Here is a 72,089-nt window from a genome sequence, read left to right on the forward strand (position 1 = left end):
TTCTGCAGCTTGGGCAGCCCCTCCAGCACCCGGGCATCCAGGCGGCGCAGCGCATTGGAGTGCAGCGACAGCTCCAGCAGCTCCCCCAAGCCCTGGAAAGCCCCCGGTGCCACCGAACGCAGCCGGTTCTTGCTGAGAACCAGGAGCTGCAGCTGGGTGAGATTGCTGAAGACGCCAGTGGGGAGGCTGGAAAGCTCATTCTCGTAGAGCCACAGCTCCCGCAGGTTGGGCATGGGCCCAAAGGCACTGGGGGAGATGTCCCGCAGGCGGTTGACATGCAGGGTGATCTTGGCAAGGGAGTGCAGGGGCAAGAAGATGCCACTTGGCAGAGTGGTGAGAAGGTTATTGGACAGGTAGAGCTTCTGCAGATTGGTGTTGTGCACGAAGAGCTCCGGGGACAGTGTCTCCAGCTGGTTCTGGTGCAGCCCCAGCTCCTGCAGCTCTGGCAGCCCATCAAAGGTGCCCGCTGGGATCTGCCGGAGCCGGTTCTCGTAGAGCCGCAGCACCTGCAGCCGTGCCAGCCGCTCGAAGGCCCGGGGCGGCAGGCGGTCGATGTTGTTCCTGGCCAGGTTGAGCTTGGTGAGGCTGGTGAGCTGGTCGAACACCCCCTCCTGCAGCTCCTGCAGGTTGTTCCCATGCAGCTGCAGCTCCTTGAGGTTGCTTAGGTGGGTGAAGTGGGAAGGCTCAACCTGGAGGATCTGGTTACTGGAGAGAAGTAGAGACTCCAGCTTGTCCAGAGGCTCGAAGACCTGCACAGGGAGCTCCTGCAGCTTGTTGCTGGCCAGGCTGAGGTAGCGCAGGTCTGGCAGGTGCTGGAAGGCCCCAGGGCTTATGTGGGACAGGTTGTTCTTCTCGATGCGCAGCCCGATGAGCAGGGAGGCGTTGCCGAAGGATGCCTCACCCAGCTCCGTGATGCGCGTGTTGATGATCTGAAGGGTCATGGCATTCGCAGGGATGGGGCTGGGGACCATGGTGATGCCGGCACCAGAGCATTCCACCTGGGCGCTGCGGACGCACTGGCACTGCTCTGGGCACTGGCCACTGGCCAGCTGGATGCCCACCAGCAGCAGCAGCCACCGCTGCCAGTCTCCCTGCTCCATTGGGCCTGCAAAAACAAAGGTGGGGGGTTCAGCCCCTGCAATTTCCCAGCTCCCAGGGCCACTGCCAGGGGTGGGTGCTGCTTTCTCCCTGCAAAAGGCCACCAAGTCTGTGGCCATTCTGTCCCCAGCATGGCAATGAGGCAGAGGAGGGCAGGCAAGGAAGGTTGGGGGCAGGCAGGGCTTGGCACAGCCCAGGCAGGAGCACAAAGTGAGACAGAGCTGGGGGCCACAGTGCCTGGCTGCCATACCACAGCTATTAGCGGCATCCCTGGCATCCCACCTCTCTTGGCTCCTCTGGCAGCCGGGAGCATGGTTTCCTGTTTTACAGAGTGTGATGAGCTGCTGCCAGCAGCACTGCCTCCTGGCATGGCCAAACAGCCCAGACCTTGACCAGAGCCAGCCTGGGGCACCCACAGCCACACAGGACCCAGGGTGCTGGGTGCTCCCCCCGGCATCCACGAGCGCCCTTCCAGCTCTGCCTTGGCAGCGAGCAGCCCTGAGCGTCTTTTGCAGAGCCAAGAGCAGTGCCAGCCCCCACTGCCCAGGCACGCTTTAGCTCCAGTCCTGCAGGAGCTTGGGTCAACAGGACTCTTGCCAGCTCCCCAGCACAGGCTGGGTACAGAGGTGGCCCTCTCTTCACCCCATTCCCAGCAGAAGGTCTGAGCCCTGGCTGATTTTTGCCATGAGAGCAGGGTGTCTGTTGTGGGCACCTTTTGCAGGCTGGTCCCAGGGGTGGTGCCCAGAGAAGCAAGAGCTTTACAGTGAAGTTATCCATTCCCCCATAAGCACAGACACCATGGACACCCTCTCCTCCCTCCCTAGATTAAAGCAGCAGCCTTGTGCCAGGCTAGCATGGAGCAGCCCCCCTCTAACAGCTTTGAGGGCACAAGGGAGGGGGAAAACCTGAGCACAGCTCAGCCAAACAGGCGAGTCCAGCAGCACAGGGGTGTGGCCACAGTGCCCCAGCTGGCACAGCACCCTGGGGTGCTGGAGCACAGCCCCTGCCCCCCTCCCTGCACTCCCTCCAAGGAACATGCTTGCTCTCAGGCAGGGAGGAACCCTCCATAAGCCAGCAGTTTATGTTTCCCATATGGAAACAATCTGCATCCAAGAACAGCTTTGTTTATAGTGAGCCATTTATAAACTTCCCCAAAGGCTCAGCACATCAAAAGCCCAGCTCATGTCACTCCCTGGTAATGCAGCGCAGAGAGCATCCATACTGGAGAGACCTTCAGGAAAGGCAGCTGGAAACAATTGATCTCCCTTTTTCTTCTAGGGACAAAAAAATTACAGACCAAGAGGCCAAATATTCCCTACTGCTCAGCCCCTCAGCATCACACTGCTCCTAACATTAGCCCCCCAAAATGTTACTTTGCCTCCCTTAATTTTCTCTATTGATAATTATTTGGGATACATTGCCCATGTAACTCTCTCAGCTCCCACAGTGTGTAAGTGGTCTCACTTTTTTTGGAGAAGCCTTGCAAGATAAACATCTCCATCAAAACAAAAGGTGCTGAACATGCAGATCCCACCAATCCACCACCAACCCTTGGAGCTGCCCTGGGAGTCCCCCAGACCCAGGGCTGCTCACAGGGGCAATAGCAGAGAGGAGACTTACCCGAGTGTCCTGCAGCCACGAACGCCGAGTGAGCACAGCCCCGTGCTGGCAAGAGAGCTGAGTGTGGTTCACGCTTCCCCTCCCAGTATATAACCCGTCCAAATCAATGAATCAGCACAGGGGCAGTGTCGAGGTTAGGGAAAGCGCTGGAGCAGAGCTGCTTCCAACTCCTATTTCCTCGGCAGAGTAAGCATCTCAAGGATGGAGTTTCCCTCTCCTGAACCCCCGTGCTCTTGTTTGAAGACAGGAAGATGGCCCCATGAACATGCTGCTCATGTCAGCCAGTGTAGCAGCTTGGCCCCAGGAACCCCCCTAGTCCCCAGTGGGACAGCTGTGTGCCTTCACTGGCACACTTCACACCAAGGCTGCTCCATGGCATCACCTCAGCACAAACACAGAATTTGTCTCCCCATCTATGGCTCCTGCAAGTGTCAGGACCTCCTGCCCAGGGCTGCTGGCGCAGGCAGACCCCCAGTACACCGACTCTGCCCATGTCACAGCTCTCATTTCCCCTACAGCCACAGATGCAAACAGGCCAGGCACCCACGAGCACACACTCTAGGCTCTGTCCTGTGAGCACCTCAACCAGCCTTGCCAGGAAACAGGCACCACGCCAGGGCCAGTGGCTATGCAGGTGCCAACCAGCGGTCAGGCTGCTTCAGAGAGCCCTCAGGCTAAGCCAGAGCACTTCTCAGTAGCCATGAGGAACACCTGGGCACTGAGGAACACCCATTGCAGGCATCCCTGCAACTCCAGAGCAGCACACACTGCCATCTCCCAGGCGCTGCCGCTGCTCTGGACCCTCAGCAGTCCTGACACAGAGGTGATGGAGCCTGGCACACAGGGGTGTTTGGGAAGCATCCAAGCCATCCCATCCACTTCTTCAGGGGCACCTGATGCCACCCCTACCCTGCCGCCTCCAGCCCACATGGGTACACCAGGGTGCCCTTGGTCCCCACCACCTAGCCCAGGTCTCCCCACCCTGCCCACCTCTCCAGGGCTGTCCCAGTCCAGCAGCTAATGGGAACGGATATCCTGCAGGAAGCAGCTGAGAGTCACCATACGTGGCCCCTTTGGGCTTCCTGGAGCCAGAGCAGTCCCATGCTAACCACGGGGCAGCTGGAACTTGCCTGACCACATCTAATCCCGTCTGAGCCCACCCATGTTTCCGCCAGTTGCAGCAGCCCCTGCTCAGGTCCCAGCTGGCGCTGACAAGCTGCTCAAGATGGGAACAGCATGGGGCTGCTGCCAGAGAAGGGGGAGGAAGGCGGCCCCCATCCCCACACTGCAGTGTGTCGTGCTGTGAGGGGTGGGAGGGTGCAGGGCAGTGGAAGGGACAGCAATCCTGTTCAGAGAGGGGACCAGACCAGGATAAACAGCAAACTGCAGGGATGGAGAGCAGAGTTCCCAGACAGTCTTGGAGGGAGGAGACAGGGATCGTGGGAAGATGGTAGGGAGTGGGACCTCAGCTAGAGGCAACTGCCACCACTCCCATAGCCCCAGCTGCCATAGGACATGCTGGATAGCCATGGACACCTTTCTGGCTGGGGAGTGAGCATGGAGGTTGAAACAACTCCCTGGCCACGCTCTCTGCCTGCTCCAGGGCAAAACCCAGACATTTGGGCACAGAGGAAGGGCACTTTGAAAGCACCACCCCCCAAGTGCTCTAGCTCACACTCTATTGATACAGCAGATTTTCCCAGAACCATGGTTCCCAAAATAATCTCCCTGCTTTCTTGACAGCAGTGCAGCCGGAGGTCAAGGCTTGGGAGCTGCCCACTCCCTGCAGCCCTGGCATGAGAGCAGGGCTCTGGCAGCCTTATCACAGCCTTATCGGGCTCTGTCTGCCCGCTGCCAGCGCTGCTGGGCTCCTGCCCGCTCTGACTCACCCAGAAGCACACAGCTTTTCAGCAAGGCAACAGAGAAACTAAATCCCAGCACTTCCGATGCCCAAGCCCAATTTAAGAGAGGAACGTTGGGTTCACCTCCTTCCAAGCAGTGCTGCCCCAGGGATTTAGTGGTGGGTACCCTCAAACACCCCGCCCCAAGAGGGGGGTGATCAGGTTATGATCCCTACTGCCACGCAGAGTGCCCAGAGTTTCAGAGAAGTCCAGTTAACAGCCCTGACAAAAATCCATCGGCCTCTACCTGGGCCTTGGGAACCTGGCTCTGGCTGGGAAGGATGACTTATTTTCAAGACATTCCTAAAAATAAAGGCACAAGCCCGTGCACCACTCCCACAGCTGGAGGTGAGCACATGGGAGCTTGCCCCAGGCTACTCACAAGGCAGAGAAGCAGAGGGTGTGAGAGCTTGGGACAGCAGCACAGACACACCCCACACATCTGGAGGGGAGAGGCAGCTCCCAAGACAGCATAAGGATATGACGGAGGGTGAAATTAGCATTTTGCAGGGAGAGGCTACTCCGTATAGCCAGGAGCTCACACAGCACTGGATGGAGTGGAGCAAGTCTCCCAATGCTGGGGGAAAGCCCCACGTCCAGCATTGCTCTCTGGACCTTTCTCACCTCCAGACACACCAGCCAGAGGCTGAACTCCCCTGACCAAGCTTGGGATACTGTGGAGCCACTGCCAAATCCCTGCACCTCCAAGGAGGCTATGGAGCCCCAGAAAAGCAGTGTCACTTATTACTAGGGAGGTCTGCCTTGCTACAGGACAGAGTACCAGCCCCGTGTCTGTCTGTCCGTGCTGGCATTGCTCCAGCACATCTCCACGGCGAGGGTGGCGGATGCAGCAAAGCTGAGAGGCTCTGAATCACCAAGGGACTCGAGACTGCTTGGAAAAATTCATGTAATCGCTAAAATTAGTAGCTTGTGGGCTTGGCTGGGAGAGTGCATTGTTCATCTGCCAAGCAGCTGAGCACACTCATCCGCTCCCCGCAGCCCCTGCTCCCCCCTCAGCCCCTGCTCCCTGTACACCTCCAGCTCCTGGCTAAACTGGCACCCTTGGTGGGATGGAACGTCCCCAGGCCCCACCACTCCCCACAGTGCAGTGCTGGGACCTCCCCAAATTACTTTCCACTGCTGTAAAGTGCCAGCCCCATTACAAGAAACCCCCATGTTGGCCCCTGGTGCTCACAGAGACCGGCTCACCCCGGGCAACAGGCCAAACACTGCTGAGGTGGAGGAGGAGGGTGGAGGGCCGGGCTAAGGGCCATGGAGGGGATCCTCCCTATGTTCCAGTGTAGTGGAACACCTCTGAGTCTGAGCCCTGCAGCAGGACCCACAGGCTCAAGCCAGAGCTGAGGGGTGAGGAAAGGGGCATTAGTTCCTCAGGGACTGGTGCTGGGGCCCCCCTACCCCTTAGAGAAGCACCAGTAGCCCCTACCTCACCCCATGCCCACCCTAATCCCCTGAGGAACCCAAACCAGAGAGCTCCTCTATAGAGGAAATGATCCAGCCCCAGTGGCATGTTCAGCTCCCTGCTCAAGGAATGCAGGGCCAGATGATGCCCTCTCTGCATCTGACCCAAGGGATGGGGTCATCCTGCTTTCCCTGGGAAAGTGCTTATGCAAAGTGGGAGCTTTGGGAGGGAGCAGTAGCCCTGGTCCCTCCAAGATGGTTGCAGGGATGGCCATCAGGCTAACCTCCACCACCACCACCCTCCTGGAGCTCAAGGGAAATGGCATGTAGGATCTCAAGCACCAGTGGGGCTCACCCCACCAGCAGAACCGTCTCCTCCAGACTCGGCCCTGGCCCGAGCGATAGCAGAAGCACGCAGGGCTTGGCGCAGGCTCAGGGCAGCACTAGGCTGGAAGGAATGTGGGGCTCGCAGCCAAGTCCGCCTGGAGAGATAATCCGAAGCGGAAAGAGCTTGTCCGATGGGCTCTGAGAGGGGGGAAGGACCGGCTGGAGCAGGAGGCAATGGCGTGGGGCTTGTGCACTATGAGGTGTTTGCTGGACCAGCTTCACCCTGTTCTCCATCTCTGTAAAGCCCCCCCAGGCACCAGGAAGGGCCCCAGTGACCTCTTCCCAACATCCGAAGGGGGAAGGGACCCCATCTCTCCCCAGGGGAAGGCAGCAGAGAAGTGTTCAGCAGGCTGCAGAACTGCTGCCAGCCATCACTGGCTCCCTGCCCCAAGCTTTTCCCATCCAGAGAGACACAAAGGCACAGCTGGAAGCCTGGCACGTCAGTCCTACAGCAGAGATTGCACAAGAGGGGCTGAGCCCGGTGGGGGAGTGGTGGGGGATGGCTCTGGGTGCTGCTGGAATAGCAGCCCCCCACCCTGAAGTGAAGTGGGACTTGCCCCGTATAGCCCAAGCAAGAGGCTGTGCCAGGGTTTATCCATTCATAAACACCCAGAAGAGAAGAGAATGTGAACCCAGACTTTGGCAATGAAAACGGAGGCATGACACCTCCTTAGCTTGTCCTCTCCTAGAAGGGACAAAGCAGGAGCTTCTGGGCCCCTGACCACTGTGAGAGTCTGTAAACACTCACAGCCCCAGCCTTGTCCAGGGGGTACGTGCCTTTGGCTGCGTCTCCTCCCAGCTCCTCTGTCATCCATAGGAAATGCTCTGATATCAGGGCTGCCGAGTCAGCAGCCCCAGGCAAGACCTGCTGGTCCAGGCCTGGCAGAGACACAGTCAATGCTCCATAATGTCAGGACCCACTTGACCAGGGATTAGGTACCTCCAGCTCTTCCAGCCCAGTGTCTCCCCAGCCCAGCCTGGTGGCAAAGGCTGGGCAGTAGATTATGGAGGCCTGGGCTGCAGGGAGGGAGAAAAACCTTTCCTATTCAGTGGCAAGGGATCGGTGCCTTGAGGCAGCAGCCAGGCAAGGCTACCCAGAGGGTGTCTGAGATGCATCTGCAGTTTTCCCAAGAACCCTCTGCTGCCTTCCTGCCTGCCTCAGCTGCATCATGCTGACCTTTTTCCCTCTTTGGGAAAAACAGAGATGGAGTATAAATAAGGATATCCTTGGATTTTTCAGACCAGGGAATTTTGCAGGAAGGGCTGAGCTCTGTTGGGCAAGAGACAATGAATCACAGGCACTCAAAACAGGACACCTCAGAGGAAGAGTTAGTAAAACACCCCAGGCTCTCATTGCTCCAGCCTTTTGTTGCCTGATGACTTCACTTCCCCGTCTGGCTCAAGCATGGGGAAAGCCCGATGACAGCATGTGAAGAGGAATCATCCTCCTCTTAGCACTTGCCTGTGTGCAGCCGCCTGCCAGAGCCCCCACGTGCCAGAGCTGGAGATCAGTGACTTCATGTGGGAGCCAAGGAGCAGCATGGGGGTCCAGCTGGCCCCTCTGCAGGGCTGAGGTGGCCAGAGGAGGGTTCAGAAAAACAGCAGCTGGTGCTGCCCCACTGCCCTCCCCGAGGCCAGACATCAGGGTGTCGTACACCCACATGGCGAGTAAAGGGGTGCTTTTCCTTAGAAATCAGATACTGTGCATGCCTGGAGCCAGGAGAACATTTCCTCCTCCAAGGAGAATGATCACCAGCATGGCTTGTAGAACCATTTTCTTGCTAGTCCTGATTATACTGATCTCCTGCTGCTGGAAGCAGATGCCTGCGTGGCACCATATGACAGCGCTGGAGCTGGCACAACACTAAGTGGTCATTACAGCTGTCCAACAAGAACCTAAATTTGTAACAACTGTCTCCTTTTAAACACCAGCATGCAACCACCCAGAGCCACCACCAAGAGAGCTTCCTCTTAGTTTTGTGCTTCTCTCAAATGTATTGCAATAAAAATTCTGGAGCATCTGTTTTCTGAATCCAGTCACAGTTTGCTTTGCACCAGTTGTAGTGACTGGCATTTCTGCTTCTTTAGAGATAGCTCTAACTCCCATTTAGCCAGGCTTACTAAATTTTGTTAAACCTCACAGCAAGACAATGGTCATTTCACACCACAGAGTCACATTGTCTCCTTTCACAGCCTGGAAGAGGAATTCAAGCCCAGCAGCAGAATGCCCTGAAACAAAGCAGTAATACTTTATTCTCACTGCCTAGAGTAACACACAGAAGGGAACCGGCCACAAATCTGCAGCAAATGCAAGCTTTCTTCACCTCAGGTCTGTATTGTGCCATTTTAAGGCCATCCAGAAACGCCCTCAATAGTTAGAAAGTCAGTACAACTAAAAAAGGACTCCTGGAGTACAGGCTCTCTGGCCCAAGGAGCCGGGGAACCACATCCAAAGGTTTTCAAGCACAACATCAGAGCTTTTAAGAACAAGCTAAGTCACATAATTAAAAGGTAATAGTTAAATCCAAGAGCTACCAAAGCACAGGCAGTCTGACAGCTACCAGTCTACTTACAAACTAAAATATTTATATAATTCAAATAATAATAAGCATTTTGGTATGAAGACCAAAACCCACATTATTGCCTTGTAGTTGTCTTTGCATATCAACACTTGAAAGGCCTGGAAGTCAGGGAGTAGCACTATGTAATAAGGTAAAAAATAGCCAGACTGAAAATGCTACTGCACACTCCAAGCTGATGGAGTTGTGTACGTTCCCCAGTCAGCTTCAAAACAGTGGTGACACTTCAGGGCCCTCAGTTCAGGCAGGCTCCCAGCTGCTTGGCTGCATGCCTGTTTTGCTAGCCAACCCAGGAGAGACCATGCCTTTCTCTCCCACCTCAGTCAAGACCAGCTCCAATCTAATACATTCCTGTGAAGCCCAGCCTCAGTTCTGGGCATCTGCCTGTTATTCTGGTTTCAAGATTCCCTGCATCACACAGCCAGTAACACCTTGCTTTTTCAGACCACTGGCCAAAGTTTAAGGATGAAAGTGTTTACTTCAAATTCAGAGCTGTTGTAACTTTACAAAGTTTCCAACTCTCCCCCTCACCAGACAAACAATAAAGTACATCAAGATTATACCTCCTATCTCACCATCTTCCTCTGCTGTTAGCTTTAAATGGTACCCCTTCCTCATGCCACATCCTGGAAAGGGGCTGAGGACAGAGAACAAAAGCTAAGACACTTGCATCGTACCATTCCACCCACACTCCCATTGTTAAAAGGTCCTTCCCAGCATCTCCTCCCAAAAATACCATTTGTTTTCTCAGTAAGGAGACAAAACAGGCAGTATAAGGCATAATAGCATTTGGAGTACTTTGGGCACTCTCTAAAGCACAGTTAAAGCCATGTTCCTGTGTAGAGCTCCCTATGTTAATGCCACCCCACTGGAGCAGTGTGAGCAGGCACAGGGCTGAGGGCCAAAGCAGGAAACCCACAGAGGACATGTTGCAGTGACCACAGGCACTTTCAGCTCTCCCTCTCAGTTCCTGCACCAGATGCTGTAGCAATGTACAGTGATTACAGCCACTTCTGGCAAAAACTGTGATGTACATAAAAGCATATTTTCATTATGCTGTAAAGCCAAGGTCTTTATGATTCTTGCTATGAAGATTTGTAATCCAGATCTGAATTGAGTATCAATTGCTTAAACCGCATCCAAGGCAACGCTTCTAATCCTCTCTTGGGCTAGTATGCTCTATCTTCTTAACAATCTTATCAGAACTACAGGCTGAGCAGGAGTATTTTTGGAGTGCAAGAGTTGCCTGGTTTTACCCATCACATACAGACTGAGCACAATGGTTACAGTCTGGAGTGCTAAAATCAAACTGTGAAGGCACAAGAATAGCTGGCAATAAGCAATTCTGGTATTAAAATAGGGTTTAGCACTCCTGTGGGCTGGCAACTCATCCCACCAGACAAGAGTAGTTAAATCTGTTCCTCTGACACTGTCAGTTCGTGCTATGACGCTGGGAGAAGTTTGTATTGGAACATCTGAGAAATGAAACCCAGGTTGTCCAACATCTTCAACATGGGAGTAGGTAAAACCTGGAGTCTCAGGAGGAATTGATGTGGGTGTGCTGCTTTCCATGTCAAACACTGCTGTTACAGAAATCTCCCAAGATGATCTTAAGTGCTCCGTCACAGGAGACGTCAAGGTCTGGGAATAAGTTGAGCTGAACGTCTGATACGTAATGGCTGTGGTTGGCAGGCACTTCGGGCCATCAATGGTTAGAGCCACAAGAGAAATATTCTGCAGTGCCAGTGGGCTGTGGCACATTAGAGATGGCACATCTTTAACTATCTCCGTGTTCTTTTGGAGCCATTCTCGGAAGCCAAGAATTTGGCAATCACATTTCCAAGGGTTGTCGTCAAGAACAACTTCTTGCAGCTCAGGTAAAGCGGCAAAGAAGTCTGCAGGAAGAGACTGCAGCTTAGTACTATTCAGGTAAACCTTCTGGAGGTGCTTGAGATTATGAAAGAGGTCTCTAGGAAGAACCTCAAGCCTTGTATCAAAGAGGGAAACGTTCTGCAGTTTCTGAAGGCTCAGAAATATGCCCTCTGGCAAACTGGAAATATTGTTTGTATGCAGAGAAAGGCCTCGTAGTTCATTCAGGCCACTGAACACGTTCTTAGGAAGAACCGTAAGCTCTGGATTAAAACTCAGCACAAGAAGCTCTAAATTTGTCAAGTTACTGAACACAAAATCTGGTATCGTTGGGAGCTTTGTGTGATACAGCCACAGGCTACCAAGATGCCTCATTTCTCCAAACAGTATTTCTGGAAGAGACTTCAGTGGGTTCCTGTATAAGGTCAGTTTACACAGGTCATGCAAGTGCAAAAAAAGCCCAGAAGGCAAAACCTCAAGCTTGTTTCTGGAGAGCGTCAGGCGCCTCAGTTTGTGAAGACAATGAAATGCATCAGGGGCGATGGACTGGATGTTATTGCAATGCAGGAAGAGTTCCTGCAGCTCCGTCAGGTTATCAAACATACCAGACTCTACTGAAGACAGCCTGTTAAAATATAGCATCAGCTTCTCAAGTCTGGCTAATGCACTGAATATATTTCTAGGCAGTGCTGCTAAGTAATTTCTTGACAAGTTCAGTACTTTGAGTTTGGTAAGATTCTTCAGCACGTCACTAGGAAGTGCTGTTAGTTGGTTTTTGTTCAAGTAAAGTTCCTCCAAACTAGCTAGTTTGTCAAACAGATTTTCCTCGATGGATTTCAACCTGTTACTTTCGATGATCAATTGCTGAAGCTGCACCATGTCATCAAACACTTCTGGAGGAAGTTCAACAAGCTTATTATCTAGCAGTTTGAGGATTTTTAGATTTCTCAACCCTTTAAAAGCCATTGGTGAAACCAGAGAGATGTTGTTTGAAGACAAGATGAGATGCTGCAGTTCCACCATCCTAGAAAAAACATCCTGCAAGTACGGCACATTAGTGTTCGTTATGTGGATTTGTGTCATGTTGCAAGGCAGATTTAAAGATGCCAGGTCTTTTATGTGGGGACCCGAGCAATGAATTGCATTTTTTGAAGAGCAGTCACACTTCTCAGGACAAAATGATGCATCCAACTGGAAGAAAAGCTTGATCATCAGTGACAAACGGAACACCAACATCCTTGTTGAAGTGCCAGAAACATTAGCTGTTACAAGAGATAAGAGAGAGTCAGGATTTGATCACAAGTAGTTAATAACTTAGCAGCTCACAAAGACGTGTGATTATATCATAAAACCTGCAAATGTGTGCAAAATTTCTCTTGGCTTGAAAGCAAACTTCAAAATCTCTGTTACTGCAAATATTTATAAGCTGCTCAGCTTACACTGAGAGGTACAGATAAAGGTCTTTTGTAAATCAAGTATTCCTTGTTTATGTTTGTACTAGTCAAGTATAAAGAAAGCATATAAAAACCATGATGAAACTCTAAGTAGTCATAAGATATGTATTTATTTGAACAGAAAAGCATTACAAAATCACAGAATGGTTTGGGTTGGAAGGGACCTTAAGGATCATCTAGTTCCAACCATGGAGTGGGAGGGACACCTTCCACTAGACAAGGTTTAGTACATTACACTAAATTACATGCAGAAAATATTTTTTAAAAATTATCAAAAGGTCCTGCACCCACAGTATTTTTCTATTGTGGGTTATCTGAGGTTTAAAAATAAAGTTTAGCCTGCAAAAACAGATAATGGAGGTAAAAAGGGCATCTTATATTTTAAGTGGCAAAAAGCAAAACAGCACAGTTCAGTTAAATCATGTCTCAGCATTTTCAAGTGATCTCTTCTTGGAACAGCCCAAGAACACACAAGAAGCAACAGGCTATTTTTGACATAGCCTTAAGTAACACACAAGAGCCCACGTGGCACAGGACAGTAGTGAGCCTCTGATAACCAACAAGTCTCATTTCAACAGCTTAATGCAACACCAAGTTATCCCTGGTATTAAAAATACAGTGAAATGAGAGGAAAAAAGTGCCACGAAGTTAGATAGAAAGTTGTAGCAATACAGGTAGATCTGCCTGAAACATACCACAAAGTTGGAAAGTTGTATAGATTTCCAAACAAAAAAAGGAACAGGAAAGCAATCATTGTAGCTATAAACGGTAATATTTAAAAGAGCAAGTTAAACAGAAATCCAGTCTAGAAATACTTCCTTAGTGAAATCAAGAAGTCCAAGTGCATCATAAACCTGGATGTCAAACACCTGGTTGAGCAGCAGGATAAGCAGCAGCTGGGACAGCTGGAATAGCTAGACAACTTCCACAGACATAACTGGAATAGCTGTCTTCTGCATCAGGAACACTGTGTGAGAGGAGGACTTCATCCCAACATACCCTTTTCCAGGGGCAAGGACGAAGGTCTCTCATACCAACCCCACAGACAGACATGGGTACAACTCCCATCATTTAAGTCAAGGGGAACAGCAGAGCTTCTCATGCACCTGAACTGCTGACAAGAACATACCATACCATACAGACCCGAAATAGCTGCAGATCCAAACCAGCTGCTGCATTAAAAAAAAAAAAAAATCAAAAGGGAGTGCTTAAAAAGAAAAAAACAAACTTAAAAAAATTTTGTTTAGGTTCAGAGTACTGAGGTCTGGTAAAATCTGCATCCCTTCCTCGGGAAGGGAGGGACAGGGCATCCACTGGTATCAACTACCAGCAACACAGTGCCACAAAACAAGATCTTACTGGGCCTTCCACAGCTCACTGAATGAGACGTGCATCACAAAAAGAGCACAAGATGTCACTCTTCCAAAGGTCTTTTTCCATGTCAAACAAGAATCTTTCAGAGAATCTCACCCTCCTAGTAATCTGCACCCTCCAAACTGACTCTCTCTCAGAGACTAGTGATGCTTCTACCTCAGTAAACTTGTAATCCAGCCAATCCGCCACGAGTGGCATCCTCCATGCAGAAACAGACTAAGAAATTTCTGTTTCAAGCTCTGACTGGCATCTCAACCTGCACCAACTCAATGCAAGACCACAGCAGAACTACAAAATTCAGTGAGACAAGAGAAGTAAGGACATAGAGAACCAAACAGGGGAAAAAAACCCCCTGAAACTGTTATGCTATAGACTGCAAATGCAGGTCCCTCAGAGGGCATGACTGCAGGCCAGAGTCTGTAAAATAAGAAACAGGATAACACTTGATGTCTGTTTTCCTGGTCTCATAACGAAAGGTAGGAGTATACAACAAGACAAGGTTAGAGCTCAGAAGTGCAGAAAGTGCTTGTTTTTACAAGTAAACAATGAAATGGTTGAAATTCTTTGCAAGAGATGAAGGCCACACACGTGTGTGACTGGCACAACAACTGGATAATCCTAGGGGTCTCAAACATCGAGAGCTGCTGACGGTGTTTTTGAAGAAATATTTAGATTTCCATAACTGAAGATTTTAACAGTACAGAATACAGTAACATCCACAATAAAGGTCATAACTATACATTCCCGTGTATGAGAATTTTCTCAAACCCTCACGTGAGACACCTGGCATTCCAGAAAGGGCACCAGCCTGGCTGGTCATTTACCACCTTCTGATCTACAGCCTTTCCCTTTCTGCCACGCCCTTAATGTTTCTCAAGACTACAAAAGGATGCCAGAAGCAACACATGAATACTGTTACTATATTAAAAGTCTCAAATCAGTTTTGAACTTAGTTTCACAGAACACTGAGCACACGTATCACTTACAGTGGGTGCTTACCTTTTTCACTTTCTTCCAAGTTCCTAAACTCACAGAAGCATGAGAAAGGAATTTTGAGCTGTATCTTAGAAACTTAACTGCTTTTTAGAGGAACTTACTGGGAGCATAGCAGGCAATCAGGCTTCACTATGACTCTGCACTTTAAATGGGAAGCAAACCAGCAAAACGCATCCTCTAGATAACACTTTTACCCATATTTGCCCAACTACTGGGAAAGGCCAAAGAATATTTTAAGCTTCAGAGCAGATTTTTGCCTACAATTACTTCTGCAAGCAACCAACTTCCATAGGTTGTATGAAACTCCAAAAGTACAATTTGAGGCCACTCACAGAACAGGAGAAAGTTTTAAGTCACATGCACAACGGCACAAAAACCACTTGTAGCTTCTTTTGACAGTGATATTGGAGTATGGGCTTCAGTCAACCCAATGCAAATCTGGTGAAGTCAGAAATCTACATTTCCATGCAAACTGTGATCAGAAATTTCAAATTTGTTAGACAGGTTCACCACAGTCTGCTACACAGGTGCATTAGGTTTTAAAGGAGTGGACACACCCACTTTAAACAACCAAGCGATTGTACCTTCACAAAGCTGCTCTGACTTACTTTCTTGCAGGATTGGAGTCAAAGAAATTTCAGTAAGGAACTAATTTTTTTTTTACTTAATGCTTTGGCTAAGCATTCCAAGGTCGACACATTTGGTTTCTGGTTTTAACTCAAAGTCTTCTGGAGTGACAGGACAACAAAACCTAGAACCTGAAAGATTCTGAAAGAGAAAAGTGAAGTTTCAAAAAGCTAAGTTTCAAAAATAGTAGCTTGAAATTGAAAGATTAAGTTTCTGTTATTAAGTGACCAGCTATTTCAAGTATTTTGTCTTCAAATTTAAAATAATGTGCTCTGCCAATGAATGTTTTAATGGAAGGTGAGCCCAAAAATGGAAAAGATTTCTTCATTTCCATGTGATTTTTCTGAAGATGACCATGACAACAGTAACAGCTCACAACCAGGAGCATTTGCCCAAGAGTCTTTTCAAGATCACCTCCCACGTGTCAAAGAACAGAAGGAACATCTGAACAACAGAAGGTGGAAACAAGTTGCTATCACATGGACAAGGTCTGGCTTTAAAACAGCTCTTATAAACCACCAGGTAAAACTATGGTCAGTATGATCCCACTGCAGAGCAGAACACTGACACACAGCATGCAAACTTCTCCACCCCCACCTTCAGAAATACAGAGGTGCTGATCAAGATACCCATGACGTCAGTGGGAATAAGTCTCTGCTCTTCAATGAGCTTTAGGTCTAATTCTATACAGAATAATTAAAAACAATTTCATGAAACTAATGAAAGGAGTTAAAATATCTGTTCATTTTAATTTTATTTTCAAAGAGCTTCAGTCACAAAAATGATTTACAAGTCTATTTACAATTCTATTGTACAGTTATTTATGTATGCCTCTTGACAACAGGGTACCATTCTAGAGCAGCAATACATATTTTAAATACAAAGATGTAGTATCATTTCAGATCTAAAAATAAAAAGGAAGCTGAGCTTCTAGAGAGTGCTGTAATGATGAACATTTTAATCTGTGTTAGGCTTGAGGAATTCATGACAAACTGAGTAGTTTCTGATTCACATAATTATTAAACAAGCTGCAGTTTGTTGAAAATAGTTTTAAAAACCTGAAGCTTTACTGTATAAAATTAACATATTCAAGACTCTAAAAATTGTCAAAAACCCACAGCTTTCCCTTAGACATACAAAAACCTAAGTTTACAATTCAGAATTTCATGGGAGAAATCCTACAGGACTTGAGCTCTCTCATTTTGTGATGACCAACATAAGCGTTAAAAATTTGCAGCATAAAAAGGACTCCACATCTGCTTAGTATTATACTGTATACACATATACAGTACAGGATTATTTACCCAATTTGGGATGACCGTTCAGCACAACCTTCATGAAGAAAGAAAAAAAATAAATAGAATTAAAAATCCAACAACTTTTTAAAAGTGCAACAGTAAGAGTTTCCAATTTGAAGTTACGATGAATATGGACAGTCAGTTCTGTGGGTGTTTTAGCTGCTTCAACTCAAGCATTATTTGCAGCACTTTCTTTTTACAGTAGATTTAGTTCTATAGTACATGAAACTAGAGTTACTGCTAATTGAATCTGAAGGGAAAAGAGAAAAAAAAACTTTAAAAATAACCCTGAGGGATATACAATTTCATGATCTTGCAATTTATTTCTAAAAAGTAACATTTATTATTTAGCAATTGCTCTTCTGGATAGACCAGTCCTTTAAGTATGTGCATAAATAATATTTAAAAATCAGTAATATTTACAAATCCTAATACATCAAAATAAAATACGTACAGATTAAAGTCTGCATACACAAATAATTTAATAATAAATCAAACTCCTCAACATAAGGCCAAAATATACAGCAGGAAGAAAATGTCTACCCAGTATCTAGTGGAGCTCACTAAATTGGTCTGTTCACCTGAATTTAGACTTCCAAGATGAACACTAGAAGAGATTTTTTCACTACAGAACGAATTTCATCTTACTTCAAAACAAAAACTGAATACACTAGTGCAGATCTAGTTTGCTGCATTTCTGAAAACCAGAAAAACTAAACTGCTCAAAATGAGAAAAATTATAGGTGGTTAAACTCAGCTCTTGGGCAGGAAGGCATAAATCCCAATAATTGCAGAAAATGCAAAAGCTTATTTTGTGGCTGAACTTGCAACAACAAGAAGGATTCTCAGAAAAGCTGATTTATTATTTTTGACTAAGCGTCAGAGCTCAAGCATGCAACCTCAGGAACATTTACCAACCCTGAACGCAGACCTTGAGGAAAACAGCTCCCATTTGCAAAATATTCAAGTTTACTGTGCTCATGACCCATTAGTCACTCAATTGAGAGCCACTTGGCAATTTCAGTATTAGTAAGAGTTCCCTAAAATGTTCTCTGAAGATAAGCCTACCTTAACAAGCTGTTTCTTCCTCACTTTCTAGGTAAGTCTAATAAACTAGAATAAGACTGGAAAACTACCTTTAGAAACCAAATAAGCCGAGAGAAATTATCAGATTAGGGAAAGTATTAAGCAAAAGCATATAAAAGGGAAAGACACAAATATTTTCTTTGACTTCTCATGGAACAGCAAATCTAAAATGGTCAATGAAACGGAAAGCAGAAGCGTATGCGTTTAAAGGTAAGTCACAGCTCCCAGGTCCAAGATGCATAGCTTCACAACATTTTTGAACTAAAATATTATTTTTCTTTAAATCTGAATACTACTTATGCAGCTAAGAGTTATTCTTCATCAGTTATTCCATGCTACAAAGATTTTGTAAAATCAACATCGGCAGAAATTAGTCAAATGATTCAAGTTCATGACTAATAAGTTTATCCAAGTCCACAACAGCAGACTCCTTAAAAGCTACCAATGTTGTTCAATGTTTACGACCTTAAGAAGCCAGGATAATAAGAACATTGTCCTGTTGAATGAATGCTAAGAAAACCACTTCCCCTTTACTCCCGCTCCACTCCTCAAAAACAAGCAACAACAATAAAAAAATCAGGAAGAGTTGACAGCTGGACTGGAGATAGTACACCATATGCATACTATTTCTGAGGAGCAAGTTCTAATAACTTCAACCTCCAAGTTCTAGGAAAAGGTCTTCCAAACCATTTAGCACCACTTTTAAATTCCCTGTTGGCACAGTACGTTCAACACTGCAGAAACCATAACATGATTGACAACTGACAATAACATGGTTTACAGCTGGACTTGATGATCTTAAAGGTCTTTTCCAACCTTAATGATTCTAAGAGCAGCAGGGACACTGTCCATACTGCCTTACAGAACAGCACAAGGGAATTAGGCCTTATCCGAAAAATTCCACTCATTAAAACAAGGCTGGAATGGAATTGTCTCCACAGGAATTAAAAAAAAAAAATCCAAAAACCAACAAGACAACCCAAGGAAAAAAAAATCCCTAACATCAAAACCTCAAATTCCATCATCAGAATACACACATTTCAAAACAATCCCAGCCAGCCAGTGAGTTTGGAGCCCTCATTCCATGACTACTCTAAAGAACCTGACTTCCTTCTCTAAAGGATCTCTACAGAATTGTGACTTCTTCAGATCGCAGATGCCCTCCCAAAGCTTGGTGGTGTCTGGACCAGTCAGCTGCATCTGGTCAAAACAGATGATCATTTATCATCTTCCCAAAGACACTAAAGACTTTTCTAAACATTTACGAAGTTGTCGATGGTTTGGAAAAGTAATTTGTGGTTTAAAAAAAACAAACAAACCAAAAGTTTTAAGCCTTGCAAGTGAAAACGATGCCTGCCTCTACATCTTTGCAGACCTATTTTTCTAGTGGTCTTGTGTTCTGATACTGCCTCATGGCAAGATGATGCATGCCTACCCCAAGTGCTTAAGCAGCATTAGTGGTGATGCAAGCTTTTCTTTTTTTTTTTTTTTTTTTTAAATAAATAAAATCCGCTTAAGCCTTATAGTTCTGCAGCAAGACAGATTTTAGCTCAATTTTCTTTTAATTTTCTTTCATACAGCTACATATAGCAATGAAGACACTGGCAGACTCTTTGAAATGCCCGTGTTCTTAACGTGCACAAATCCCAGGCGTGGGCATGTGAAAATCCACCTCCCCCCTACTCCCATTTCCCCTGCAGCAGTAACTCTGGCCTTACTACTTCAAGGTATATAGGAACATTATCTTGAGATTTACAAATAAAACATGGTCCACAAAGGGATAATCCAACCCTTCTGCTAGAAAAAGCAAAGTCTAAGGAAAAATGCATAGCTAATGTAATAAAATATGACATAGAGGAAAGTATTTAGATTCTCCAGCCTTCCTTCTCCAAAAACTTTAGGGTGTAGCCAAATGCCTCCTCCTCTAGAGGCCACCTAAGCCCTTCCTTGGGGTTAGCTAGAACAGTCAAGAACCCACTTGAAAGCAGTGTGCTTTCTTCTTAAGGACAGACCATATTGCTTCTACAGCATTCTGAATTCTGCTGTGGCAGACTAAAAAAACTCAACTTAAAACCCAAACATTACACCTGGAAAGACTTCTTACTAGTAGGGACAAACTTAGAGGTACACACACCTAAACTTTAGAACCATTCTGAGGCACAAAGCTTTTCTTCAGTCAGGATAAAAAAAAGCAACCCAACAACAAAAAAACAACCAAACAAAAAACAAACACCGAAAAAACAAAAGCATGACAAAGCACCTCTAGTACAACCATGAAACCATTATATCATAGGGTGTACATGAACACATGCCCAGGTAAGCAGGTTAGAACAATGATTAAGATACTCCAGGCAAATAATGTGAATCTGTTTTAACTGCCCTGCAGTTTAAACCTTCAAATGCATCTCATTTAGGAACAATGAAATTTGAAAGAAGGTGGAAGGAAACACAATCATTTTGTTCTGCCTAAGGTAACCTACATTTTTAAAATGTATAGCCATAAGATGTCTGGCTCTGAATTTTGTATTCAGAGAGACAAAACAGTTGGAAATATCTGCATTAGAATTTGACATTTAGCACACTGCAATTTCAAATAAAGCCTTAAAATTACATTCTTCTGCATACTACTAAAAATACATGCCACCAAGATCCACTGCTATGTTACAGTGATGATTTGATATGAACCATTTTCTTGGGATGGAACTTTCGCTTCTGTTGTTGTCCTGGGTTTTGGTGGCCATTCTGGATCAAACAGCAGTTCCTGAGCTAGGTGCATATACTTCGCTTTTGGTGTCTTCTCTCTACAGCCAAACAGGGAAGAGAGGAAACAGACTCCACAACGGTCCACAGCCTCCTGCAGAAGTGAACAGATTTGAAAACTGGATTACAGTAGGAAAAAAACCCAAACAACTAACAATACAGTAAATCACTAAAAGAAAAACATTTATTTCAGTCTCTAATTTACTATTTCATTGTCACATTGGACCTGTAGTACAGAAACTCTTCTTTTGTGTCATCTCTTCTACAGTATGGTAGCCATGACATTTAAAAAACATTAAGAAAAAACAAGTATTCTGCATTATCATAACATCTAAGACCACCAACAGCTTTTATGCATACTTTATAACAGTTTCAATAATCACAGATAGAACAGGGAACATTAAATGATTTTACTACTGAAGAATAGAAGTCTGGTCTAGAAAAAGCAAATTCCCAGAGTCTCAAGACACTTCTTCAGCAATGAATTTTTAAACAGAAAGCAGCCAGCCAGCCAAAAGTAGCAGAATTTAACTTGCTGATACTCTGAAACTCCAGCACTGCAGGTATTAAATTACACAAATTACTGAACTTAAGTCTTCCTTCCTATTTTTCCTCACCCAGTCTTAAATGTGTGTAACTCAGTCAGCTGGGGAAGAGAAACACCATTCCTCATTCCTGAGAGTGAACCCCTCTCATGTCTCAGAGAGCACCTACAGACTGCAGGGCTGACATTTTAATGGAGGAATATTCTATAGTTTTCATCATGCTAAATTTCTATCAATTTGTGAACATGAGCCTTAAGAGCAGTTTCCATTCTTCAGTGAACATAAAGCAATTTGTTCTTCAACAGCCTCAAAAGGACAAATGTAAATCTGAATACATTAAATAAAATTTAGTGCTGAGAAATAAACCATTGTAATTCTAGCAAGCACAAATGTACAATCAGACAAAAGTAATAAGCCAACAGGCTTAAAGTAAAGCTAGTTTTTATGGGATTCACATAGATTTCCTTCATGAACTAACAGCAGAGAGGCAGACCACAGCAAAATTCATGGTCACCTGAAAAATCTTTCAGTCTCCTAAACCACCTGAAGTAGTAATAACGTACTTTCATTTCCCATCTTGTTTTGTTTCATTTGTATATGCTAGCAGTTACTGCTCTCAGACAATGATCTAAAGCTCTAAATCAAATTAATTTTAATTCAATTTAATTGCTTCAAACAAATCAAGATGTTCCCAGTCCTAGCACACTAATTTGTGACAATGCAAATAAAATCTGATAATGGGCAAACTGAAGATAAAGTGAGAAAAGTCTTAAAAGCAACCCTCTAGGTTTGCTTCACAGTTCTTGTACACAGACTAAACTGTAAGTGTCATTAAGGAGAAAAATAAAAACCCAGAAGCCTTTACTTTTAATACTCTAGTAACAGAAATCTAATTTAAGCAGACTTAATCTTAAGATAAGGCAACAGACACTTATAGATCATTAAGAGACAAAACCAAATTAATCCACATGCACTCAAATGATGACAGCAAAATACTCGTCTCCAACCTGGGGCGGCTGGGGTATGGTGAGGCGATATTCTCCTTGTTTGTCTCGATTGAACACAACCTTCCAAAGGATCATATCAAGGAGGACATTCTGTGAGACATTACAGCGAGCGGGAAGAATTAAAGAAACTAATGATCATTTGTTGTTAGCGTGCACATTACAAATAAAACCTGAAATAGTGTGTTAGGCATAACTAATTCAGTGCCAAGTAAAATGGAGAGTCTGCACTACTTGTTGGTACTTACGTGATAAACATTTTCATTCTTAAAGTGCTCGCGTGAGATTTAAGAATATGAACATGTACTTTAAATCAATAGCAACAATGATCAAAACTTTTGGTAAAAAACATGGTAAAAACCACAAATACACACTCTTAATGTGTTTCAATACTCTAAAAAACCTGTGAAACATCACAGACATGAGTGTTCAAAGCAGTTTCCCCATAAACCATCTTTAACATTACTGTGTACTTCATGCTGGAGCTATGCTTTGTTCGTAGTCTGTTTTAAAAGCAGTCACATTCCCAGGAAAGCTCCAGTGGGATGGCAAAGCTGAGACACCAGCGGGAAAGAAGGAATTCAGTAGGCGTCATTCCAGATTTTAAGAGGGCAGAACTTGAACAGTATGTTCAGTACATTTGGTTATTCTCATCCAGCTGCATGGGCGGACTCAAGAGCTTCGAGCAAATCTGACAACACAGGTGTGAACCTGTACTTTCCATAGCCTTGAGCCTACAACTCTGATCCTGGACAGATTCCATTTCTAACATCTGACTAACCTCTGCCAATGAAAATGGGGAGCTGATTACCCAGACTTTTATAACAGATTTTGTAGTGCTTATGATTTTGTAATATACCGGAATTTGACAGTGCTTTTATAAAGTATTTGCCAACAAATCTTCAGCTTGTTAGATGCTCATTTTTGAAGCCAGTCTGGTTAAAGTATGTCTACACCAGGCATCAGGGGTAAGGAGGAACAGCTGCTAGGATCTGCCTTTGTTGTGCAATATTTTCTGTCATCTGGTAGAAAAAATCTGCATACTTTGTGAACCTAGTCTGGTACCCACATGGAAGGAGCAAAGCTTTACAGAGCATTTCAGAAAACACGTTTGGGACAACCACAATTAGAAATTATTCCTGTTGTAGAAGCAATGAAGAAACTAGATATGACTGTAGTGTGACACAAAAGTGTGAAACTGGCAAGTGTGACCAAAGAGGACAGATACAATCCCTCATGTATCTCATAATTATGAGACACTTAAAGAGGCAATTACTAAGAGATTAGTCTCAGCAGAACAAACTCTAGGTGATATATATACACAGAGTACCTTGTTAAGAGATGGAAGGAGATGTCACCAGAGTCCTCTCCCAGATACTCAGAATATGACCTGTGGTACCCAGGTAAGTCTGTAGTGAAAAGTGTAGGGAGCAGAAAATCCAGCCAGGCACACAAGGAAAGGCAATGAGCTATACTGGAAGTGAAAAAATGAAACTGCCTGCGATTTCTACACAACACACAGGACCCAGTGAGCTGGCACATGAAAAAGCTCCAGGGAACCTGAGCTATACTGCTGGAGTTGAGCAAATGCAGTTCAAAGAGGTGGACTGAAGTTATAGAAGGTGAAGTGTGTATCGTAAAACAAGGTTTGGGATTTGAGAATCACGAGACAACACTTCTGTTGGACACGTGCTGTACAATAAGACAACTCATCTCCCTGAACAAAGCATTCAACTCACAGTGAAAGGGGAAGAAACTGATTTTAAGACAAAGTGTAACAGCTCAAATGCTTCATGTCAAGAAAACTCTAGGTACTTCTATTTTATTACTGAAGAACCAGCAACAAGATAAATAGGCAGTCTGTTTAAAAAAGGAATGTGACAAATCACCCCAGGAGTTTGGTTATGAGTTAAGTGATTAAAATTGAAAGATGCTAACGCAGACCTGCATAGGAAAAAGAGTGGGATGTGGTTTCAAATACTGGGTGAAAGCAAACACTCTGCAATAATTACATTGGTTACGTGATGCTTAGTAGAAATTCACAAGTTTACAGATTGATGTGGCAACCAACAAGGCTGAGGAGTGGAACCTTAAGAACATTTATTTAAACCAGAGGAGGAGAACGATTTGTCCTCAAGAGGCACGTGCTGATACATGGATTGACACACTGTACAGACTTTCTACTGGAGCCCTTACACTTCCAGAACAGAAACAACACCAGGTTCTATAAAAGTTAGAAAGATCATCTACAGAACAAAAGAATTTTTCAGCAGAAGGTAATTTTACTTCTCTCAGTAATATTCATCACTGCACTGAAAACTGAAATTATATAGGAAAAGATATTTCTATCTAGGAGGCTTGTTCTAAATGTACTAGAAGATAAAAAAAGCCATGCTTCTGCAGCTTCAGAATAACTTCTGTTTCAGTGGCAAAGACAGCAATATACATAAAATTTAACTTTTCACAAATAAGAAGGAGGACAAAAAAAAAAGAAAACTACTGAGAGTTTACTAATAAAGAAATATGAAAGAATGAAAAGGCATAAAGGAAAACATCACAAGCAGGGTTAGAGTAGCTATAGGACAATGTAAGAAAGGGACAGGGGCTGTAGGAGTGGATAAACTTGTTAACAAGAAAAAGGCCAAGAAAATTAATAACTACTGCCATGTTTTGGAAAAGAAAAGGTGTCACCTGTCACATGAAAACACTGAGAAATATGTTCCAATAGGCAGCAACATAATAGCATATATTGCAAATCCTATTTGGAACAACATTTTAAACACAAAGCTATGATAATTTTGATTCAATTATCCAAAAAAACCTTTGTTTGATTTAACTTAACAAATAAAAGGGGAAAAAAAGTGTCAACTGGAAAGAATATTAATGCTGTAGTACTCTTCAAAGGCCAAAATTATATGATCCAAGCAAACATTATGCTGGTTACCTTGACAGCAATCCCTCATACAGTAATGGAAGCACTGACTAGAAACTGCAGAAAATATTATACAGTAAAAACAGGTAATTGTAGTGTGCAAGCACTAGATATTGTTGGAAGCCTTTGTCATCTTGCAGGGAAGAAAGTGACTAATGATTGCAACCAAAACCCAAATGTATTCAGGTTGGAAATGACACATCAGTGTAACAGGGAGAAGAACTAAACACAGGAATAAATGACTGACTGGGAATCCAGACTTCTCTTGGAATATTTATCTGTCAAACTTTGATTCTTGGAAACAACAATGGGGTCCTGGATGAAGGGTAGGGCATGTTTCTGCACACTACTGAATTACAGCAGAAGAGGTCAACATCCAGAGTGACTGGCTTTGGACAAGCTTGGGGATGGAAAAAGGAGATCTGCATGAATATCTCTACTTCTGAATTTTGATCATATCAGATGAACAAGTTACACAGATATGCATTATTCTGAATAATAAGCTATGTGTATGATCTAAATGAATGAAGGTGGGTTGCCCTAAGGATTTTATATAATCCTTTAGTATGTTATTATTCTGAAGTAACACAGCAAATAAATGAAATAAATAATTTTCTATGAAATTAATATTTTTCTATGAAATAGCTGAACTCTTAAGTATTTCAACTCCTCTCCCCCTTTTTTCTAATTAACAAAAAAAGGTTTTAAAATTATGCTTTTAACACAAGAAAACCTTGACACCTTAAATCTAGCCTACGAGGCCATTTTTAGATATATACACACAGCAGCCACTTACACTGGCATACTGTGAAGAGAGATCTTCTAAACAGAAGATATACATGCACACTTAGCAGAGAAGCATTTCCTCCATTTGAATTTCTTACCTCCACCAGCACAGATACAATTGCATTGATGATAACGATGCTGAGAATTTTTAGGCGCCACTCATTTGGCACACACACGAGCTGAGAAAAGAAGTTGCCAGAGGTTAGTAAATCACATGCCAAGTAAACACTCATTCACAACAGGCTCAGAGTTATAAATTCGCCCTTCCCCACCCAGTGACGTGAAGTTACAGCTCTAAAGGAGTCACGCTTGTCCCAAAAGCAGCCAGTTATCCTAGGAAGCAGACTCTTACCTCAAGAAATGCGTCAATAGAGTCTACAGGATGCAACATGATGAAAAATATGAAGACATAAAGAACTATCACAGATATAACAAACAGAACTGTAAAAGAAGAAAAAAAAATATTTTAATTGGACCATCCCATAATCAGAGTTTTAGGCAGTTTTTCCATGTATCATGGGTTCAGTACTTCCTGGAAATAACCTCTTTTCTCCCTCTAAACCCCTTCCAGGCAAATTTTGGCAATATACTAGTCATTTCGATAGCCATAAAGAGACAGAAGGCCTCACTCTCTCACTGGCTCACTTGTGGAGTTGAAACGTATATACACATGTATTACTACAAAGAAAGCAAGTATTAACACAAATTCCTCCCTACAGTTTAATATTTCCCTATTTCTAGCTCTGATTATCAGAGGATAACTGCATTATATTCTCTTAGCAACACTACTGCTAATGAAGTGTCAAAACAGAATTGTAAACAAGAGCACAGTCACTTGAGTTTTATTTGGAACTGTATATACTAAGAAAGGACTTACAATTTTTGTAGCATGGTTGTCTGAAGGGCTTTCCTTTAGAAAAGACAATTGCCACTATGAGGTACTGAAAGCTGGATATAAAAAACAAAGTTGTGTTTTCGTAATTTTTAATGTAATGTTCATCATGAAGAGTCTCATTCCCATGGCGTGCAGAGCTGTTGTTCATGATGTCCAGTACATTACATGCACTACAATATAAAAAAAGTTAAATACTGAGTTATGGAAAAGATGCAAAAAGGCCTACTTACTTACAAAGGTAAATATGACAGAACAAATTGCAACAGTGGCAAAAAAAAGCTTATCCCTGAGAACATATTACAGGTAGTGAGACTCAAAACTGTGGCAGGGAGGCAGCAATTTTTGTAAATTCAGAGCTTCGAATTCTTTCATGCTGTCAGCTTGTACATTTACTACATTAACTGTTTAGAACTATTACCATAGATAGTCTTTAAAGATGGGTAAGAAAACATTGCTATCTTAAAAAAACATTAAAATACCTCTTCATTTTCAAAAACATAAACTTGATTTATGGTAACTCTAACAGGAAAACAAAGCTTTATAATATAAAAGAATTAAAATAGATCTGAACCATTAATTTCAAATTTCTGTCTCAACAGTCTCAAAGTTGAGGAGTCTTTAGACCTTGCTGTATGGCTCTGACATAATTTTGCTTTTCAGCCACCGGGCAACTCCCATGTTATCAGTATGCTTTTCACAAAAAAATCAGCAGATTAACAAGCTGCCACAGAGCAGCTTTATTTACAAAGTCCCCAAAGTGGGGTGAGGGAGAGCAACTATTGCTTATAGCTTTCCAATCACTACTGTATCCTTCAGAGCCACTGAAACACTTACTCAGAGTCCTCTGTCCAAGGTTCATACCAGGACTGCTGTTTGACCCAAAAGAACCCAATGGTTTGGAAAGCAAGGCAGATGATGATCTGAGACAAAACGGAACACAGAAGTGGACCTGAGATAAGACCTGATGGAGGCCTTCGGGCAACAAGTTCTGTCCAAGCAGGGTTCAGACTCACTGTAAAGAGAATGAAAAACAAATGACATCATTATGGTTTTCAAGAGTTACCCTGTTCACATTCTGTGGAATTAGAATGGCTTGCTCATGACATCACTTCAAAAATTAGTCCAGAACTGCAAACGCAAAACCACCTTGAAAAGATTATGCAGCCCTAGAATAATGCCACAGTGCCTTCTACAGGCTGGTTCCCCAGCAGCACAACATAGCAGGGGACAATAGCAGCCATGAGACTTAAGGAATTAGTAGTGTCTGGCCAAATTCCCTTTGTCTGGCACAAGGACTTACAACTCATCTTCTCACTTTTGGACTGCCATTGCTTCAAAGAATAGATTTCTATTAAACTTGAAAATGGAATTCTACTGTTAGCCAGTGAACTGAGTGCAAGGCTCATACATGGAATCAAATGCTTCACTAGGTAATACTTTAACATTTTGTGGACAGAAGTTCAACTAAAAATGCAAGAAATCTAAACTTTTGAGAAAGATGATATTGGAACATCTCCTGGCTTGATTCCAAAAACAGCTTCATCATATCAGTAAAGATTAATGACTTCCTGTACTGTGAAGAATTACTTCTCTAAGGTCATGCCCACAACCTACTTCTTGTATGAGGACATTTCACAAATTTCAGATTAATCTAGCTCAGTATACAGTGGTGGTTTGGGTTTTTTTAATGCATATACTGTAGTAGTCATAACATCTTCACAGTGCTCACTCAAACATGTAATTAGATATTGAAAAAAATCTGACCAAGCAAAAACTGGTTCACAGAAGCCAGCAATGGTAATTCAGCACAATACTTACTAGTGAAGACAACCACCAAAATGATTGCTAAATCAATGAAGAGAAACTGGAAGTCTCCCAAATTGCTCAGGATCTAGAGAGAAATCACAAGTGAAATATTGGTAACTGCTTCACACCCAGAAAAATTTACAGTGACACTCTTACAGCCTTAATTCTTTAAATTTCACTCTATAAACAAGACAGTCTCCTGTCAAACTGGCTTCCTTTACCTGCAGGAAATTCACAGAACAATTCCTGAACTATCAAGGTATGAACCAATTTCCTTTCCAAGATGCACAAGTTATTTGTAATTGCAATTTGTTTGTAATCATATTAGTGAATCTTACAAAGAAACGATAACTTAGGCTTGCAGTTCTCTAAACATCATAACATTACTATGTAGTCATGTAGCTGTCAAAATTTCCACCTCAAAGGTCCCTTAGTACCCTGTACCTTTAATTTACCCAGAATACAATTAAAATTCAGGATTTCTACTACATGCTATATTCTGAATCCAATCATATTAACAGGAAATACTCCATTTCTCTTTTCTCCCTTCCTAATTCAATACTTGCAATTTCTTTCCTAAATATATACTACAATATACTTTGTACAGTTAACACAAAAAACCTCAAAATACTAACAATACTTTTAGTCCAAATATAGTTTTAGAATGCATGTGTTGTACTCAAAGAGACCTGCAACAATTTGTATGAAGTATCTATCAATATCAAATCTCTGAATTATGCTGACACTGCTTAAGCACTTAGAGAATACTTACAGAATATAGCAGAGTAACACTGATGTACTGGATAATGCTGTATAATGCCATGAATTTAAACACACAGAAGGAAGTTATTAAAGCAGCACGGCCTTCCCTGTCAAAACAGATGCAATCATGTAACTACAAAGCTTTCTGTGCAAGCAGTTGAGTCCAGCAAAATGTTAGCTGCAATTAAACACACCAGGAAACCCTTTGAGGGACATTAGGTTGCAGAAATACAGAGAAATTGGAGTCAGAACAGTAAGTACACTCCCATCAACATCAAAGTTGTGAGCACGTCTTCTGAACTGAGCCACCACCTTACCTCAGTCTTCTTTGGACTTCATGTGGTTTTCCAACAGAGGTTTTAAAATTAAGGTTTTAAAAAGGTTTGTTTGCAAAAGCATTTATGAAGCATTAGTTTACTACATGGACTGAATGAACATGCAGTCAGCCACAGAGTTGCTGATTTCAGAAATGTTTCTGATAATGCATTACTTCATTAGTTCCACACAGCCTTCTAGGTTTTTCTTTGGCTGACCTTTATCTGAAATCATTACCTAACTTCCAATTCTAAAGTCAAAAATTGGTCAAACTCTATTTAGAAAATTAGTATTCTACTTTGTATAGTGCTGAGCAATTATCTGAAGAATTTTACTGCTGCAATTACACACAGCCTTTATGGAAACTAGTGTGGTCACTAAGACATAAAATTAAAGACTAATGTGTAGAAGCTCACTCATGCTCTGAAATATTAACTTTACATGGACAAAGTAGTTTATAACAAAATATTAAATCACACTATGGCAAACCTTTGCTCAGAGTACTTTCAGTAAAGAAACAGAACCACTAAAAATGTGTGGCTTGTTCTTTAATTCAAACTGGCCTCCTACAGCATCAAACATATACTAATCTAGGGCACGCAAAATGAGTTACACAGACACATTTAAGTTCACAGTAAGAGGCATTACCTGATCAGCTTTGGCACGCAGGAAATACTGGGTGTCCTGGAAGTGAATGGTGATGCCACAGAAGCCTCAAGTTCAGACAGAGATATACCACCATGTGCCCTCTTCAGCGCCTGCCAGTTAACATTGAAATAGAGACCATTATAAAACTTGCTTTCAGCTGTACAGTTTAACTGAATTGTATGGAAAATGAAAATATACTTACGCCACAGTCATTTGCTCCATCTCCACACATGCCCACATAGTAACTGTAAAAACCAAACAGACATCAGCATTTCCTAACCATGGTACCTTTAGCTTATTTCATTAAATACTCCTATATTATTGTGAGTTATTCAAGGTTTGCATAACAATGGGCGATCATTAATGCTGAAAACAACTACTGTTGCCATTATAAATATAAGGAAGTAGACAGAAAAGTAACATGACTATGGCAAGCCAGTCAAACCAATAATGGCTTAATTAGCCCTCTATCATCCCGAGGTGGTCTAAAGCATCTTTGCTCTAGGCAAAGGCACTTCAGAACTGCAAGGCCCAACACCAACACAGTCACATACTGACCAATGTGAACGGAAGTCATCCCGATAATACTTCTGTAATACACAGGAGACATTTGATGGGTTTGTTTATTAAACCAAGCAATTGCATTTACAAAATGTTAGTCAGTTTATGCACGTATTCCTCATTTAAAACTTAATGAACAGTGTGAAACTTTCCCAACTAGCCAGCAGATGGTACTACTCTCATTCCTGCTCAGCTAACAGGCTGATTTACCAACACAAGGAAGTTCTGTTAGTTCTATTAGCCCAACCTTTTTCTTCTGGCAGAACAGCTAGCAGCATGCACAACTTTTGAATCCTATCACACCAAACACTGTCAACCCTCCCACGTTCTATGCTTAAGCAAATACTTACTCTACATTTTGTAAAGCTTCCACCAACTGAGTTTTCTGATCAGGCGCCATGCGGGCAAACACAGTGCCGTGTAACACAAGCTGGAAGACAGAAGATTTCTTAATCTCACAGGGCAAAGTCTGCTCACCATCAAAAGTGCCCTCACTCAAGTAAAATGCTCACCTTGGGTACCAGGTCCTGAAAATGCTCCAAAATCACTGCAAATGACTTCCCATTCATTGCAAAATGGTATTTTGTCATCTGGAGATCCTCAAGGCTTTCATGGACCAATTTAACTGGAATATCCTATCAAAAGTAGTTTAATACTCCAGCTGTAATGTATTTACACAGATACCTTGTCATTTCAAACTACAACTCAGGAGTATTCCTAGAGATCCCACACAAGAGGAGGTTTCTATGAACGTTACTTGAAAGAAAATGTCATACAATGAAAACATTTACTTAGCAATAAGAAAATGTGGTTTAATGTTTCACCTATAAGCAGCTAGAGCAGTCTTAACAGATTGAAATGTTGGGAAAAAAAACCTGTCTTCTGCACAACTAAAATGTCCAAAATATCACAGTTGAAAAACTACTCCCTCTGCTGCTTTACTTCTCTTTGGTATTTGAAGATCTGAAAGTTAACTTCTACATCTATTCTGATTTGACCTTAACAGCAGATTTACTATTTAACGGAATAACATAAAAAGCAACTCAACAGTAAAACTAACTGCTTAGACTCTAAGGGCATAATAAGGGTCATGTTACCTCTGAGTTTATGGCTGGTGATGAACTAGTGCATTTTGCGAGGGTATCTGCATAATGCCAGTTGATCCTGGCAGCCTGCCCATCCTTTGGAGGTAGTGCTTCAGCAATAATGACCTTATCCTGAGGTAGAATCATTCCACAGTCTCTGGCCACAGAGATAGCAGTTAACATGTTATCCCCTGTTAAACAATTGCATTTAAGAGGGTTTCAGTTAGAAAAGAATCAATATCATACAGTGATATTCCACGTAAGAGAAAAGCTAACAAAGACAGTTTAGAACTAGGAGCAGGACTGCCTAATGTACCAGGGGGCAACCTGAGGACAAACCAAGCCTACAGACAACATTCAAAGCCTAGCTCAGTAAACCCCTCCTCTATAAACTTCGTGTGCTGCTTTGAGCCATAAAGATCTCTTACTAATCAAATCTTAGTATATGGGGAAAATCAGGCAGAAAACATGTGGCCATTTAAAATACTGCTTTTCAAACAGTCACAGAACATGCAAACACGGAGTTGTATTGCTAGCCTAGCACAACATTCCAAAGCTGCAATACTTGTGATTTAAAAAACAAACACATGTATTGTGTGGAACACTGAGCACAGATGCTTTGCACACCTACGGGGACATAACTCTTTCTCCCCCAAAAAATTCAATACAAAGTGACTTCATCACCATCAAAATGGTAAGGACTGTCAGAACATCTAGTTCAACCTCCTGCTCAAAGGAGGATCAGTCATAAAATTAGACTAGGACTTTCCCTTAGTCTGATTTGAAAGACCTCTAAAGGTTTTCACCCTTCAATTCAGTATAAAGCAGCTTGTGTATGGAGCTAGGGAGAGGAAGCTACGAAGCAGAACTAAAGCCTCTTCTGGTTTCTGATCTCTGACTTACCAAAGCAACTTCAACAAGTTTCTAAACTTCCCCCTTGCTACAAACACAGTGTAATCCCAGCCTACTGACACTATTTGACCTCATACACTATAATTAAAAGAAGATCAAAAAGGGATGGGTTTTTATCTTCTGAGTATGAATGTTTACATGCTAACCTGTAACCATGACAGTGCGAATGTTGGCTTTATGCAAATCTTCAAGTACAGCAGGGGTTTCTTGCTTTAACTTGTTTTGCATTATAATTAACCCCATAAAATCCATGTTGCTTTCAATAGCATCTCTGATGAAAAGGAGACAAGGAAGAAAACATTAGAAGAGTTACAATTATTAGATGTAGCTTTAAAAGCCTGATTTTCTGAAAACGGGAAAGAAAAGGAAAATGTGTATTTTTAACCATGAAGTGAATAATTTGCTTTATAAAAAGTGACCTGAGATGTATCGTCACAATCATTTATACTTATTCCCCTTGTTTTAGCTGAAAACCAGTATGAGAAAATGTTGTTTCATCTCAAGCACAATTTTTAGTTTCTTCCACATGAACTCTTTTTAAAGGAAATTACAGTCTCGAAAAGGCTATTGCTAGAAAACATCCTCTGAAGCTAACTGCGCTGACAGCCAAATTTTAAGATATGTTTAGAGTTCACATCTCTATTTTCTGAATTAGCTGAGCCTTAACATAAAAGCTACCAAATTATGTTATCAAAGCTAGTAAGAGTAATAGACACTAGCTAATTAAGTAAAGAAACTAATTAACCTTGGTTTACATGAAAAAGTCAGTGTATTTACAGGTCTTGTGTATTTTACTGCTACTGTAGATTTTCACACTTGAAATTGGAAAACACCTTTCTCTGCTTTGCGTGTGTGTGCTTTGCAAACTCTTCATCTTTGTACACAAAGCTGATACAAAAGAACAGTCAAAGCTGGCATTTTCATAGCTATGCTACACTTTCAAACACTGTGGGAAAGATAGCACTGTCCACAAAACTAAGACTAGCTGAAAAACAATCAACAGGAAATACTACTCTTTGAAGGAAGAAACCTTTCTACCTTCCAAACCTTTCTGACAAGTCCTGCAATGACAAAATAGACATGTTGACTTTAGGAGACGAAGAAACTGCATCAAACATGTACAGGAGGATTTCCACTACATGTCCTTATCTTTAATAGACACAGATGATATAAGTCTGTGCAAGAAACAAAGAAATCAGACGAGATTTTCTGCCACGATAGTGTAAATAAAACACCATAAAAAAAAACATTACAGTTTGTTTCCAGCTTTAAAGATGTGGCTCTGAATTCACTTCCCTGCAGAAAACACTTCTTTATCCTAAATTTCTGTTTATTGTCCAGGGCACAATTAAAGGCTGCGCAGAACTATATATGTCAAGATACAAGAAAGCTAAAGAAGAGTAGTTGATTTAAACAAAAATACACATTACCTATTAATCCAAAGCATGCAGCTTTTAAAGCCTGTTACTTATTAAAAAAGTGAAGTCATTCTTACCTATTAATAGTCTGGACTTTGTGCCATGTAAGCTTAGACTCCAATTTTCTGTGAGCAAGAGCAATAACTCGGAAGCCTTGCTTAGTGTATTCTTCCAGGACATGCTCAAAGTCAACAGGAACTTTAAAAAGGTCAAGTTTAGAGTTATTAAAATATTCATATTACAGCTGAGCTACACAAAAAATAAAAATAGTTTGTTCCTTTACCTGTTTCCTGCTTACACAAGCTGGCAATCACTTCTGGGGCACCTTTCATGTAAGCATCCATCCTCTTCTCCCCTAGAACTCTTGCTATTACACACATACGCTGCAAAACTGAGGAAAATGGGAATTGGCGCACGATTCCAATCTCATAACCAGTCTGTGTCACACAGGAAGGAAGGAAAAGAGTTACATCCACATACATTCTAACAAAAATAGGCAGGTGCTTAATTGAAAAAGCACACTTACCGAAAGCTCAAACAATTCCTGAAAAAAAGAAAAAACACATTCACTGTAAATATTAATTTTAAAGGATTTCTTCAGCTACAAACTATTTCAACATAAATCAGTAAATGAACCTGCACAGCATTCTTGATATTGTCCCACTGTATTTTCAATGGATATCATAAAAGCTGAATATAAATATACTGCATCTGTTTAGTACTCTTTAAGTGAGACATAGTAGAACTTTAGGCCTTGATTTCTTGACTAGAATTTACAAGACCTCTCACAGTCCAACCCGTGTCTGTTTAGCCTATGTAAATAACTAAAGTACTACAGTGTTTCAGAATGAGACCACAGTTATTGAGTACATCTCCAAAATTTCATTTAATAAGTTTCATGAACATTCACATGTCAACTATTGCATAGTAATTACTGCTGTGCATGTACACTGAGTTCTGAACAAAATAAAGACACTTTTATCCACTACACGTTACAACTCACGCAGATGAACTGACTTGTTATACCCTCCCACTACCCTGCTCTGTGGTAATCTGGATATACAATCAGTCATATGCTTGAATTTCCCTTCCTGAAGTATTAAAAACCACTAAAAATACGGGTAGAACAAACTTTTAAATCTGTCAAGTACGTCTTGTTTTTAACTCAGAACTTAACAGATCTCTAAGGTACAACAGTGGCAAGAATTCCATGCCATGCAGTGACATTAACAAACCATTGTTTTAACTGAAACTGCAAGGTGAGCAAACCTAAGGCACTTCACTAGCACAGTAAGAATTTGGTAACAATACTAATATTAAAAGGCATAAGCTCAAAAAGCATTACTGTACTTTATAACCAGTTTGTAAGCCAGTAATGCTGACACTCAGTTTGCTCACCTTGAAACTGGCCTATACTGAACCACTACCTTCAACAACAGTTTAAACATGTTTCTTCTATCAGTTCTGATCCCGTTTCAATTTTCTCAGCCAGAACCACAACATACAGCAAAATGTATTTGCTTAACTTTAACTCAAACCAATTGTTCTGAATTTTTATACCATTTCTTGATCTGTTGCTTGTTTGGATTCCAGGGAAAGTTGTTTTGAAGGTCGAACCACTGTTGGCATGATTCGATTATGAAGGGCTGTTTCCTCTTCAGTTGCTTCTTCTAAAATCTGTATTTAAAAAAAAATCAACTAATTTATACATTCATTAACTTTTACTTTCTCGTAATGTGATTTTCAGGAAAAAAAATGGCACTTACCCATCCTATTGCTTCAAACATCTTCAAATCAAGTGGATCCCCAGAAAGTACCCCTTCAATTTTTGTAAGGGAATGACAAGTTGCCATGCAAGCAACAAACTCGGACTTCTGCAAGCTCTCACTGCAAGCCCTCTCTTCCGGCAAAAGGAAACTGAAACAATGAAGTAATAATATACTTAGCACTATAATTATTTATTATGAGCCAATTCAAAAGGTTTGTTTAGATTAACAGAAGAAAATTGACTGCATAAGTCTCTTCACTCATGTTTTCACACATCACAGAAAACAAATTAAGACTCTGGGCTGGAATCTTCAGAAACCATCACAACTTCTTCCTCCTTCAAACACTCCACTTCAAATACTCATTCACTATCTAGTTTGATACCCCATAAAAAGGCCTCTTATCACTTTGTAGTTAACTCAATTAGCTAAGCTCATTCATTTTAGCAGACCAAAAAGTCATCACTTAGAAGGACAGGATTAAGGAAACATGCAACAGTTGAACTGCAACAGTTTTGCTGTATGAACCTAATGAGGTCTCAGACTTTAACAAAGAAAATTCCTCCTCAGCTTCCTAAGGGAGTTACAACTTGAATTACACCTAAGCCATAGTTTCAGTGGCATTCCTACAGCTCATTACAGAAACACAAGCACATATCAGATCACACTTAATTTTCTATTCTATTCTATTCTATTCTGCTGAAGCCATTACAGCACAACTGAGTATCACATTTGCTATCAGCTCTGAGCTCACCCTTACCGAGCATTTTCCACCCGTTGAATTCCCCAAAGATCCAAGCCATCCTCAGTGAGTGTGCCAGTCTGCAAAACAGACCAAGGGGCATGGTAAGAAAAAGCCTTCAGAAACACTCATGTTTTTATTAAGGAATAATAACAAAGTATGCTGTCTTGGCTTTTCATTGAAATGAATGAAAACAAGAAACAAGTCTGACTTCACACTTCAATTTTTCAGAAGCTTGTGTACTAAATAAAGCTTTTAATAAACCTCAACTCCCACATTTCTGGGGTGCCAGTAGTAAGCTGGGAGTTGGGAGTCTTGAGATCAGAAAGCATCTCTATTATAACAACTTTTTAGAGAAGAATAAATTAGGAGAGTTACTAGAGGGCAAACACTGAATACCTGGAAGCTAAGAGATAAAAAATGACCTAACTTATACGAAAAGTAATTTTCCTTTTTTGTCTATACAAATTCCCATTTGTAAGACATGGCAAAGTTCCAAAGTTTACCTAACCTTATCAAAACACACAAGATTCAGCTGGCCACAAATATTTATCCTTTGTGGGCTGATGCAGAAGATGCCAATTTTCTTCAGCCTTCTTTGTGCATAAACGATGCCAGCAGTCATGGCAGCAGGGAGTGCTGGAGGCACCGTGATAGTGATAATGTCAAGAGACTCGATGATGATGGTATGGGCTGGAACCTGCAACAAAGCTCAGAGTTAATGAACAAGATCTCACTGCTTAAAAGATTCACTATGCCACCGAAGTGTTACCAAGAGCAAAGCCCAGTACAGCGTGTTCTGGATTGCCCAGACATTTCGCACAATCTTCACCCCCCATCAGCAGCCACACTAATCCGGTCCTAAATTATCCACAACCCATAACTTCACATTTCCACTTTTCCCCCTGAAAATATATTACTTTAAAACAGTAACTGAATAATGACGAACTTTGAGAGGGGAACGAAAACCCAACAAACCAAAAAACGTTCAGTTATCAGTTACCAATTTCTTGATAAGGATTTTTTTGCTCGCAGCATGCTTTAGATGTGCTGTATCCTATTTCTTCCAACTAGATATCAGTCAGATGGCAATCTTACGTATAACAAAGATAAAAATCTAGTAGTTGGGTCAACAGAAATTGAGGTAAACTCAAGTTTCTCTGTAATATATACAAATTCTGCTTCTGTGATGCATTTTGGTCTCAGTAACCCTGTTTTTCTCATTCTATTGATACAAAATAAAGCAAAGAAATTTTCACTTAATCAAATTGTTTCTCAGCATCTGAAGTGTGTTGAAAGTCATAGTCAACCCTTTTCTAAAACAAGGCAGTTCTGGACGAGAAATTAAAACATACCTCATTTAAGATGCTATTGACAACTGTGTAAAGAAATCCAATGCCTGCCACCACCACCAGAGACAGAAGAAACAAATAGGCATCTCTGTAGAGCTTGAAATCAGTTGGCTTTGGATAAAGTATGGAACGAACAAGCTGTCCTTTAGCAGTACTAAAGCCTAGAAATAAAAAGCAGTTAGTTATTAAAAGTATAAACAACAGCAAAGCTATTCAAATATACTAAAAACCTCAATAAAACCCTTAAGCTACTAATTTCATTATGACTGTTTCTCAATATCCAGTAACAGATGTTTTGCAATACTGTAATTAAGGTGCTTCAAAAATGTACGTGCACATCATACTAAGTGCTTTTCTCCTATGGCAAGGACATGAGCTGATGCAAACAAACCCTTTTTCTGCAGCAGCAGTAAATCCTCACAAGGTTTGGCATGGCAGAGTTTGTTGTACTGCATTTTGTCCCTCACAGTTGGTATATTTATTGTCTAATTAAGCCAGTTCTTGCAAAAAGAAAATGAAGTTATTCTTGGAGTCCAACATCACATACGTAAATGGAAAGTCGCTGTAATTTCCTTGACAGCCAGAACGAAAGATTCAGAAACAAACTGCAGTGCAGAGAGTCATCTTTTGGAGAAATCCACCTCTTGATCACATTTTGACACCTAAACTAGGTGACTACCCTTCTAAGGGTCTTACAGTCAAACAACCAAGAGATACTCCAAGATCTTCCCTGAACCTTCGCCTCAACCTGTGAAGAAGCCAACACCAGGGCCCAATTTTGTGTGCCCGAAACACTTTCTATCTGCTTAGACTTCAAAGTCTATTACTACAACCTCAACATCAATGTCAGGTCTTCTGGCATTAGTGACAGCTACTCAGTCTGCAAGCCACCACAGCAAAGGCTGAGCCCTCCACCCCGATATGTGGCATACAAGATTCTACCAGAACAAAGCATCTACTGCATCAGTCTTAAAGTGGATGAGCTCATTGCAAGAGGAACAAGGCATGAAGCCTCCAGGCTTTGAATTTGCTACTGCAGAACACAAGCCACGGGCCTGTTCAGAGAAGTTCTGCATGTCTGTATGTACTTAGTCATAAATGCTTTGTAATTTAATAGTACTCAACAAAAAAATAAGAACTACTTTTGATTTTTTTAATGGTTTTGCAGAAGGTTCTATAGCCACATAGGCTTTAACACATCAGGGTAAAACAGTAAAAGAAAAGAAAAATGTGGTGTCCTTGAGAACACATTGGACGTACAGTGAACAATTCTGTTCTCTAAAACAAAATAACCAATTTTAAATTATTTACAATTTAAGCCACAATGACATACATACTAACATATTCATGAACTGAGTTTCAGAACGAAAAAAATGAATACATTTAGCTCATCAGTATTTTATGTGTATTTCAGCTGTAACATCAAACATGTCATGTTAAAGGCTTAACTTGAAGAGTACTGTGAGTACAGTCCCAGCAGATCCATCATATATCCTGGTTTATGACAAGGTTAGGACTACATGCCTTTGCACACAAGCAGATGGAGTTCTGCTCTCCCAGAATTCTTTTAAGGACTACATTTTCTATTATCTTCAATTTGAGCCCTCAGATAAAAGGATCTTTACTTGTATGTCACTATGCGAGGGTTACTTTTGTTCTTACTATCAAATATCTTAGGAACAAGAAGCTACAAGTGCTGTGACATCTATCCAGCTCTGTGGAGAGGGAAATTCCCTACTTGCCTAAAAGCTGTCCCTGCAAACCAGACAGAAGAACAAAGGATTTTATATCACTTTGCTCCTCTCTCTATATATAGTCATGGCAGGAAAAGCATACTTGTCCATATGTAAAACCTGAACAAAGTCCACAGAGCTCAATTCATCCTGTTTACAACAGGAGCCAACTCACTGTCACAGGCAAAGAGCAGACTAAAAATATGACTTCAGATGTCAGGGGAGTAGGACTCAGCGTGTTGGAAGCAGCTCCAATTCTCCCTGTAAGGGTTACAGACCATGGTATCAAACTTCAAAAAAAGTGTCATCCTTCCTGCAGAGCAGAAAGAATACACCTCCAGCAGCTCAGTTCATTTCTGTTGCTATTGGGGATCACCCAGCTGTACGTGCACTTCAGGCTGCGCTCATGAAATTTCTTATTTAAGAAACAAAACAAGTTGAGATGGACATTATTAAAGGGCAGATGTGTTCAAGGGAAGAGAAATATTTATTTGAAAAAAAAGACTAAAAAAAGCCCCTAGAAATATATCAATGACTTCAGTGTAAAAAAAAAATATCAGAATATTTACTGCTAAAATAGACTAACAGAAGGTCAAGAGAAGACACCAGAGAAAGAAGAGGTTAATTAGGATGAAGTAATTTGGTGGAAAACTTGCTTTAAGTAGCAGTCTAGTCAACATTTTCTTCTATCCAATTCTATTGTATCTTGGATTGTAGCTTGCGTTCATTTATTTTGTACTAATTTTCTTAAGATGATCTTTGTAAAGCAGAATCCCACAACTATGTTAGCCTGTGCAATTGTTTTTAATAAAACAACTGTATTATTTAACCCCAAATCCCTTACATATTAGTATGAATAAGCATTTCTGTAGACAGAGAGATGAAACTAATTTTTCTACGCAAATGCCATGTGCTTTGACAAAACTGTGGGTAAAGAAGAACATTTGGCACTGTCAAAGACTCCACTAAAATCAGCTGTTCCCCACTACCCCCCCAATCTGATGGTATGTCAAACCTTTTCCAAGAGACCCCTGTAGTTCAACCAACACACCACAGAAGACATCTAAAGGGCCTGAAAATGCATTCAAATACATTTTAAATTGATGCTGAAGACTGATTCCCTTTCTTGCTTGTCACTGATACTCTCCAGACCATCTAGTTCCATCACTGTTTTAAGACATTTATCAAGTTAGTTGGGGCATACTCCTTTATCCAAGCTTAGCAGTATCAGCCAGTTGACATACACGTACAAAAGGGAGTAGTACATTAACAAGTGACAAACTTAGCAATCAATACCTGTTCTCACTACCAGAGCCTTGACCAACTCTCCAGTGTAGAACCGGGTTTGAATGACATTGGTTCCACAAAACAGAGTGTGCCGTTTGTGCACTTCAGGACTGTAGAGTTCATCTCCCATTGCTTTCGGATATTCTGAAGGATTCGGCAGATTAATCTTTGTGACAGGAACACTTTCACCTTAAATGGAAGAAGAGTCTCTAAGCAAGATCAAAGAAGGACATTTTATCCTTCACAACTACAAGTAACACAATATAATCTCACTTCGCCAGCACAGAGGCAGATTATGGGAGCAATCTTCCTTCCAGCATTTTATTAGGTAGTCTCTCACCTCTTAGCCTCAGCTCACCAGATTTCTTACCCAAATGCTATTTATTTAACTCTATTCCTTATTCACCAATACAGCTTTTGTGCCTCTTACTTCAAATTACATAGGTGTAAAATACAGTTCATTGAAAGAAACAGGACAAGTTTCCTTATCTTGCTGAAAAGCATCACCCCATCTTTCCTCAGAAAAATTAGAAGCTGAAGAAAATTACTCTCGGCTCCTTTGGTGACCAAGTGCACTCAAGCTAGGGCTGCAATCCATTTTTATCAGTTGCTAGCAGCAGCAAGAGGCTCAAGTATATTCAAAAAAATTGAACATGATAAAACACAATCTCTGAACTACAGTCCTCTAAAGGCTGTCAGTTTGGGCAGATTATCCTAGGAATAATACAAAGTCCATCCTACTCACTGATGTGTTCTTCAAACACATCAGGTCCCTGGTTTCAGCATATGCAGGCACAACTTGAGATAACAATTTGTGGTTTTAAATACAATAGAACATTCTATTCACTACCTTCATTCTTGGAAGAAGTTAAAAAGTTTGGGCAAAAATTTTCTGAAGCAATGCTGTAGAATTCAAACTGCACTGAGAACACCAAGTCAAAAGGCAGGAAGGCAAACTATCACAAAGAAATCTTTTCAACAAGAAACCATCACTCATATTTGGACTGCCAAACAGCACCAGGTTGCTGTTGCAGATAAGCAGAACACAAGTATATACGTATTTAGGAGTATGTGTAATTGCAAGAACAGACACATTTCAAGCAAAATAAACATATCCACTTCTGCTAGTACATACTGCAAGTAAAGCATGAACACAAGTATAAACTAATACATTTAGCCATGCAAGCTTACTTTACCTGTTAGCATACTTTCATTTACAATGCAAGTACCACTGAGAAGTACTGCATCACAGGGCATAATTGTCCCATTAGATGGAATCAACATGGTATCTCCAGGCACTAGGTCGGTGGAAAGGATTTCTTCTATTTCTGAGTATTAAAACACAAAAAAGTTTACTTGAAAATAGCCACCATCTACAAAATCTGATAAAGATCCTCACAGCCAAGATCCAGGTGGTGACAATTAAGACTACATTTCATTAATGGCATGAAATGAATTTAAAAATATACAGAAAAAGCCATTGATAAGCCAAATTCCATCACAAACACATGACTATAGTTCATCATAACAAATGAATCAAGCTTGTACAAGAGATATTAACAATTAACTAGTGTCACTTCAGTAAAAAGACATGAGTCCAACACAAATGTCTGTCTTACAAAGCAGTATCACACACCACAAACCAACCAGCTTTAACTGCTGTGGTATCCAAATGAGCAGAAGTCCAGAAACAAACGTGCAGCCCTTGCTGGGTAATAAACTGTACTGGAGACCCAATGCATGCACATCTTTAAGCCAAGAAAAAAACTACAAAGAAAGTTGTTACGTAAGTGGAATGGTAGAGAACAAGAAACAGGAAGAGGACAAGCACCTAATCTAGAACAAACCTGATGCTCACTAAAAATACCATCCAGAAGGTTAATCCCGAACAGATTATGCTATCTACATTCCACTCTGCAACTTCTCCTTTTCCCATGCAATTTGCTAAGAAACTCATGCATTTTGATCTGGTCAAAGAAAGAACAGAAGCACGCTCACTTTACACTCACACTTCATGAATAACTTAAATTTAACCTTCCAAACCACCCGTGAAATTTACCTTGGTTTCCTCTGCAGACAGAAACCCTTACAATGCTGTGAGCTGCTACCATGTCATGTAACATAACATATTGCTGCAAAGGGAAGAAAAGATTGTTATTGAAAAGCATAGCTTGTCTTCTTCTTCTTCTAAATATACATTCTAGCTCTACAAGTAGAAGCGATGAGATTCTGTAATAACATTCTTTAACAACAAAATGTTACTCAAAACATTCTCTTGAACATAATTTAGAAAACTTATGGGCAAATAAAATTTGAGTGCATCAACCTGTATAGGCTCCTACTTCAAACAGCACTCTGGAAGCAAATATATGCTGTCATGCAAAACATTATCAAAACATTTGGTCATTCACATACAAAAGAGAAAGCTGCAGTAGTTGTATGAACTTGAATTAAGGTAAGAGGGCTTTTTTTCTCCCTCTGGCCTGAATTCAGAGATTGCACTTTAAGGATGATTACCAGTTTGACTTTCATCAGCTACAGCTAAGTCTACAAAGAAAACTGAATGACCAATTTAACACATCCACACGTTACACCGGTGCTCAGCTCTGTTGGGCTTTTTCAAACAGAAGCAAACAATGCAAGACAGAATCACCTCTGTCAGTACAACTTATTACATAAACTTGAGTCCAGGTTTTATTTAAGTAGGGTGGTGTTTCTGTTACCTGAGGCCAACCTACTGATTCATCACCATGGAAAGTTAGCAACAGTCTCAAAGAAAACTGTAAATCCAAATTCTTTCAGCTCAAAAAGAGAAAACATGGAACAATATTCTACCTGTATAACTCTGAAAAATGCTTTAAGATTTGTAAGCAATTTCACAGTAAAATAAGGCAATCGGTAAAAATCCAAAAAGATGCATCTGTTTTCTTTGAACTTACCTTTCTAATGGTGTAGAGTGAGCTAACAATGGATATTACAGACATGATCACAATTGCTAATGCATAGTAGTGATACTCATCAGTGATCCACAGTATCACACTGAACAACTGGAAAATGTAAAAAGGGTTGAGAACCTAGAAGAGTGACAGAACATTAAAGTTACACCAACAGGTCACATGGGTTCTCCATCAGAAGAAAGGCAGAATTATCATCCTCCGTGAAGCAAACAAACATTTCAGTTCTTTATACGTAATTTTTGTCTGTTCTGCCAAGCTGATCCCACTTTTCCACTACTTCCTTGACCCCTTGAAAGCACAGTTCTCACTAAATTAATACACAAATGCAGATTTTGAAGACTGCATGCATTTTCCCCTAACCTCAAAGCAAAATGACAGAAACATCTGATGCACTTTCAGTGATAATTCTTAAATGAATTGGGATGTTATTTTCTATTTCTTATTAATAAATGCACTGATACCTCAAGTTCTTACTCTATTATTTCAGGTTGGAGAGTTTCTTTGTTCAAAATTCTATCGTGTATTATTACAGCACACAGATAAAAAGCCAGTTATTCAAATCCACCTGATACAAAGACAATGGAACCAATCCAACAGAAGTATAAACAACACCACATATGTTGTAATATATGATACCTGGGCTCCTCATGGAGAACACTGTCATTTAATGTCTTAAATTAACTAAAAAAATTAAATAAGGTGCTGACCCTTTACAAGAATTCTGACACGTTTTCTGATGTCCTTGCTAAGGCATCAGGTTGTGAACTCCGAAGAGTTTACAGCTAAGGCCTCTTAGAGCCTTAGCTCAAAGGAGAGATGAAGAGCTCAATAAAAATCATCCATATAATTTTGCTCTACAGCTCTGGGGAAAGGTTTCCAATAGTCAATAGTCACTGCACTTACAGTAACTTTTCAATGATATAGTTTTTTTCTTTAATTTGTTAAAGAAAAGATCTTACCTCCTTAACCAGAAGCTTAAAAATGGAAGGCACTTTCACAGCAATTTCATTTACTCCATAGAATGCTTTTCTGTATTAAAAAAGAAAAATAGAAAAAAACAGGTGAGATTTTTATTAGGAGTCTTACTGATGTGAAAGTAATTCCACTAATATGGGAAAGTATAACATATTGCTAAATCTGTGGCACCTTTAATGTATCATATTGTTTCAAAAGGTGTTTATCAGAAAACATTCATACAGTGAGATGTTCCAATACAAAGATAATTATTTTGTACTTCAATTTAAGCTGTAACTTAATTCTAGGTTCTTTCATAACAAGACTTTCCTGTAAGCTGTGTATAGGTCCAATGTTATTAAATATGTCATTCTGAAAGCCAGTGTGTGATTCTCATTAAACTAAGCTCAAACAAGTGTTATCTCTTACCCTTCAGTTAGACACAGTTTTCAAGGTCCTGTATCTTACTTTTATTCTTAGAATGAAGAAAGGCAAATCATGAAAGGAGGAGCAAGAAACTAAGCTCTGATGGGATCCAAGATGGTTAAATCTCAGTGATGAGAAAAAGCCCTTAAAATATGATCTTAGGGGAAAGGTTTTTACTGTAGCAAAAGACAAAAAACTGTCAGAAATGAAATGATGAACAAGCAGATGCTTCCATATTTTAACCTCTAAGAAGGTCTCATTTTCCAAAAAATCAGCCAGGAATGCAACAGAATCCAAACTATTCTAGTTGTGGTACTGTATCAATGAATTAGAATACTAACAATAAATATCACAACATATAGTCCAGCTTGCTGTTCACAATTAAGAACTAAGAAATCCCTGAACTACATGCCATTAAATTACATTTTAAGACCTTTCTTCTAGACTAGGTTCTTCTCTGCCTATGCACTTCATCTGCGTTACTTGACAGGCATATTTACACCATTAGTCTAAAGCAGCATATTAAACCAGTAATTCTTTTCCCCCAAGTTATTTCTTGACAATCATAATTTAAAGAAAAAGTGGAAAATGCATTTAGCCCCAACCAACCAGAGACAGAGCCATGTAAGCTATGGGACACACTTCAAAGTCCTAAGACCTGGGAAGCTTAAGCCTGCTCTTCCTAATAATCAGAAATTAGTTGCAGTTTAGGCCAGGTTTGCTACTTCCTGGCATCCCATAATCCTTATTAGCCATCTAGCACACTATCCCCTATTTCACAATGACCACTAGAAGAAACCAAGCAGCGGCAGAGTGATCTTGCTCAGCTTTCCCTTCAAGCTGTCAACAATCTGCAGCTTAAGGCAAGCAAGAACCTTTCCAGCTAAACAACTCCTGATGGACTTTTCCACTGGGCATCAGTCTATTTGCCCCTGAATCCATACACGCCCTTCAACAATGACAGTATGTTGTGGTAACATTTATGCTGCTTAAAGGTGAGTTATGTGGAAAAAATAACTACATTGTTTTATATCAACTGCCAAATTTCACTGTACACCTGTCAAAGTGGTTGAAAACAGAATGTTAGCTAATCTTTTTGTACCCTCATCCTATTTCAAAATGTTAAGCACTAAATAAAATTTCAGAAATATGTTTTGAATTACTTTAATCAATCCAATTCCCATGGTCAGTGTTGCTTGAGAAAAGTAAGAATGTAATATCAGAGTCTAGTTCCTACTTAATCTATAGGTAAGAAAAACAAGGATTTCATACATATAACAGCCTTCTTTGAAGGAAGTGTAGCAGCCTGTCTGCAAACACTGCTCACTCCATTGCCTTCTAGGTTTGTTAGCACTCTGAGCACAGGTAATGGAACAAAAACAATTCTTAGCTCAAATACTGTAATATTACCTGTAATCATGCATTTCCTTTGTCAGTCCTGTGCTGTGTTCACTGTGAATTGCAGAGCAGAATGTAGACTCATCTAGACCTCTGAGTAAAGGAAAAAGTCAATGAGTTATTTAAGAAACCTGATATTTATAAGTAAGTCTTCAGTAACTCAAAAGAGTTAGGTCTTTGCCAAGAGGTGCACTGTATTATAAAACAACCAAGTCTATGTTTTAAGCTGGTTTTGTCAGAACTGCAGTTACCAATGAAACATTAACAGCAGATTTTTTGTTGGCATGTCTTACTCTGCAGGATAGTCATACCTATTTCAAGCAAAAATGAGACACACTTAAAAAAATGAAGTAAAATACTTGCATAACTAGTACTCAAAGGCCTCTAAAAAGTGAGCAATCAATATGCATTAATATTTCTTCAAATTATCTTCATTTGATTCTAAGCACTAATGGAAGTATTTTAGAAATAATTATTAGTCAATTTATTAAATAAATCTGTACCACAGCTACTTTGCAGGATCTTGCTATCAAAATGCTGTCTATGACCAGGAAAAGTACAGTCTACATTTTCAGTTCTTTCTTAACACCAGAAGACTCATCTTCACAGGACTTTTCTACATGCTGTGAAAGCGAATGCTGAACTTTAGAAGATCTGCAGATAAGCAAGCACATCTGAAACATCATTATGTTTGCACTTATGGGATCATTTTAACCACCAAACTCAGTAAATCAGAAAGTATCATGCCCAATATCCAGCCATTTTCTCATGGACATACTTTGGATGCACAGGAAAATATTACCTTCTAGCAGGATGTTCTCTGCTTTTTACAGTACTTGTACAGACTGAATTCCCAGGGCATTAAAAAAAAGAAATCCCTGTGTGCACACAGTTTATTACATAAAGCACTCATCAACCCACTCAGAGACTCAGCTGACACTAGCTAAAACAAAACAGACATCCAAGGTCAGAGTTGCATCCTCTTTGGCTTTGTGACCAAGTCTGATTTAGTTTAAGAACAATTACACTTGCATTTCCTGTGTTTAAAACAGTGATCTTAATATGATGGTAATATAAAAACAATTATACGAAACTCAAGCTCTCATAACTGAATTAGTTGCCCAAGAAATCTTAATTTGCCTCCCTTCTGTGTTGTGCTACATCTTTCATTATGTAATCAAACTGTTCTGTTCCTGGGTACTTGTATAAGCAGCTCCAGAGAGTGAATCCTCTCTATGATGCAGGACTGTGCTTCGATCACAAGTACAAGTGTGTTGCCTGCCTTATCGATTTTACTTTAAAGGCCTTTGTCTCATATACTCTCTCTTCTCCAGTATTAACTTGATTTTCTACCATGTTATTAAGTAATACCAACTTTTGGTTTATACACATAAACTGAAGAACAGAATAGGAAAATGTATCTTGGCAAAGGACAAATTTTTAAGACTTCTTTTCAGGTTATTTATCATTCATAAGCTCAGCTATTATTTTGCATGTGGTATCCAGTACTTCACTAAATGACCATTCACTTTAGAGAAAAGTTGTAGGAAACTGGCATTTTTATCTGACCTTGTGAAAAAGTGATTTAGTGCTCTAACAATATCCAGAGTGTCTCAGATCCAGCTCTTTCTCCTCTTTATTATTCAATAGCTAAATAACGATGTCCAGCTCAGCTACTGTACCTGACTAAACAAGTGGTCAGGCTCAGCCATGGCTAATACATCAAACAAATGAAAGTTTGGCTTATCAGCAAGAATGTGATTGAATAAATGCTCACATAACTTCACAGGCATATCTGAGATTTTTTTCCGGGGCTTATAAATTGACTGAGTTATCACAAGAACATCAAAAGGCACAGTCAAACAGCCAACAAATGCCAAGTTTCAAGTCAGTGCTTTAATGCTAAGGAACAACATTTTTTTCTAAACACATGGAGTCATATGATTTTTTTCCAATACCTGTTCTTAACATACAAGTAAAGTTTCTTAATCTCATCTGTGGGAAATGTTCCCTTTGAACAGTTTAATTTAGGAACACTATAGGCATGAAAACAGGACTTTGTAATGCAAAATGACAAGTGTCACTACCTGCACCACTGTAATTCATGGGAAGCTTAACATAAAAAATGCATACAAAGCTTTTAACTATTTACACATGAACTGAGACATTTCCACCCTCCTAGAGGAGGATTGCTCAGTTTTGTAACTGCTTGTATTATGATCATTTCTTTAAATTGTTTTAATTGCTGATAACTTTCCATTTCATTTGCAGCAGACCTACACCAAGATGAGCAACACCATACTTGGTGAATTCCCCTTCTCCCTTTGGGTCCAGCTCAGCAGCAACACAAAAAATGTAATTTATTCCATCAGAAGCAAACTTTTTGAGACTTTACAGAAGGACAACTACTATCTATAAACAGGTGCTCTGATTTTCAAATAGCACTCCAAGAACAGGCAAAAAGCCTGCAGAGGCATGCAGCCTGTCACCCTGCAGGAATCATGCTTGATCAAGGCAGATCAAACAAACACCTTTCTTCCAAACTCACACCGACTTAAAATCTCCCTGTGCTCACTCTGGTTCAGACAAAGACTCAGTGACCTAAAACAGCTGCTCAGAATATGACACCAATTTTCAGCATGTTCTATTGTACCTTTTAAAAAATGTTTGAAGCACAACACAAAAGCAAAAAGTATTCTTACCGTACAACATCGAAATTTTGAACTGAATCATTCCAAAAATACTTCACACTGTGATGCGTGAAATAACGAATCTGCAAAGGCAACAGACACAGATATTAAACTGGCACCACTTAACACCTCTCTTCTGACTGACTTTATTCTGGGCAGCGACAGTAAGTGAATGTAGAAAAGCTTCACTGAAAAGCAAATACTTTTCTTTCAACATAATCTTTCAAGCATTCCACGGTTTCCAGTAAAAGGTTATTGAGAAGATTTGTGTTCCACCCAAAGAATGAGTTAGCCTTCTAGACAAAAGTAGGAGCTCACGTGTGCTGTACTGTGTTTACTCTCAGCAGTACTTGAGATACTTGATAATTAGCAAGCACAGTATTGCAGGTGTACTTACAGGCAAATATTTTTTCAAATCGTTTTTATTCTCTTCTGCAGCAGATTCACAGAAATGAACAGCATGGCCATTTGAAACCTTGTGTACTATAGGGTTAGGATTCTGTAGAGGATTGGCTCCCAAAGAAGGTATAACGCGAACCTTTGCACAAAACCATATCTTGAATTCATCCTTAAAAAGAGGGGGGGAAACGAGTTAGTTGAAACAGCATTTAAACAGCATTTTACTATAACAGCTGTAGCAAAATGCGTCAACTGCAGATAAAAGATTAGCAGAGCCCACCCATAATTACAGAACATATCCCCAGTATCAGCTACCTTAAGAATAATTTTCTTTCCACAATTCTAAAAGCATATTTTTTGTACCAAAATATCTATTTTTTGTAAGCAATGAGTCTTGGTACCTGAAGTTTTATGTATTCAGGTCTTCACAATTACTCTGTAGTAGGAGGAACTATGGGATTGCTATGCATTCAGCTGCACCCACCCCACACCTTCTGATAACTGAGGACTAAACACAAGATCATAACCAGGGACTACACATAGCAATTGTGCAGGGAAAAAAATGTCTTGAAATCAAACTACACTGGGGTCAAGAGTTACACCTTATTTCAACAAATATATCTTTGCTGAACAAGGGAGGGGAAACCTGCAAACCACATTATCAGCTTATATGAAAAAGGTATCTGTTCTGTAACTTTTGATGACAACAGCATTCATGTATTTAATTCTTAAAATGGAAAGCTAAAGACTTTCTTTGTGCTATGTCAGCTGCAAACAGCTGTCAGTCTTCCCATACAGGCAGCAAACCTACATACAGCACCAAGGAGCAACAATTCTGTCGTGCTGTAAAACACAACCATGTCTACACTGTAGGCAAGGATTTGTGTATTCCAGCAAGCAGGAAGAGGGATGCCAAAGAACTGCAAACCGGGAGAAGCAGACTTACAGTTGTTCTCAGCAGAACCACTTCACAGTCCTTGAGCGTAGTCCTTTTGCACGTTGCTTTCACACGCCACTGAGGCATCCAGTAGAGGAGGAGGAGAAGAAATCCACCAGAACAGAGCACTCCTACAGTAACTAGCACCAACTTCCAGCGACATAGATCATAGCCATAGATCTCCTGCATGGAAGCAGAAACAAGTAACAATGACCCTCTTACCTACTATGGCTCGGGATGCCAACATTAATTTTTCATAGCATGCAGTGTTTAAAGAAAATCAAATTTCAAAGCCATTTTCTCTTCTTGTTTTTCTGGGGGAAGGAAAGATTTAAAAACATTTAGTACATGGTGGAGTGGCAGCAAAAAGGAACACTGTTTTGCTCGGTTAGAAATACAAACATCAGTAAAAGCCTGACAGAGGCAGATCACCCACACTGTGCAAAACATTTCATGGCAGGACCTGGCTCCTCTGCACTGCTCCCTAAGGGCTGAGGCTGCCACACAACCTGCCTTAACTCTCAGTGAACAACATTTTTGACTATGACACAGCACAGGTCACTAAGCATTTAAGAGCAAAAGCATGTGGTTTTGTCAAATGCTGATTTTACAACATTAGCATTTGATTAGCTATCATATACACTTTTTAATTACTGCTGCAGGCTGAATTTCATACTTTCTAAACAAACCTGTAAATACATTTATCAAACACTACTTTTAGTGGTTTATTTTGCCTGCCATTTAACAAGAAATGCTACATTATAAACTGCAAGTCACACTCAAAGGTTCTGTAACTTTCACCAGCTACAAAAATCCTCTTCTCCCACTAAAAAACCTCAAAGTATTCAGTGTGCAAGCACCAACTTAACTTGATGACAGCCAGGAAAAGAAAATAATTTAGTGACTTACTGGATGCTGTGTTACATTCCTGAGTTTCACATTACATCATTAGATTATATTTCCTGCTGCAAAAGGGCAATGAAGTTTCCCATTGAGTCCCACCCATTGTTCACATTGACATCAACTTTTTTGCAAATTTTTTTTTTACTTTTCATTAAACAGTATTAGAAGTTGTTTAAACTCCTTCCCTAACAAAAGGCTTTTCAAAAAATTTGTTTTGCCACCTTCTCAGCTGACAAAAAAGCAGAGATAAAGCCCATTCTCTGTTACCCCCAAAATAATTCTCAGCAATAAAAATATGAGGGTGAAAGACAGTGGGAGAAGTTAATGCCTCTTTTTAGGGCAAAATTAAATTATTTCCTCCAAAAAGCAATTATTTGAGTGATCAGGCCATAAGCATCTCCTGTTTACGATGTATTTGCCTACTCTCTGTATTAGAGCTGTCTGGTGAAGAGCAACTTTTCCCAGCTGTGTGCACAAGGATGGAATAAAGACTTTAATTCACAGAAACCTATCGTTTCTTAAAAAAAAAAAAAATCCCTATATAGTCAAATGGACTAGAAATTTAAAAGTCAGCTTCTGGTATTTTCCTGTCAAAGCCTATTGCTGCATCTTCCAGGACAAACAGTAAGAGGTATCATCGCTCCAGTAGGGAGCAAAGTTTACGTGCTACCAAATAACCACAAAAGTTCTTTTCAGGTGCTCAGAAGTGGGTCTTATCTGCATAAATAAAAATATGCAAGAGTATGCAAAGTACAGTCATGTTATGAAGCATTAATCTGTTTTAAATTATAAGAAAAAAGCTCCAGGATTTGGAGATTAAAAACAAACAAACAAACAAAAACAACCAACCACCACCAAAAAAACCCACAACCCACTTCTTTTCCATTTTCATTTTAAAGAAGAAATGTTAAGTACCAAAATGTGTTATCTATTGGACTAGTGACCTCAACCAGCATCCAAAACCTTTGCAAAGGTTTTCAACAAAAACCTGTCCTATCCCAAGACTAGATTTCTTAATAACAAAAAATATAATCACAGATAACCTTATAAAATTGATAAATTATTTATACTGAGACAGTCCATTTCCTGATGTAATATGCCTACTTTAGACAGAAAACTCTGAAAATGTGTTTCTTTCATTGTATAAAAATAGATGTACAGAATTCATTACCATCTCATCTTCCTCTGCTTTATTGACATATTTCTTTTCTTCTTTCTCCATGTTTAGTATGATATGGAACTTCTCGACTTGAGATATGGAAGACCTTCAACAACAAAAGAATTAAAAATTGATGCAACATCACTGATCTTATACCTAAGTTTGAGGTTGTTTCAAGTTAACTTTCTGTAAGTGCATACACATATATAAAACACTGCCAAATATTAATACAGATCTTAAATTTGCACTGTTACTAGTTTCCAGAAGTAATGATCCAAGAAGCTCTATAAAGCTTTAAAATTGAACACAGGATGAATATAAGTGAAATACTGCAGAAACAGCAGGCTTGGAAAGAGAGGGAGGAAGCTTGTATCAATTTCACTAACATTCTACACGTAGTAAGCAGTTTTTGGTACATTCTACAAGCTTCATGATAGAAATGTAAATTAAACTTGTAAAAAAAAGCTTAAAAGTAGGTCAATATTACACATTTGTATCACTCTATATGTAATAGCGCCAATCAGATGCTTTCAGAAGCTGGGCTATCCTTTGAGAGGAAAGGCACTGTACCCCTGAGATGTGCATTTCTCATCCGAGCAGAAAAATAGGTATGTGCTAAAAGAGGTTTGGTCCCCAGCTTAGTATTTCTAAATCAGGACATGCTCAATGGTCAGTCTTTCCCCTTCTTTCAGTATTCAATTTGTATCAAAAGGTTCATTTCTCTTTGTAAATCTCTCACAGTTGCTGATCTTGAGGTGCTTTGAGGACAGATTATAATCACAAGTTTCATGAATAGGGAAAGACATGAAAAAATATGAAGCTGTCTACGAGATGAATATAGCAATAGGGGAAAACTACAAAGGCTACACCATACTGTGAGGTTCATCACAATTTTCAGCATCACATAAACAAGTAAAATCAAAAGTACCATGTCAAAAAGGTAAATTTTTGAAATTAAAACTGCACCTAACCTTCATTTGGGCCCCCTGTCCTGATAATTGTGTACAATGTCTAATTAATGCACCCATATCATATTTCCACAGGACCAACTACCACAGTTAAAACCACTGAACAGCCAGTGCTCACCTGCCAAGACATGGATTAACTATAATTCTCTACACTGACATGGTACAGCCTTTGATTTTATTTACTGCACTTACATAAATCTCTCAGAAAACAGCACTTACTATCACAGCATGTAACCAGTACTCAAGTATTAAGTCATAGCACAAGTAGTTATTGTAATTGTGCTTTTTCAGGCTGTTATTAGTATTAGGTAGCACAACCATTACCAACTTATTTGCTGTCATTAACTCCCCAACATTTTCAGAAACCAAATCACCAGACTCAGGTTTCCTCAAAGCCAGCCCTCAGATCCACGCACTTACATTCATCAGCAGTGCCAACTTCAAGGGGTCCTTCCTCCCAACTCCTGCAGCTTATCAACATCATCACATCCTCACGTGTTTTCTGCAACCTACCACCTCCTTTCCAGTTAACCCTACAAACAAAGCAGGAACCCAACAGAAAAGGTTTCTTTCGCTGCCCAAATCTAGGTCTCCTCAGAAATCCACTCCCACTGTTGAATAAGGTCCTAGAAGAAGAAACACACACTCAAAGCAGAGAAGTGCATCAGGACACAGAGCTCAGTCTCAGGTGAGAAGCAGCTCAGCACTTCATAAATTGAGTGCTTGATACAGTTGGCTAACTTGGCAACAACTGTCTCCTTTGATAGAAACACCAGCTCACTTGTTCCTTGCCTTATTAAACTGAAAATTTTCTATTGCTATTCCAACAGTAATCTATAATCTTGCTGCAGATTTATTTGGAAATTAAACCACACAAGTCATGCAAATTCTAAACCACACTTTTGCTTAAATTGACCCTTTTCTTCACTAAGCAGCTTTTTATTCTGGGAAAGATATAGGTATATATGAAACCAGTTAAAAATCTGTCCTAAATCTACACAGGATTGCTAAGAAAGCTCCTGAGGACAATCTTTGAATTAATCACATAAAAAATTTTTATGTACACCACAAAATCACATTTTCAATCAAGAAGTCATGCAGCCAAAAAAATTTCTGTGTATTTACAGAATTATACTTCTAATAGAGTTCACAGCTCCAGAAGAGAATTATTAGATTAATCATACTTGAACTAATGTGCTCTTAAACAAACATGCACTTTCCCCCTATAATATATGGTAACACCAAAAACAGTGCCTGCAGGCAACACTCCAACTTGACAGACACACCGAGCAACAACTTGATACAGGAAAGCACCAGTGAGCAAAATATCTGCAAACAGATTTCAGATCAATTGATCTCAACTGGAATTTCCATATGGCCAACACATCAGCACAGGCACATTATGGAACACCACGGCAGCACAAGAGAGAAGTGCAATTGCCTTCATTTGGGGCTGTTCCAGTACAATGAAGGAACATCAAGTTGTGGGTCTGAAGAAGCACAAGGGGAAATCTCAGCACTGAGAACACCAGCAATAATTCCTGTGATTCAGTGAGTTCTATGAACACCTGGGTAGAATCAAATAGGGAATCCATGAGGAGCATTAGGAGGCTATTTTTGACTCGCATCATTAGCTCCATCTGCATTATTTTATACTCATCTACTGAGCAACCTTCAACTAACACACACATTCTCAACATTGCACATACTGCCAGTAATTTTCCAAATTAAACTCAAATTCTAATCTTTATACGTAGAAAACATTAGAGATATTTTCTTAGTTGATGGGTCATGAAAATAATTTCTTTTCCACAACGAAGAACAGACTCTTTCTCCAATCGTATCCCTTCCAGCACACCATTAGCACAAGCTCATCATCAAGAGTTCAAACAGGTAACTTCTTTGTTTGTCTCTCACTGCCCTGCTGAAAATTGGGGTTGAACACAACCACAGGGACTCCACAGGGCTGCCCTCCTTGGGTGACTTCAGGCTGAAGGAATGTCACCAATTCAGAAAAGACTTTAGCAATCTGCTTCTGATCTTTACTTTCTTCTAAAATATGGGGGGAAAATTAAACATTTAAACATTTAAATCTCTAATCAACTATTTAAATATGAGCCTTGGACTTTTCAGACCATGACAGAGTATGACATTTGACTAGTACTCAAATTGAAGTGAGGTTGAAATCCACTTGCAATAAGCAACATGGACATAGGAATATCCAAATATAATGTGTCTCTGATGCACAGTATACACTGCTGCTCAATTTCTCTCCAGTCCAAGTTCCCTGGAGTGAATAGCTGGAGAAATCCTCTCCCCTTTTAAAAAACTGAAAATAGAAACCTTTATAAAAGAGGGGCTAAAACCAATGGAAATGGTGAAAGTTACTGTCACTCCATTCACATAATTTTTACTTATGGAGCTATTGTATAGCTAAGCATACTCTAGAGACAGAGATAGGAAATATCAAAAATGTTTGTAAAAGAAATGCTGCTTGCCACCAAGATCAAGAGAATGAAATCACTTCTAACATTTTAGAACAACTTAGGGACTTATATAAATTTAACACATGGTCTAGAGATCAGGTGAACAGTGTCTGAACTGCAAGCACTTCTAAGAACATACATTTGAGTCACAAGCTTAAGCAGTAAATCTGCAACTTTGCAAAATACAGTACAGCAAAACTAAGTTAAACAGCATTTCCTATTTGTCTCCATCCTAAAGAGTATGAAGCTGTGAGTAGGACAGCATCTGCAGCTTCAGATTTGATACTATTTTGGAGCTAAAGTAAATCACAAATTGGACCACTGAAGAAATTACAGCAGTGTACAGAGCCTAAAACTAAATGCATCCCCCAGAGTGAAGAAAATGGTGCACCTTTTCTGAATTACTACATCAATAGGTATTTGTTGTTCTATCCTGACTAAACAACCAAGATACCAAGCAATTTTACCAAAATATTTATAGGCAATAAACATTTGTAGCAACAGCATAAAAGATGCAAGTGACTTTATGGCATGTCTATTAAAGAAATTGTTCTAAAAACACCACGGCAAGTCTCAATCAGTACATCTGAAGAGTTCTGCAAGAAACACTTTCAAAGGACTATTGGCTTACCTTAAGTCAGTTTTCTAACAGCTGGCATAATTAGTAAACTACTTCAGTGCAAATTTTACCCTTAAAGTTTGATTTGGGAGGTAGGAAGCAAAGATATCTTCCTTCTGTTCTATTCATTTGTCCCAGTTCCACAATCCTTACATATAATAATACCCTAACTCATTTATATACACACTGCTGCCATCAGTTTATTCTTCCAGTTTTTCATTATAAGTGGAAATTTCAAGAGAAAAATTTCAAGGTCTGGAAAAACTACAGCTTCAAAAGAAACTTTTGATATTTCCCACAATCAGTGAGTAATTTAAAACCCAAGTTTCTCAGATTAAAATATAATTTTTAAAGCTGAAGTCTAGCAAAATCCATGTGTGGATATTCACAAAAAATTATCAAGTTATTACATTTGCTTATGCTATGTTATCACCTGTCTGCTTAAAATACACGAGTAAATAAACTAACACATTTGTATCTTAAACACTCCCTATTTATTCTTTTCAGATATTTGTAAAAAATCCTGTGATAACTAAGAGTTTCTCTTACCACCAAGCAGTCCAGCAGCTGTCCTCTCCACTTGCTTTTGTTACCATGAGTTAGCGAGGCAGTTCTTAATAACGGAGACCCTATCTACAAGGGAAGTCCTGACAAATGAACTATTTTGTCTAAAATCTAAAAAAAGTCTCCAAGGGCTTTTCAAACTGTTATCAAAAGATTAACATATCAAAGAAAATTTGGCACTGCTTGGAATGCTTTTTTTTTTTTTTCCTCTTCCCTCCAGTGTGGCCAAACAATTGCAAGACTGTGGCCGGGCTGGCGCGGAGGCTGTGCTTCCAGGCATCAGCCTCCCGGTCCAGCTCCTTCTATTCAAAGGACAAATGCCTCACCAGGAGCCTGCAGACAGTTGCAGGTCCATGCACGAGCCCTGATACTATCTGTCCAGCTAAAAGCATGTGTGCTTTGGACCAAACCCTTCCTTGTATTTACAGCGGTTGTGAGTGAAGACAACAACGTTCATTTTGAGGAGCTAATCGATGGCAAAGGCGGCACTTCAGAAATACACACATTTCTCACTCTCAGCATTTTACAGCTTATCACAGAGCATAAATGAAGCAGACACACCAAATGAGACGACCTTTAGAGATCAAGTGCTACAAAGCTAAGAAAAGAAAGTTGGTCACTACCTGAATATCACAGAAAGAAGTTACTTTTCCGTACAAGACAAGGCTCAACCTGCTCTGCTTTGGCAAGAACATGAAGGGCAAACACAGACATAGCAAGGCAGACAGAAAAAGCAGGAGACGTGCATAACTTCAAATCCATCTATGTGCAAAGATTAATATGAGTAAATCTTACCCAGCTCTCAATGTAATCACTGTCATTAAATAAATCAAACACTGTAAACTAATACAGGAAGAAAATTAAGACAAAAAACCCCTGACTGACCTGTCTAGAAAACAATCCTAGTGTAGATCAAACATGATTCATATCACTGACATCCTGATCTATTGTCTCAGCAAGTGACCTGCCTGGCTCTCCTGGATCCAAAAGGGCTACTGAAAAGGCTAAACCTTCTCTTTCTGAACTTATTTACAATAAATGCATCCTACACTAAGAGACACCTTACAGCTCTGGAGTTGAAAATTAAGTTTCTAAATAGCTCAATGCCATTAAAAGCCTTTAAGATTTCTGAATTGAAAAATATTTTGGAAGTAATCTTCAACTGTATCCTGACTAGGTGCCAAAACACAGGAAAAAAGTTGTTTTTTTTTAAACTAGAAAGCCAAACATTATTTAGGTCATGCAGAAATTAAACATTTCTGCACTTTACCCCAATAAGGAATCAACCTCACAAGGTAATAGACCTTACAAAGGCAATTATCACCAGGGCTTATTCTTGTTCTAGTTACATGAGATTCCCACACACTGAAAGCAGTTACCAAATAGTCCACTTTTTCCAAGTATTATAGTAAAGGTTTTCTGGATTCATGCAATGGACCTGTAATGGAGATAAGAGAATTGCCTTATGTACACAAAACTAATGCTTGATCTCTGCCATACTGGCAGTTATGAAATTAAACATGAAGAAATACTCAAGCAAGAAGAGCCATAACAGGCCAGGGAGAGGAATGAATGTATCTTCTGAGAATATATTCCATTTCAAACTACACACAACTTCTTGGGAAAGATGAAGACTCAGCCTGGGCTATAGTCGACCATTAACAGAAGAGGATGGCAGTTCATTTTCCAAAGTGACTGAAAAAGATTGATTCTTTTGTCCTGCCATAGAAGCCACCTTTCCACATCACCTTACGAGGGCTGTGCATCAGGTGTTGCACAGGGCCATTTGAAACATCCATGGAGAATGGTGCTTTGGAAGACAGTTCTGCACTCAGGCCAAATGCCAAAAGATGCTCTGAATATTAAATGTATTTCAAATTTGAATGCCATAATATGCCCATATGCCTATAAAAAACAGTATCTCTTATCTAAGTACTGCAGTAAAAAACAATGAAAATAATTCTTCAAAATTATTCCAGAAAGATTAAGAACACCTTTCCCCCATACCATAGAAACATTTCTCAGCAGACACAAAAAAAATCTGCTCTTGACCTGAGATCTCTTTTGCATCTTGCTTAATGAGACCTCCTGGGCTGTACAAACTTGGCAGCACTGGCCATGCAAAGCTGCATTCGATACATCCACCTTCAGTGCATCTTTAGTATTTATCCTCATGTCAGAATTGCCAGCAGGCAAGGAAAAAAGTTCTAGGTATAGCTTAGGAGAACATGCTCCAGAAAAAGTGCACTTTTAAGTGGAGCTATAAAAATAGAAGGAAAAGTCTTATCAGCTATTGCTACTTGAGCTTGCAGCTCCTGCCCATGCCAACTGCCAACGAGTTCCACATACAATACCTGAAAAGCTGAATCTAAAACACTGGTTTCATTTAAAGCATGCTGTAACAATAAATAAATTGACATCGACACAAGGCTAAGAAAAAGAAAGGACCAGAAAAAAAATGAAGATTAAAAAATATTCACAAGCACATTCTTCTCAAAATGTAGCACATAATATGCTGCACAAGCTAAAAATCGATCCCCCAAAAGCAATTTTGAACACATTTCAAGCTTTCAAGAGATGAGCACAAAATTTCTGCCCACAGTGTCTTGGACATAAGTCCCATATTTACTTTCCAGTCCTTCTCCTTTATATCCCAAGATATCCTATTTCAGCATCTATAAAAATAATGTACTATTTCCTAAAATTTCTCCACTGGTGGCTTTTGAAACAGATGGGCAGAACCTGCAGCCACTCAGAATGAAAAAAGGACCATTTTTAATAGACTCGCAATTAAAAAGCTAAGAGTCTATTTAAAAGGCTATAAGAAAGCTCTGCTAAAATGCACATTATGACGTCACCAAACAGTGTATTATCAGGATTCATCATTAGTCTCGTGACCTCCTCAAAAGAATGAGTTTCCAAGTTCTTTTTCATAGATTCTCAGTCTCCAAGGAGCTTCCGTACACAGGTGTGCCGGCACTCGGCATTTTTGCTGCTCTGGTGTGTGCCACTGTTGCAGTGACAACTCCCACTTTGTACCCAGGACCACAGCCATGGTTTGTGGCAGACGGGATTATGCTACACCCTGGACTTGGACTGATCCATATGTCTGAGCTGCAGCACAATGCTAGAGACTTCTCACACCACCTGGCAATTCTGACACCATGTGAGAGAGTCTCTTCGCCTGTTTCCAAAACACAAAACCCATGTCACTCAAAAACTGAAACACAACCCTCTACAGGTGATATACAACTTAGCCAAAGGTCTGGGGCTATCACGTTTTTGTGTCCACAAAAAACAAAAGGTTATCACATTTACTTCAACATGCACTACCATGAGCTTACACGTGTAGTTTAAATGCATTTGTAAAGCTTTCAGTATTATTTGAACGTATCTGTATTTTTACAAGCATGTGGTTAACATTACAAACACAAGAGATACTCTCCTTGAGAGGCACCCTAACCCTGACAAATGCACCTTACAAAAATGGAAGCTGATGCAGTTTACAGTTCTCCAGTACCTTGCAGCTGAACCCTTAAATACAAAGTTATCCACATCATGGACAACAGATGCTTGGGTAAGACATACAAACTAAAAGAACTATGGAAGATTAAAAATCCTCCAACTGTATTTTGAAAGGAGTTAAGGTTATAATTTGTACTACAAACAAAAGCTTAACACTTTAGTCAACTAACCAAGCTCTAACAATAAGAATGACATAATAGTTTAATGAATACATGGAAATTTTACAAGTACACGAGCTAAATTTTAACAAAGCCCTCCACTCAATACCTATTTTATCACTTCCCATCTTGGGCTTTCTGTTATAATACAAGCTTTTGTTTCTGTGTTTAGGCTTAAGGAAGACCATTGTATCCAACAATCACCAAACCAAAACTGTATTTACATTTGTAGAGTGTATTCTTTGTAAAGTATATTTTTTGCAGGCTGTAATAGCAATTGCAATGTTTATAGTAGAGTACATGCTACATTACGGAAAGATAATTCTACATCTAACAATAAACACAATTCATCATGATAACAAAGTACTATAGCCAATACTATACTCAAAACTTACTTTCTACCTGGTCTTCACATCACTATTCTCAGACCACTTAGAAATGTGTTATTAATGTAGCAGCACATGCACAAGTTGAAGATATGTTAGAAGAGAACTTAGGAGAGCTGTTGCTCATCTCAAGGACAATTACACAAGATTTTACCACCTAACTTTTCCAGTATCTCATTTATCTGACTTCAGGCAGCAGCTACTCACATTAATGAAAATTTTAAACTGATAAATCAAGCACCAAAAGCCAAAATTGCCCAAAGCTTGTTCCCACTCTCAAGCTCACAGAAATACAGTCTTTCCTTGTTTCCTTTTCAGGTTTCCAGATCTCCTACCTAGCTGCCATGAGGGAAAGAAGACCTGTCCCACAGTCAGGGAATACAACAAAGCATACATTTATTTTGGATGCTTACTGCTTCTTTTCTCTCTTGGAAGAGTATTCCAGACATTTGGGATAGAATTCACAGACTGACAACTGGGACAATGAAATGTTTTATTTATTCTTGGAAGAGAAAGTTAAGCTGTTTCAAATACCTTGGGCAAGGCATGGTGCCATTACACCCAGCATGAGCTTTCAATAGCTGAGCACTGAAGCTCTTTCCAAAAAGACATTCCTTTCTCACACGAGGCGTGAACTTTACTGGGTCCTTCTATCAGATTAAATAACCAACACTACTATGGCCAGATAATGGAGATGGCAAACATGCCCCATGCCAGCACCAAGAGACCCACAACCATTCTAGGGGAGAACTGGGAGTCTGAAGACCCAGACCCAGCAACAATAGGTCCTTTCAAGGAAGCATTTCCCCTCAGGGGCTGTGCCAAGAGCCCAACCTTTCCTGTGTGGCTGCCGCCTTATTGTGCGATGTAGAGTATCTGCTTCCTGGGATATATTTGCTTTTGTAGTATGGATGCTCAATAAAAGGAGGCAATGACTTTTTTTCCTCTTCCTCCAAATTCTTGGAAAATATTTTTGAGGTTAACATAAGAACATTTGAATCAAATTTCTCTTCGCCTTCAGGCAGATCATCAAGCACAACCAGACTAATCACAAGAGATGAACTTTCCTCTAAAGTTTAGACATTTAACTTTTGTTTCCTCAGAGGCACATGCAGTCATACTCATCATAAGCAAGCAATCGGCTTTAGCATCTTTCTTTCCCATCCTTAGCATGACTTAATACCTTTCACTGCTTTCAGCCAATCCTTCTCAGACAAAGCAGCAGTGTTTCTCCAGTTTCCTGAAGTCACAATGTAAAACTTAAAGATTCTTAAGTTCAACTATGTAACTGCTAAACGCACACACAAGAGTATTTTCTAGAATAACAGAAACAGCACCAAATTGTACTCATTTCTAAAAATTTATTCTATAAGAAAATCTATCCATTGAATCTGGGGTTTCTAATGTTTACTGAAAACACCACTTTTTTAAATAGTCATAATAAATTTACAAAGAGTCTCAAGTATGTTGCACATTCACTTTACTTAGATCAGAAATACTTCTGGGAAAGAGTTGTTTTGTGTGCAACCAACCCATCAATCAATAGAAATACTACGCATGACAGAAACTGCTAAAATTCTAAATATCATATAACACAAAAAATAAAAGTTACAAGGTTGTATAAAAGAATTTAATACAATTTAAGATGTCACATATTACAATGTATTTGCCTCGATCTCAAATTTACAGTGACTGAAATAAGAAACAGAAAAATCTGCAGACCAGTTCCATTCAGAGCTTAGACTGCTGTAGAAGACAATTTCCTTATGCACAAGAATTTATACAACCTGACAGCTTAGCTCCTGAACATAACGAATTTACTCTCACAACTACCATATGAGATAACATGAGAAAACCAAGGAGGAAAAGTTCCACTCTTTCCTTCCATGAAGAGAAGGTTGACAAAGACAAAAGAAGAGAACAGATATACAGGACTGTAACATTTAACTCAATGCCTCCGTGCCTGCAATGTAAACTTGGCCCACATCCATCCAGCTACTACATCCCAGTCATTCAGAACAGTCCTACAAACCCAGAAGAGCTTGAGAGATTTAGTAAACTGTTATATTTTGGAGAAGGGTTTCTACAATCCAAGAAATTAAATGACCTCCCTGCAACCTACTACAATACATTTTATCATTACCTTAAATAGCTCCACTTAAATGATACTTTGCAGTGCTTTTGTGCCTCCTGGGAATGACCTCCACAGCATCAGCAGTGGGAGACATCTCCTGTATAACAGAAACAGACTCCAAAAATCTGATACAAGATCTCCCTTCAACTGCTGCAATCTTCTCAGCACTGATGACCATCAGTAAAGGTCTCAAGTCTTGCTTCTTCTATAAGTAATAGCTTTTGCTTATCACTCAATTTATAGTTAACTTTCATCCCACAGGCTTACCTTAAAGGAGAAATTCTCCCTTAACATGTCATGTCTAGAACACTATTTATGTCTGCATTTGAAACACCTTTTTCAGAATTTTTCTTTCTTTCCTAGCCAACAAAATTTTTTATAACAGTACTAAGAGAGATGTAACTATATCCATCTTCTCTGCCGTAAGGAGGAAAGTCAGCTTTCTTAAAAGCAAGACAAATGTTTCAAGTACATTAAATGTATCAAGGAGCGCTTTTTCCTCAAGCATTGACCTCACTAACTGAAATATCACCACTGTCTAGCCAAATATTCAAAAGTAGTTTCTTCTTAGATACCTCTGGTCCAGATGCTTGACTCAGATTTCCCCCATTAGCATTGTTTTTTCATAAATGTTGGGTGAAAACAGAGGTCAGCTTCCTAAAGCACCATTAACGACTGCCACGATACTTCACATGCAATATATGCCTCAGTAGCTTTTATTCTATACCCTTTGTATCAAAGAACAGAAAGTCAGGCTGAAGGCTAATAGAGCAACAAAAAAACAGTCCAGAAAGGTCAGATCTAATGTGCACTTCCCCAGCATCGTGAAGAGCAGCAATCAAGGAGAGAGCATTGGTAGAGTCATGTAATGATGCTCCACAGTGCACACTCTCCAGTCCCAGGGACTTGTAGTTCAAGAGCTTCATCAGCCAAATACCCTAACATTTTATTTAATAGTAAATGGATTTTTCTTAGGTTTTCTAAAATCATTTTAGGGCACATTTTAAGCTTGGCAACATCCTGCAAAGAACACCTGAGTTCATGGAGAAGGATTTTGACCCTCAATCTAACAGTTTTAGCTGAAGCCTTCCACTTCTTGTATTTGAAGGGACAGTAAAGTCATGCCTCACTTACTCCCTTCCTGACACCTCTGATTATTTTATAAAACTATTTTATCCCACACCCTTCAATCCTCTCCATGCAGAAACAATTAACAGCTTCCCTTCCAGAGGTCATTCCATACTTCTGAGCATCCTTGTCAGTATCTTTCAATGTCTCCTCAGTATCTGTCAACATCTCATCCCCAACAAGGATTTTCATATGACAAATAATACATTAATGCCACAAATAAATGAGAAAATAGTACACTACACAAGTAGCTAATTAAGATCAGTTAAAAACCATTAGTTAATCTGCTGGTTACATGAAGTGCTGATGATTAAAAAAAATCATCTATGGAATAGGAGCATTAAATACTATTATGCATATTTAAAAAAAATACACTTCATGTGGACATGATTTTGTGCTTGAGCAGGAGGGCTGGACAAGATTACCTTCAGAGTTGCCTCCCAACCTCAGACACCCTGTGAGTCTGAGATCCCACTTATCACACCCAGTACATTTTCACTCAAGAACAAACAGTGGTGGCTCACCAGATGAGAGATGTAAAACAAATATTTTAATGACTTTTCATAAGTAAGCAGGGAATTAAACTGGCCATCACTTCAGTATTACATTCCTCCTCATCGAGTCCCATCAAACATAACAATGACCTCACAGTTTTTAAAAATGCATTCCTTTTTCAAGGTAAAACAAAAGAACTCATGAAAGACTTAATCACTACCACAACTCATCATATGAACATGCACTTTGGTTTCTCCTTGGCCACAGCATTCAGAAGAGGAAACTGCCAAGCAACTACTTAATCTGAATGTAAGAAAAACAATCAAAAAGGTTTTGAAAAAGTCTGAAGCTATAAATATTACGTTACTTCTATGGAACATTAAGAAATTAATCAGCCACAAGTTACTGAATTTTTACTATCTTTCAAGCTGATGTTATAAGTATCAATCCCATTTTCATAGCCATTTATAGTAGATTCACTAGCACACTTTCAAAATTAAGAAATATTAACCTAGCTAAAATCAAAATTAGTATCCATGAACAAAGATGTTCTCTGACAGAGGGAAGCATAGATATAAAACACACACTTCAGGAATCTAGCAAAGATAAGATGGGAGGATAGAATGAAACACCAAACAGATGATTCACCACAAAATACTGCCCCACAAACTTAGCAAACTGAATTGCACAAGTACAGTTCAACGTCCACAATACCAAAAATTACAGTCTCCAAGGAAAATGAGCTTTACAAAAGGTGAACTACTTCAATTTAGCAATAGGTCAACAAAAAGTATTTTCTCAGGGTGCACACCAAAATATTTTCAACCCAATCTTCTCTTGACAGTACCTTAATAAACCAGCACAACTGTCTGACTACAGGCTGTGTGAGTTCTTCTACCACATCCATCAACGTTCGTGCAAGTGTTACCTGACTTCAGGTGGACAAACAATTATGGCATTTAACGTACTATTTCTTCCCAATCATTTATGCCATCAGAGAATAACAGCAAGCAGAAAAAAAATTACGTACTCTACATTTGTTCCACAAACAAGACACAGACTATGCAAATTCAAAATACTTCACACTGAAACCTGAGTCAAAGACTTCCACGACCTGTTTTACCAGTGGAGTTATGTGGACCAGCAATCTCCAGCGAAGAGACAGCTGCAATTTAACACACAGATAGTCACTACTGAATTGACACAGGCTAAGAACTGGTGTTACAAACACTACCAGCATCCCAGGACCAGCTTGAGGCATAAAAGTCCTCCATAACACATGCTCAGGATGCAATTATGCCAACAGTCTCACTACTGACAAAACCTGTCTCTCTCCGGGGAAGGGATGTTGCTGGATAACAGAAAGGGTGGTAGAGGAAGAGTGCTATGAGGATACCTACATCTGCATGCTACAGAGCAAGGACTGTCAGGCTGACAAGACCACGAGTTATTTTCCATTGTGCTCTCCCCCTACAAAAGCCATGCAATTCATGTGGTGAAACATGAGTTCCTACATTGTTGCCTGTTCATTACTGAAGTTATTTCTGTTGGAAAAGAAATGGTCATAAAAAAAATGCAACTTATACTGCAAACAAAAATTTGTAGGTGAACTAACAAGTTAAGAAGTCAGGAGCCCAAGCAGACTTTCAACCAACAGAGACTGCATAATAGTGGTTTTCCACATTCTTCAGTTCACTCAGACACAAAACATCTGCCTTTGCTCCAGACACATGCCCTTCATCACAGGTTGATCTCACCCAAGCACTAGATAGCCATTGCAACGGTAAAACTCCACAGACAACAAACAGGCAGAAGTTGTTTCATCCATACACTCTTGGCATTAAAGCCTGGCTGTCCAAACTGGACTTAACACCATTACTCCTTTCCACAACACAAGTCTTCAATATCCAATATTCAGTATTAAGGCTCAGTAGGTTGCCTCTAGCCATAAAGCATGGTTATGATGCAGGATCCTCTCTTGAAACACTACTTAACATTTTTGTGGTCCTCACCCAGTGGACCAGCTGAAGATAGGGTTAATGCACTCTGCAAGACTGCACACTGGACAGCCCTTTTATGTTTCCCTTTGAATTACCAGTTGGTCTGAAAAGAACTTTTTGCTGGCTTGTCAGATCTGGAGTACTGCTACAGTGACAGAAGCACCACTTCCAGACAGCAGCATCCTCAGCCAAAGAGCACTCACACCAATGGAACAACACTTTGAATTCACTGGGCTTTGGATCAAGCCTTCACAACCTAGTGACAATGGCAGATATGTTAAGAACCCTCTAAGATAAAAATAGTCCCCCTGTTTGAGAAACAGAGGTAAGAAAAACTAACGCTCTCCTCAGAGAAAAAATTCTCTAGGAATTCAACAGTAATAAGACTTTTCAGGAAATGAATCTGTGCCCAAAAGTTATACAGTTCAATAAATACTATTACAGGGTAAAGGTGAAGTCAGGCAGGTAATGCAATGTAACTGCCCACACGCTGTATGATCTCCACATCGGAGGCCAACCATTACCCACGTCACTGAACTTTCAGCTCCTGCTATCTGCTGCTGCATTAAATGTAGCCTCCAGAAGATAAGCTCTTGCTATTGCTGACGTTAAACACCACGACAGATCTAAAGGGTGGAGTTCATAAGGGTAACTGTACTTTTCTTCACTGATCTGGAGATGTGGGATGAAAGCACAGCATTAAGTGCTTTCACACACTCCAGTTTTCTTACAAATCAATTGCTGAAATACAAGGAATAGCTGGATCATGCAGACAACTGCAGACAATCAAAAGCAATTATAAGAGTGCATGAAAATAATAATATATAAAATAGCATGGCTATACTCACAGTTGGACCTTCCACTTTGCAATGGGCCCATCACTTAGGGTCCTGATACTGGTGAATACACCAAAGCATGTGAACTTCAAAAAGATCTGCAAAGCCAAAGTTGGATCTCTCTAACCGTGCCTTATAGATCTCTCTATAAGAGATCTTATAGATCTCTCTATAGATCTCTCTAACCGTGCCTATCACCTGAGTGTAAAGCAGTAATCTGAAGCTACTAAGACTACTAAAATGAATGGAAATTCATCAGCTCTCTGCTATGCTTAACTCACACACACACTGCTACCACGCAGTAACTCCACCATGGAGATGTAGAACATCCTGACAGCACAAGAAAACTTGCTCCGTTGGCAAGAGGCAGCATCCAAGAGAAGACAGTAACACCCAGAACACCACATGTTTCCAAACCAATAGAAGCACCGTGGTTCTAACCATTTGAACCTCTATAAGGACTAAACTCAAATGGTACAACCAAGAGATGGACAAAAGGAATCATGCATATTTCTCCCACCTTGCCTCAAACTTGACGCCAACTAAAACTAGAATCTTATATAATGAGATGAAAGGGACATCAACAGTCAGTTTAGTCTATTCTCCAACCTAAACCATATACCAGTCTTTCTCAATACAAACCTGTTCTTCATGGCCACCAATAAAAGACTTCTTCAAGCACTATTTTTACTCTGAGAAATGTTAGAAGCTTAATCGATGTTTTCTGTGATGGAACTTTAATCCCACTTCAACCTGCCCATCACGGTCACTGAAAATACCATTTCCTTCCTACAAATCTTTTAAATACTTGAAATCTCTTGCATTCCCCTTAAACTCCTCATCTCTTGCCAAAATAACTTGGATTTTCTTCCACATTTATGAAGTTGTTTCCTCGAACTGTGATCACTTCATTTCTCTACTCTGAACTCTTTCCAAGTAGTCCAAATTCTTCTTGAATTTTGGCATCCAAACCAGATGCTGTCTGCACACTGACTGTATACCAACAGCAAATAAAGCCAACGGATTTAAACTTTACATCTCTCAGACAATACTCCTGTTTAAACATCCCAGGAAGATATTTGCCTTTTCTGCAAACAGCATGACACTGACTCATGTTCAACTTGTGATCCAGTACACCCCCAGGTCCTTTTTCTAGTAGCTAACTAGTTATTCCTCACCCTGCAATTCCACAGCTGGCAATTCCTGCCTAAGTGCAGTACTCTGCATTTGTCCCTATTGAATGCCATGCTATTTTTGAGGTTATTTTGAACTCTCATCATGTCCCCGAGAATTTAATAAGTACATTTAATCAGTCAGCTGACTGATGTTTTCATTAAAGGCAACTGTACCCAGGACAGAACCCTTCAACATAATCTCTCATTTTAACACCGAATTGTTAATTACAGTTCTCCAAATAGGTTCATCTACCCCCAGATCATGCATTCATTTACTTATGAGACCACTAAAATAAGGCAAATCTTATTAAATCAATCAATCAATCAATCAAGAGACAGAACCTCCACTGCCTCTGCCATAGCCACAGAGCCTTTTGCTTTGCAGTAGAAAGACACTAAGACTTGGGACACAATTACTTTTCCCACAGATCAGTTCATGCCGCTGTATCTTCCAAGCACTTGAAAATAGAATGTTTACTTATTAATCTCAACTCAAGGAAAAAACTGAGACAAAGGGAAACTGTCAGATTTCAACTCCTCTTCCTCATCTCTCTTCCACTGTAACTGTTTGAAGACTCATCCTTTGCCAGTCTTCTACTACTTCAAGTATTTCTAAACAATATTTTTGAGCTGTTTTGAGAATTGTACAGTGCAGCTTATCAGGGCCAGCAGACAGAGAAACATCTCGGGGAAGTACACTGTAGTATAAAATACTGCCTTATCACAAGTATTAATAAGATTAAGCACCTGCACGACACTATGTGAAAGAAGACAAGCAAAACAGGCACTAAGAACTTCAAATGTTCTGCACCTTCTGTAGATACATACCCTCCCAAGTGAGACATTTCCCAATCTTCTTCCTACTGTTAACATACTTTTAAAGGCTTTTATGCCTCTTGCTAGTTGCCATTCCATTTGCACTTTGGCCTTTGCAATATCTGCCTCTACTAGACTGTTATACATGTTCTTCATAATGTGACCTACTTTCACACCCTACATATATTTCAATCTTGCATCCAAAGTCCGTAAAAGCTCATAATATAAGCTGGTACTTTCTCTGCTTCTCAAAATCCCTTCCATTACACTGTTCTATCTCCTACCCTTTAAAAGAATCAAGAGTTTTGATTTCACAGGCCTTGCCATTTATCACCTTTCATTTTGACATCTTCTAGCTAGAATAAAATTTAAAGGAGTTGCCATTTTTGTTGCTATATGTACCCTCTAAACTGAAAATATCACCATCATATAACTTTGCTAAAGGTCATAAAATAAAGAGTGGGGTATTTTGATTTTGAAGGATGGTCTTTTAGTCTTAAATACCACATAAAAAGCTCAATCCAACTAAAAAAAGTAATGGACTTGCTACCAGTTTCAGTACCTGGTCCTCTTCCAAAGACCTGCTTTAAGATGAACGATGCAACGCCACAATTCTAATAAACCAGAATCACAAAAAAAAAAAAAAAAGGGCTAAATTCTTTCAAATGAAAAACACAATGAAAATACAGAATGAATGCAAAATGCAGCTAATTCTGGCAAGACTGATAGGATTACGAATGCCATTGACACTGCACCACTTCAGATCACGTTGCTAGATCCCATGGCCAGAAGGACCCCTTCCCAATCCCAACCCACACACAGAGCTCCACAAAGATGGTGCAGAAGTTGTACATTTTAGAAAAGGAGCAGCAAGATACAGCACTTCAGCTTCTTGTGTAGACACATCCATAACTCCTGAACAGAAACTGTGAATCACCCATCCTTTTTTATTTAAGCCTGCCTTTCAGCAACGACAGATTAAAGTTTACAGTCTTATTTCAATCAGGAATAAAGGTGTCAGGCTTGGAGCTATGATACAATCACAGTTTACTAGAAAATGAACTTTCGTTCTCTGCTACACAGATTATTTAACAAAGGAAGCAGCTTTTTTATGAATGAAAACTATTTTTAGCCTATTGTGTAACAGTGAAAGGGAAACATTTTAGCTTTACTGTTATTTAAAACATTTCTTTTCAATGCTTAATTTTGAAATTAGGATTTTTGGACTAGGATTTGTTTTGCATGAAAACTCTCACATGCTAAACATGAGATCCAAGCACTAGTCAGAATGTTGGGCTTTTTTCACCACTCAAAGTACACAAAACCTACTCATCTGCACAACAGCACAACTCCAGACCCAAAGCAGGTTTGACCGTACTAGATGCCATGCTGTGGAGACCAGTAATCCCTGCCCAAAAAATGCATGCACTTAAATAAAAGCTCTGCTCTCCAACGCAATTCTTGCAGACATTCGAAACGTGAGTTTAAACACGCTGCACAAGCATTTTCATATCACATTGGTATTGTTTTGGCACTGAGAAAATTAAATCTAAAAAAACCCTTTTTTTTCTAATTTCCAAAACTCAAAGTATTCGAATAATTAACTAAAGGACTTTGGTTCACAAGGTAAGAAAGGAATGAAATCTCTTCACTCCATGCCAGCTACCATCAGGTTCATACCACACAGACATTAAACAAGGTAAGTGTTACAACTGTTCTGCCTGGCCTGCACAGCACTAAACTCAGACATTTATCACACCAGAAGTAATAATTTCTACAACAGACCTTGGACAAGTTAAGTCAAAGTAATCCCTTGTTGCAGATTTCTGTTGTTTACAGAAATAAAGCAAACCATATCTGAAACTTCCCAGAAAAAGGAACAAGGGTGCAATGGTCAAAATGCTTGAGGAAAACCTGACCTTTCCATGTCAGATTTCCTCTGTGACCTGGGCAACCCAC

The 72,089-nt window shown here is 40.2% G+C and overlaps 3 protein-coding genes across 5 annotated transcripts in view; all 3 read right to left on the reverse strand.

Moving 5' to 3' along the window:
* The window catches only part of LOC108495159 (leucine-rich repeat-containing protein 15-like), a 5,040-nt gene extending 2,225 nt beyond the window's left edge, over positions 1–2,815 (reverse strand). Inside the window, exons 1-2 of the mRNA XM_017810490.1 lie at positions 2,719–2,815; positions 1–1,105 (exon numbers count right to left, since the gene is read on the reverse strand). The exon at positions 1–1,105 is cut by the window's left edge and continues 2,225 nt beyond it. Coding sequence (XP_017665979.1) covers positions 1–1,100 — 1,100 coding nt within the window. The 5' untranslated portion in view covers positions 1,101–1,105; positions 2,719–2,815. The remainder of the gene's footprint in view (positions 1,106–2,718) is intronic.
* Positions 2,816–8,789: 5,974 nt separating this feature from the next.
* LOC108495226 (platelet glycoprotein V-like) lies at positions 8,790–12,848 on the reverse strand. Its single transcript, XM_017810685.1, has 2 exons — positions 12,843–12,848; positions 8,790–11,378 (listed from the first exon to the last, which is right to left on the reverse strand). The coding sequence occupies exon 2, from the start codon at positions 11,246–11,248 to the stop codon at positions 10,184–10,186; it is 1,065 nt and encodes a 354-aa protein (XP_017666174.1). The 5' UTR covers positions 11,249–11,378; positions 12,843–12,848; the 3' UTR covers positions 8,790–10,183.
* A 2,542-nt stretch (positions 12,849–15,390) lies between these two features.
* Positions 15,391–57,512, reverse strand: ATP13A3 (ATPase 13A3). Of its 3 annotated transcripts, XM_017810683.1 has the most exons (34): positions 57,463–57,512; positions 52,853–52,946; positions 50,788–50,961; positions 49,840–50,010; positions 49,455–49,525; positions 46,765–46,845; positions 44,934–45,003; positions 43,957–44,091; positions 43,077–43,149; positions 42,214–42,345; positions 41,027–41,206; positions 38,001–38,158; positions 37,157–37,345; positions 36,664–36,725; positions 35,904–36,054; positions 35,698–35,814; positions 34,664–34,681; positions 34,421–34,574; positions 34,215–34,335; positions 32,866–32,990; positions 31,820–31,998; positions 31,235–31,357; positions 31,073–31,152; positions 30,364–30,406; positions 30,162–30,271; positions 29,209–29,305; positions 28,449–28,521; positions 27,465–27,642; positions 26,613–26,800; positions 26,088–26,176; positions 25,834–25,914; positions 22,021–22,110; positions 20,394–20,562; positions 15,391–15,465 (listed from the first exon to the last, which is right to left on the reverse strand). In XM_017810683.1, exons 1-34 carry the CDS (start codon positions 57,507–57,509, stop codon positions 15,449–15,451), a joined length of 3,840 nt encoding a protein of 1,279 aa, XP_017666172.1. In that variant the 5' UTR covers positions 57,510–57,512; the 3' UTR covers positions 15,391–15,448. The 3 variants fall into 3 exon arrangements, with proteins under 3 accessions (XP_017666172.1, XP_017666171.1, XP_017666173.1); XM_017810682.1 differs by lacking the exon at positions 15,391–15,465 and having other exon boundaries at positions 16,045–20,562; positions 57,463–57,510; XM_017810684.1 differs by lacking the exons at positions 15,391–15,465; positions 22,021–22,110 and having other exon boundaries at positions 16,045–20,562; positions 57,463–57,510.
* Positions 57,513–72,089: the final 14,577 nt, after the last annotated feature.

This window comes from Lepidothrix coronata, unplaced genomic scaffold, assembly GCF_001604755.1.
Source record: "Lepidothrix coronata isolate B3197 unplaced genomic scaffold, Lepidothrix_coronata-1.0 Scaffold29, whole genome shotgun sequence".
In the NCBI taxonomy this organism is placed as follows: domain Eukaryota; kingdom Metazoa; phylum Chordata; class Aves; order Passeriformes; family Pipridae; genus Lepidothrix; species Lepidothrix coronata.

Excerpts from the sequence above, each read along its gene's own strand:
- LOC108495226 (XM_017810685.1), bottom strand. The coding sequence starts at position 11,248 with ATGAGGCATCTTGGTAGCCTGTGGCTGTATCACACAAAGCTCCCAACG.
- ATP13A3 (XM_017810682.1), bottom strand. The coding sequence starts at position 57,509 with ATGGTAACAAAAGCAAGTGGAGAGGACAGCTGCTGGACTGCTTGGTG. Across the intron at positions 30,272-30,363 it reads ATGGAGCAAATGACTGTGGC|GCGCTGAAGAGGGCACATGG; the intron begins GTAAGTATATTT and ends GTTAACTGGCAG. Across the intron at positions 28,522-29,208 it reads GTGTTACTCTGCTATATTCT|ATCCTGAGCAATTTGGGAGA; the intron begins GTAAGTATTCTC and ends ATTTCTCTCTAG.